This window comes from Arachis hypogaea, chromosome 4 (genome assembly GCF_003086295.3).
Source record: "Arachis hypogaea cultivar Tifrunner chromosome 4, arahy.Tifrunner.gnm2.J5K5, whole genome shotgun sequence".
In the NCBI taxonomy this organism is placed as follows: Eukaryota; Viridiplantae; Streptophyta; class Magnoliopsida; order Fabales; family Fabaceae; genus Arachis; species Arachis hypogaea.
This window is the reverse complement of record NC_092039.1, coordinates 6,841,461-6,902,408: the sequence shown is the minus strand read 5'-3', so window position 1 is coordinate 6,902,408 and position 60,948 is coordinate 6,841,461. Positions and strand designations below refer to the sequence as shown.

The window sequence follows — 60,948 nt, the reverse complement described above, 5'->3', positions numbered from 1 at the left end:
TGCCTTCCATTAATGAGAAGAGCAAAAATCAAAACAATCTCCTTACGTTATCAATAATATTTTTGATAATTTTTATTTATAACTGTATTTAATAAAAATATATTTTTTATAATTATATTTAATAAAAATATTTTTATAAATATATTTTTTGAATATATCTTTCTATATATATATTTAAAATATAATAATTAATTATTATTTATAATAAATTGACAGATAATATATTAATACCCTATATTTTTATAAATTAAAATCATTTTGTAGACTTAAGATGCTAGATGATACATGGATCCTTTAAAAGAAATTAAGAAAGGTCTAATAATTAAATCTTAAAAATGGAAAACAAAAATGTTGCGTACATACCTTTATACTTCACTTGAATTGGGTTAGATAAATAAGATTCCTCATAAGTCATAATAGAGTTAGAAATTAGTAGATAATCATTGGCCGGTAAATTAGGGCTAGTTTTCCTTAAAAAAAAAAACCAAAAAATATTATTGGTAATTAAATTGAGGGGTAAACCACGAAAATACATTTGAAGTATTTTTTTGTTAAACAAAATGCTTTTGCATTTTATTCTTAAAAAAAATATATTTAAATAATTTAAAAATATGATAAAAATATTCTATCATAATGAGAAGTTTATTCCGTTTTTTTGCACATTTGGCATCTTTTTAGGTTTTTAAATAATTTAAAAATATTTTATTGATAATAAAATTTAAAAGAAAATTTTTTATAGATTAGTAGTTTTTAGTAAATAACAAATAAATTTTATTAAATTATGTGTATAAATTTTAAAAAATTTAGATACAAAATATATTAATTTATGTGGATAAACTTTTAATAAATATATCTATAAATTATATATTTTTTATGTATAAAATGTTAATAAATATGTATGTAAATTATTGTTAATTAAATACTAATAAAAAATAATAATATTTACTGATGAGATAGTATCGTCTAATTTACCTAATTGGAGTGTAGTTTTGATCGAGTGTTGTACCCTAAATTGAGAGAAAAAGGAAAATAAAAAAAAGAGAGAGATGGCAAAAATGGTAAATTATATGGAAAGTGCGGAGGATTTCAAAAAAAGAAGGTAAGAACTAAGAAGATGATAAATGCGGTAACAAAGCGTGTGTTGAGGTCCCTTCATCACTCTCACGAAGCTCTCTGTACTTCCACCACGCTTTTCGTTCCTCTTCTTCTTCTCTTCCCTCCCCCTTCCCTCTCTCTCTCTCTCTTCCTATATTTATAAATCAATTCCAATCGCAAATTTCACTTCTTCTTATTTATAAACTCAAAAGCGCTACCTTTTTTATTTTTATCCATTCTTTTTTCTCCAATGGCGGATCTCAAGTCAACATTCCTCAATGTCTACTCCGTTCTCAAATCCGAGCTCCTCAACGACCCCGCTTTCGAGTTCTCCGATGATGCTCGCCAATGGATCGACCGGGTAATCATTCCCCTTCTTCTCAATAAACTTGTGCCTTTCATTCATCTCTTTATTGCATTTGTTTTGTTGACGCGGGATCCTGAATCTTAATAGCGTGATTCAAATTGGGGGCAAAAATTTGTTCTTTTTGTGGAAGTGAAATGAATGTGGAGTTTAATTGCATAATTAGAATGTACGGCGCGCATTAGATTAACTCAATGTTAACACGATTGTACTATACCGTACTATGGTTGAGATTATTGATGAGTTCCATTAATATGATTGCTGTCGTAGTTGTAGTGACCCCACTAGCAATATAGCTAAATGAGATTGTTGGTTGAATTTACCTAATAATTGATGGGTATCTTATATAGCTGCCGTATCCACCAAGATATGGGGCTCTCTTTTTCTGGTTGCCGGAACATTTATATTTTATTTGCTAAGATCGTGTTTAATTTGAAGAATTCTACTTAAAATTGATATTTAATTGTTCAAGGATTTATATATAGTCTTCAGAATTTAAGCATCCCTTGAGCATTCTGTTAAAGCCTTAGAGGAGGGAATCCTGTATGATGCAAATCTGCATGGCAAAAACTTATTCCAACAATGCTGTGCGGTCTTTTACAAATTGTGACATGGTCAGAGAATGGCTTTATTTCTTGTGGAAACTTTGAATGGGTTCTATTACTCTGATGGCACTGTTATGATTTTTCATGAGTTACTAATTGTAGTTCTCCCTTAGTCCAACCATATTTGCGTTGTGTATGCCACGGTTCTAAGCGTGCATGTTTGCATAGATGATCTTTTCTACTTTTCGTTATTGTTTCTTTGAAATATGGATGCATGTTCTGATCAGTTACTTAGTGTTTTGTGCTCTTAACTTATTGCAGATGCTAGACTACAATGTGCCTGGAGGTGGGACTTGAGAATTTCATTTAAGTTTGTTCTGAGCAAATTTTCAGTTTATTGTAACTGTTCCCCTCTAGGAAAGGAAAGGGGTGTACAGGAAACATTTCGAAAGAGATAAGCGTCATTGAATTAAAGATGGATGATAACTTTACATTGCAGGGAAGCTAAACCGTGGATTGTCCGTTATTGACAGCTACAAATTGTTAAAAGAAGGGGAGGCGCTAACTGATGATGAAATATTCCTTGCTAGTGCTCTTGGTTGGTGTATTGAATGGGTATGGCAATCTGGAACTTTTACTTTTGTAGTTTAACCATTACAGCCGAATTTTTCTGTGATGTATTTGAGGAAACTTACTATTTTCTGCCAATGAATGTTGCAGCTTCAGGCATATTTTCTAGTTCTTGACGACATTATGGACAACTCTCACACACGGCGTGGTCAGCCATGCTGGTTCAGAGTACCCAAGGTTTGAAACCAAGTAAACATGTGTTATCTTGATATCCTTTTTATCCTGTTGTGATAAAGCAAATGACATCTTGTTACTTTGTGGTGAAGGTTGGACTGATTGCAGCAAATGATGGAGTTCTACTACGAAATCATATTCCACGTATTCTTAAGAATCACTTCAAGGGAAAGCCATATTACGTGGATCTTCTTGATCTGTTTAATGAGGTTGTACAGATACCAAAGTTTGGATGATGTGAGTACCCTCTTGATATGTGCTAAAACTTGCTTATCTTGACTTTATGTTAGGTTGAGTTTCAAACTGCTTCAGGACAGATGATTGATCTGATCACTACACTTGAAGGAGAAAAAGACCTATCCAAATACACATTAACGCTGTGAGTCCCCAGAAACTAAGAAAATGGTGTGGTAAAAATTATTATTCATGAACCTCTTTTCCAACAAACATATGATACAGGGTTATATGTGACTATAATAACTGTGAAGCAGTAGAAATTCTTTCTTCTGTATTACAAACATCATATCCTCTTTTTATAGAATAAAATGATGGATACCTTGTGAATTGTGATTTTGCTTCACAGCAAATATTTGTGTGAGTGCTGCTTGAGATCTTCGAAAGACCTTAGCCAAATTCTTTTGCCGGGCATATCCCTTCCATATGTTATATTTATGCTTACATGTTTTGGCAGTTTCAAAATCAATACTAATAACTAATAGATTAACATCTTTTGCAGTCATCGTCGTATTGTTCAGTACAAGACTGCCTATTATTCGTTTTACCTTCCGGTAAGTATTATATCTTGATACATTTTTATCTTTCCTCCACAATTTAGATTTCTTACTTGCCCTTTTTCTGTAAGATACCAAGGACAATTGATTGTTCACACCATATATTTCACTGCTAGAACTTATATTTTCTGATTGTTCATGAAAAAGCAGACATAACATCCGTAATTTCTGTTCAGTTCGAACTTTGAAATCACTTCTTTTATCTTTTCTTTTCCTTTCATGCAATGTATGGCAATCTTTCACTTAAAGCATTTGTTATACTTAAATATAGGTCTGTTATTTAGCTTTTCATATTTGTCTGTCTTACACAGGTTGCATGCGCATTGCTCATGGCGGGTGAAAATTTGGATAACCATGTTGATGTAAAGAACATTCTTGTTGAGATGGGAACATACTTTCAAGTACAGGTAATATTTTTTAGCATGACTCTGCACTGTTGAGTCTTGAAGTTTCTTTTAAAAGCTGCATTGTACCTATCTTCTTTCTTTCCCTTCTTTTTTCAGGATGATTATTTGGATTGCTTTGGTGATCCCGAAACAATTGGGAAGGTAAGCATGCTTAATAATTGATGCTGGAAATATAATCTTCTGAACCTCATTCTAGTTATCTATGGAACCAGATTGGTACTGATATTGAAGACTTCAAGTGCTCTTGGTTGGTTGTGAAAGCGTTGGAACTTAGCAATGAACAACAAAAGAAAATTTTATATGTTAGTCTGCAACCTTTTTGTTTTCTCTCTCTGCCTTCCTTTCTCTTTCCCGTGATTAAACTGGGAAAATTACTCATTTGTTTTCATGGTTTATAGGAACATTATGGGAAGCCTGATCCAGCAAATGTGGCTAAAGTGAAGGCCCTGTATAACGAGCTAAATCTTCAGGTTTGAACCTCATTTACAGCTAGCTTTCATTATCAATTCATAGTCAACAAAAAATGGGTTCAATTTCAATGTAAGAGTATCATCCAATTAGGTGCTACCTCGTAGATAAAAGCAATTTCTTTGAATTCAATGAGTGTGGAAATTAACTGCTTTATTCGACGTGGTAGAAACTGATTGGATAACAGTGTAAAACTTTTTATCATTGACCATGCATCGAAATCAAACTCATTATTTATTTACATATAATTGGACATGAACAATGAACAATAGGGTGTATTTGAGGAGTATGAGAGCCAGAGCTATCAGAAGATTGTAAATTCCATTGAAGCTCATCCTAGCAAAGCAGTGCAAGCTGTGCTCAAGTCTTTTTTGGCTAAAATTTACAAGAGGCAGAAGTAGGGACCCCCCCCTAACATGCAAGGCCCAACATTGTTTTAAAATGCAATAGAATCAATAGTGTCTTCATTCTAGTCTTTGATTTCTTCTCTCTCATGGCGTAGAGCTTTTCAAATATCAAACTTGTATTTTTTCCTTCTCTTTTTTTTTTATTTTTTATTTTTTTTGTTTCTACCCCATTTGGTTGCTAAGTGTTGTATTTTATCTTGTAAGCCTTTTGATATTCTCGTTTGTTTAGAAATAAACAATCCCTTAATTTTATTTGGTAGTTATTAATTTATCACATCATCATTATTCATTTCTAATTTTCTACTATCTTCTTTGTTGTTCACTCAGAGTGGAATAACTTGGTTCAATCTAGATAAGATTAGTTCTAGAAATCAAGTGAATTCTAAAGGATCGGTAGCTCTAAGAAAAAATACAAAGTAAAAACAGAAAATAAAATTTTATCATATTTAGTAAATCAAATGCGTCCTAAATAAAATTATAAATAAACTTGAAGTCTGAAGAACGCGTCAAGCAAGATTGAAGCTTGCGGCCACTCGTTTTCAATCAACGCTGACTCCATAAAAGTGTCACATGCAACGCAATTCCATTCATGAAATGAAAAGTGTTATAAGAATAGTAAGAATTGTGCTGTTTGTATATTATAATTCACATTTAGATTAGATATATAGGACTTCTCTTACGTAATATGTCATATATAAACGTATTTGGGTGTAATAATAATATAATATATATTTAAAGTATTCCATTCTATACCATCCATGTGGATTAAAAAAAAACACAGAAATATCTTCCAAACAATTATTCAAACATCAATCACCTTGTTTTTTTTTTTTTTACGATATTTCCTAATTCGACAGGTTAATGATTAATTCGCTATGCTATTAATCTCCATTTAAGGGTTTGTTGTTTGCTGGCCAATGAGTTAATGTATGCACAAGACAGAATTTAAATTTCTACTTATTTAAGTGAACTAGTGAGCTAACCACTAAATTAACTCAACTTGGTTATATTTTTATTTGTCTTACGTGAAATATTTTTTAGTAAATAAAAATTAAAATCTAATTTATTTTATCATAAAAGTTTTAGTATTATGTTATAAATTATAAATAAAAATGAGTTAAAATATATTTTTAAAATACATATTAAAAAAACTAAAAATAATAACTTTAAAATATTTTTTATGTATTTATTTCTTTAAAAGTTTATTAAAACTATAAAAAAAATATTTTTTCAATAATTTGTTTTTCTTTTACTTCTTTTAATTAACAGAGCACATTTTAACCCAAACATTCAAGGGCATGGTCGCCCAGGTGGCGTAGGTGCCCCCCATTTTGGACCCATTAACTGCATTTGACATTGGATACGCATAACTCAAATGTCATCTCCATTTTTCAGCAGGTAACAGAAAAGGGAAAGCCTTCATTCATTGGCACTTAATTTTATATTTTTTTTTATAGGCTTTAGCAACTTAGTCTCTTAATTATTAAAGAGACCCCAGAAGGTGTTGGATATTGGTATGCATGTCTTTTTTAAAGAAATGGTCTTCTCCTTAATAAAATGACAACTATGTAATGTATTATTTTCATATTAAATGTTTGATTATTATATACAAGAACATATGCATTTTATATAAGGGAATGGTAATGGTTTCAACATAAATTAAGCATAGTCATCATTAAAAATGTAGTACATGGAAAAGAAAAAAAAAAGATTAATGGTGGTTGTGAATTGTGACGGTTGCCAAAAAAATTCCCAAGAAAATGGGCTCAAGAAACAAATATTGGTAATATATCATAAAGAAAATTCAGTCATATTACACTTGTATATAAAAAATATTATATTAAGATAAAAACTTAGGTCGACTTCATATGAAGTTGATATCTGAGAGTCGTTAGATAATTTGATTGATTTGACTAAATTTTTATCCAACAGATTTTAGATATCAACTTCACGTTCACCTAAATTTCTACCTTATATTAATTATTAATATAATATAAAATTTATATTAAAACATATGGTGATAGTTATTAAATCAGTTACTAATATAAAATTTATAACTGATTTAATAATTAATTGTTTGTATATGCATCATTTTTTTATATTTCTTAAAAGAATATATCTAAAAATATATCATAAGCTTAATGAATTTAAAGTGTGGATTCCCTTAAATTAATAAAAGAAATGGTGGTTGTGATTTCTTTCAGTTTGGAAGGTCAAGTAGTCCAACCCTTTACGCGCAGTGTCAATAACAATTAACAAGTTTAATTAATTAATTAATTAATTAATACGGGACAAATTTATAAAAATTCAAGAAACGAAAGCGAAAAAAAGGTACAAAATTTTATGACAAAGTGCATTTACTTTTCTAAGTTACAAGTTTTGATTTTGCAAATCCCTCTTCACTTTCCATTCAATTTCCTTCTTTTTAATTTTATCCTTGAAAAACCCATTTTTCTTTCTTCTGTTTTCTACTATCATTCAATCATTCAGTTAATTGCGGTCTGCTACAGGTTCAATCATTGTCTCTCTAATTATCCACTCCTAAAAAAAATCTTCTTTTTCATTTCTTTTTCCCTTCAATTTCTGCTTCCCAAACTTGTTGACAATCTTTTTCTTCTTCTTTCACGTTTTTTTCTTTCTTCAAGTTTCAACCATTCATCATGCTGAGTTTGCAATTCAGAATGAAATTGTAATAGTTTTTTTTTCTCTGATTCATAGGTTAGTTTTTCTTTTTCTGTTCATTGAGTTTGACTTGTGTTGATCAATTTCAATTTGGGATTTTTTATGTTCTAATAATTTTTTTCTTTTCACTTCCATTAGTTCATTCCACTCAAATCTTCAGTACATTTTTCTTCTCCTTGTGCTTACGCTGCATTACCCTTTTGGAAGATCTTTCTGGGGTGCTCTGTAATTGAAAAAAGTTCACATTTTAGTTCTCAAGATTCAAGTACCCTTTTGAGTTTTTTGGCTGCTCAATGAAGCTTGTGGTTCGTGTGATTGAGGCAAAGAACTTGCCACCGACGGATCCTAATGGGTTGAGTGACCCATACGTGAGGTTGCAGTTGGGGAAGCAGAGGCACAAGACCAAGGTGATCAAGAAATGCTTGAATCCAAGGTGGGATGAAGAATTTAGCTTTAGGGTTGATGACCTCAATGAAGAGCTTGTGATCTCTGTCATGGATGAAGACAAGTTCTTCAATGATGACTTTGTTGGTCAGCTCAAGGTTCCAATGTCACTTGTCTTTGAAGAGGAGATCAAGTCCCTTGGCACTGCTTGGTACTCTTTGCAACCAAAGACCAAGAAGATCAAGAACAAAGAAGCTGGTGTGTAATGCTTGCTAAACTCTTATTTTTATTGTAGTTTGTGTGATAGTTTAGTAACTTACTTTCCCTAGTGATTATGCGGCTATGTCCCCTTCCTCATTGTTGTGATATTGATTTTGAAGTTTTAATTTATAGTATGTTAGTTGGTGGAAATTGCATCATGACTGATTCGACATTTAGAAACTGTAAGAGAGTTGTGTTTCTGTGGTTGTCTCCATTGTCCTAGTTTTTAGGTGGACATAAAATTGCAAAAAATTTTGTCCCAGGATAAGATGCTTTTGTGTTGTTCTTATTTTCCTTAGAGGTTTGTGTTTTCTATTGTCTATATATTTCTGTCTCGAAACAGTTACCAAACTTGGCCATACGACGATCTTGCCTCTCAATGGGCCATTTGTTCAAGTTTTTTAGGAAAACAATGTGCTAACTACCTATGATTTTGTGCCATTTATATCATTTTTCTTGCCAGGTGAGATTCGTTTGAGTATATATTTTCAACAGAAGAATGCAGCTGTGGATTCATATGGTAATGGTGATCAATTATCACATCCAAGAAAGTCGGCTGATGGAGCCACTGATTCACCTTCAAGGTCTTCTGCTGCCTCAAGCTCGTCTTCTCCTTCAAGGGAAGAAACTACATCTTCTAAGGAAGAGAAGTCTAGTGCACAGAAAACACTCACAGGAAGAATTGCTCAAATTTTTAATAAAGGTTCTTCGGATATGCCTTCAACCCCATCCCGCAGAAGCATTGACTCAGAGCAATTTGAAATCATTAAAGAAGAAGTCAGTGAGATCAAGACTGAAGATGCGTTGTCTAACAAAACATTTGAAGAAGCTATGAGTAAAATTCAATCTGCAGATCAAGAAAGTGAAATTCCTAGCAATTTTTCAGGAGGGTTGCTTGTTGATCAACATTATATGACTGCACCCAAAGACTTGAACACATTGCTGTTTTCGACTGATTCAAATTTTCTCAAGTCATTGGCAGAGGTACAGGGTTCTACAGAACTTCAAGTAGGACCTTGGAAGTTTGAGAATGGTGGGGATTGCTTGAAAAGATTAGTTAGTTACACCAAGGCTCCCAGCAAATTAATTAAGGCTGTCAAAGCCTTTGAGGAACACACGTACTTAAAAGCCGATGGGAAGAACTTTGCTGTTTTGGCCAGTGTCAGTACTCCCGAAGTCATGTATGGGAGCACCTTTAAGGTAGAGCTACTCTATTTGATCACTCCTGGACCAGAGTTGCCGTCGGGAGAGCAGTGTTCCCATCTCGTCATATCGTGGCGAATGAATTTCTTGCAAAGTACCATGATGAAAGGAATGATAGAAAATGGGGCTAGGCAGGGTATGAAGGAAAGCTTTGATCAATATGCAACTTTGTTATCTCAGATGGTTAAACCTGTTGATATGAAGGACCTTAGTTCGAGTAAGGAACAAGCTCTAGCATCATTACAAGCGGAGCCGCAGTCAGATTGGAAGCTGGCAGTGCAGTATTTTGCTAACTTCATAGTGCTGTCGACAGTGCTCATGGGGTTATATGTCCTTGTCCACATTTGGCTGTCTGCACCGAGTACAATTCAAGGGCTTGAGTTTGTTGGTCTTGACTTGCCAGATTCGGTTGGTGAATTGGTTGTTTGTGCAGTCCTTGTTCTTCAATGTGAACGCATGCTGGGTTTAATCTCACGCTTTATTCAGGCCAGAGCACAAAAGGGTAATCTCATAAAGAAAAGATTGATATGCTTCTCAGTTCTCATGTAGTCAATTTCGCTGTCCACAGAGTTACTTAATGATGAGACCATTCGGTTGTTTTCCTAATGTTTTTGGATATTTTTTGCATATTTAGTGTTGATACGTCTGTGCTTATATAGACTTATTTTTTGGCTTTAAAATATTAGGTAGTGATCATGGGATAAAAGCACAAGGAGATGGATGGCTACTAACTGTTGCCTTGATTGAAGGAAGCAATTTAGCTTCTGTTGATTCCAGTGCCTTCTCTGATCCATATGTTGTGTTCACTTGCAATGGGAAAACAAGAACGAGCTCAATCAAGTTCCAGAAATCCAATCCTTTATGGAATGGTGAATATCATCATGGCATTGTTTATCATTTTCTGTGCTAATGAATGAAATTGAAATCTTGGCAGAAATTATTGTATGACTAGTCAGTTTTTTGATGTTTAGAACATTGTCTATCTAATCTATGCAGAAATATTTGAATTCGATGCTATGGATGATCCTCCTTCTGTGCTGGATGTGGAAGTTTATGATTTCGATGGACCCTTCGATGAAGCTGTATCGCTAGGACATGCTGAAATCAATTTTCTTAAAGCAAACATCTCAGATCTTGCTGACATATGGGTTCCACTTGAAGGAAAGTTGGCTCTGGCATGTCAATCGAAGTTGCACTTAAGAATTTACTTGGACAACACTAGAGGAGCCAATGTTGCGAAAGACTACTTAAGTAAAATGGAGAAAGAAGTGGGCAAGAAGGTAAGTTAAGACTGTTTTGTATTGTCGTTTTTGTATCGTACTCGTGTTTTGTCACACTTCTTTCTGGCTTATTTGTTCTAAATTGAAAATGTGCAGATTAATTTGCGGTCTCCTCAGACAAATTCAGCCTTTCAGAAACTCTTTGGGCTTCCGCCAGAGGAATTTCTCATCAATGACTTTACCTGTCATTTAAAAAGAAAAATGCCACTTCAGGTGCGATTTTTCTGTTCAATTTCATGTTAACTTTTTTATTGTGGTAGTAGATGGCACAGGATTGTTTAATATTACCTCATCACATTGTCGATGTTTATTTGTAGGGTCGCCTATTCCTTTCAGCAAGAATAATTGGATTCCACGCCAATTTGTTTGGAAACAAGACAAAGTTCTTTTTTCTTTGGGAGGATATTGAAGACATTCAGGTCATCCCCGCGACATTTTCATCAATGGGGAGTCCGGTAGTTGTCATAACTCTTCGACCGGGTAGAGGTATGGATGCAAGGCATGGTGCCAGGACACAAGATGAACAAGGCAGGCTGAAGTTCCATTTCCAGTCCTTTGTGTCTTTCAATGTTGCACACAGGTAGACAATGGAAATATCAGGCAATGTCCTTTCGTTTAATTTGATCCTCATTTAGAATCAAACGTAGTTTCTTCTCAACTGCCACTATTCTCAATACTGATTTTCTTGGTCACGTAACATCTCAAAAATGTGTATCCATATGGTATGGGATGATATGATAACTGCATTCAATAAATTATTAATTCAATAAATTATTGGTCATGTAACATCTCAAAAATGTGTATCCATATGATATCCTGTGTAACTAATAAATTATTTCGCCTCTGATGTAGGACTATCATGGCTCTGTGTAAAGCCAGATCCCTCAGTCCTGAACAGAAAGTTCAGCTAGTTGAAGAAGAATCCGAAACCAAAACCCTTGCTAGTGAAGAAAGCGGAACATTCCTTGGCATGCATGATGTTAGCATGTCTGAGATTCATTCTTGCACTTTTCCAATTCCTGTAACCCCTCTCTCTCTTTGTCTAAGATATGCATTTCTATTGATTTGTCATTGATTCTGAATTCAGATTTTTGTGTTTGATTATTTTGTTTCATTTCTTCCCCCCCTTCAATCGATTCAGGCCAGTTTTTTCATGGAGATATTTAGTGGCCGTGAGTTGGACCGTCGGGTCATGGAAAAATCTGGTTGCCTAAACTATTCCTATACCCCTTGGGTATCCGAGGACAAGGAAGTCTTTGAAAGGGCAATATATTACAAATTTGAGAAGCGTGTTTCGCGTTATAAAGGTGAAGTGACAAGCACTCAGCAGAGATCTCCTCTTCCAGATGGAAAGGGTTGGCTTGTGGAAGAGGTTATGAACTTCCATGGAATTCCACTTGGTGACTATTTTAGTGTGAGTATTTGTTTCTCGGCTTTCGGTGCCTAGTTGCTATATCTTTGTTTTCTGTGACTTACCTGTTTTCGCCTCCGGAAAACCCTGAATTGCAATGTATACTAATATTCTGCAGGTGCACCTTCGATACCAAGTCGAGGATTTACCGGCAAAAGCAAAGGGATGTAAAGTTGTTGTAGCCTATGGAGTTGAATGGCTGAAAAGCACTAAGCATCAGAAAAGAATCACAAAGAACATTGTACAAAATCTGCAGGAACGTTTAAATTTGATGTCCACCGTAGCCGAGAGGGAGCTTGTAGCGAAATAACAAACGAGTCTCTGAACAAGCAAGCATGGGAGGTAGCTGTTATTCCCGCGTCGAAAAATATTTTTTCACAATTCATCAATTCATGAACTTGGAGCAGAATTTATATGATGGATCATATCATAAAGGGTGCATATGATTTGTGCATTCTGGGTTCTTAACTGCATTGAATATCAGTGAAACTAACCTTGATAGTGGAGATTGATGTTACTTGTCTTTAGGAAGTTTTGAATCAGAGATATGATGATGCTGAGATTTGAGATGCTTTTCCAACCAGATTTTCTGATTGGTTCTCCCATTGTAAATGACTAGTTTTGACTATTTAGAATTTAGATGATTTAATTGATAGCAGAATACATAGGTTACAATTTACATATATAGCAATTGTTGTAACCATTGTTTTAGGCCTCTCAGAACACCATGATATGAAGGCACATATCCTATAGCAGCTATAGTCAGTTTCTCTCATATATTGATTTGTTAAACACATTCATAATGAGATTACTTTTTAGACATTGATTTTTTATAATCTGGTATAACATTCTTCTTTAATTTTGGGTTTGAATCTAAAAAACTAACTACTCAAAGTTTGGATTCAAAAGGGATAGAACTAATTTAATTTTCATAAAATCAATCTTGTATTATTACATCAACAAAATTAATTAATTTTTAAATTTGTTATTAAAAAATTATTTAAATATATAAATTTAGTTGGATGATCATATAATTTTTTTTATACTTTAATGTATAACAATCCAAAAAGTTTAAACATAAAAATAAAATTAAATGATATGTTTAAAATGTTATGTGTATACTGTACATTAAAATTTAATTACTAAATCAGTTTTTTAATTACTAAATCAGTTATTATATATATATATATATATATAATTTAATTTTTAAAGTATATTTATATTTTAATATATAATATATACGAATATCTAATTTAGTACTTAATTTTTGTTCATATAATTAGGATATTTTTTTTAAAGTCAGATAATTTCATTTATGAAATGAAAGAAATATATAGGTATTCATATATGGGACAAATAGAAGAAATAAGGCATTTCCAACGCTCTACTACAGATGTAACATCATATAATAATTTAATAAGAAAAATAAAAAGTAAAATGCTCATCAATTAGGAAGTGAGAATTTATTAAAGCTCTTTCTGCAGCTTCAAAGTTGTTTAGTTTACAGCGAAATTTTGACTTCTAATAGATACAAAATAATATAAAATTGAACACTACTCAAATGCACTCGCTATATATTTTGTAAAGAGAAAAAACAATATGAAAGATTTCTTCTAACTAACTCTATAAGATGATGTGAATAAGGATATTGTTATTGTTATTTTACTTCAATTACAATTCTAGAGACGCATATATAGTATCTCTATGCTATAACTTCAACGAATAAGAATAAAATTCTCTAACAAAAACTCCTTACTAAACATTTTGAGTTCTCTCCCATTAAAACTCATTTATTTTACTTCCTAAAATTACTATTATCCTTCTTTTATTCTCACAATTCTCCACCTCGGTCACAATTTGAAATCTACTTAAATTTTGGACGATCAAAGTATGGTATTCGTATCCCCATGCCTAACATGAAACAACATTGAAAAATTCTAAACCGTGTTGGAACTTGCTTTCTGACACTACTTTAGTCAGTATGTCTGCGAGATTTTCATCTGTGTGTACTTTTACAAGAGAAATGTTGCTTTCTGTATAACATCACGCACAAAGTGATATCTTACATCAATATGCTTGGTACGAGTATGATGAACCTGATTTTTAGCCAAATGAATTGCACTTTGACTATCACAACTCAAATTCATGCAATCTTGCTGAAACCTCAAATCATCTAGAAGATCCCATCCGTAGCCACAATGCTTCTTTCACCCTTTCTGCTACTGCCATGTACTCAGCCTCTGTAGTAGATAGTGTCACTATAGCTTGTAACATCGATCGTCAACTAACTTAAGCACCTTGTAATTTATATACATAACCAGTCGTAGAACGTCTTCTGTGTAGATCACCAGCATAATCAGAATCAACAAAGCCGCTGATTTGACATGATTTTTCACTAAAGTATAAACCTATATCAATGGTACCCTTCAAGTACTTTAATATCCACTTGACTGCTTCCCAGTGTGCCTTACCCGGATTTGTCATGAACCTGTTAACAATACTGACTGCTTGTGAAATATCTGGGTGTGTACCATGGTTCTAAAAATCGGACCGGATCGGCCGGTTCAACCGGAAAAACCGGGAACCGGTTACCTAGCCGGTCCGGATAACCTCAAAAAAACCGAATAGCAAAGAACCGGTCAAAAAACCGGTCGAACCGGCAGTTAACCGGCGAGCTGGAAGAACCGTCCGATTTTTTGGCGGTTCAGTGGTTTGATAATTCAAAAGCCAAACGACGTCGTTTTGGCTATTTAAAAAAAAACTGGCGGAACCTAACCGGCTAACCCTAATCATCACTCAGCATTCAGCAACACCAACACCCAAGCTCCCAAGTCCCAGCACCCAGCCTCCCCTTTCTTCCCCCCTCACCCACCATTCACCAAGGCCAGCAGCGCCACCGCCCACCAAGCTCCAGAGACCAGATTCCAGAGCGCTCCTCAGTCACCACTCGCCACCCAACAGCGCTCCTCAGTCACCACTCGCCACCCAGAAGCCGCGACCACCACCACGTTGAGGCCGCCTCCTCGTCGCCGAACCGAGCCCGCCTCTCATTCGCCGGTAAAACTGATTTTCTTGTCTTCTTGATTTTCTTGTCTTCTGAGCTCGCCTGTTCTGTTTGAACATGCTTCCTAGTTCCTCTGTTTTTGCTGCTTCATGAATGTTCAATCTGTTTTTGCTGCTTCTGTTTGCTGCTTCATGAATCTTCAATCTATTTTTGCTGCTTCTATTTGCTGCTTCATGAATCTATTTTTCAATCCAGTTTTGTTGCTTCTGTTTGCTTCAGTGACGAGTATAGGGGTAATTCATGATTCATCCATTGTTTGCTTCTATTTTTTTGCCATTTTGTTCTTATTGCTTCTTGCCTTTGGTGTTTGATTTGGATCTGATGCTTTACTGTAACAAATTATGCAGCATTGCAGCTCATTCAAAATTTTTCAGATTCTGCCGCAACAGATTTTTTTTGCATTAATTTTCAAAATAATTTGGTTTTGTTCAAGAGTTTACAATTTTTATGGTTGGGGGATATTTTTCTTTGATTCATCATTCATGTGCTTTTGCCTTTCAAGTTTCCCTAGCTGGCTGGCTTTGTGGTATCATAGAATTTGTGGCTATGTGCCTTTTATTTTCTTCATGGAGCTTTTTGCACTCTGGCTTTTGTTTTTAGTCTTTTTCATATTGTGGCCATTGTTTTTAATCCAGTTTTGTTGCTTCTGTTTGCTGCTTCATGAATCTGTTTTTCAATCCAGTTTTGTTGCTTCTATTTGCTGGTTCATGAATATTCTCAGTTGATTTCTGTGACTGTCAAGCTGCATGAAGTTGATTTCTTGTCTTTGATTTTCTTATTGTTATAGATGGAACAATCACAAAGTAACTCACAGCCACAAGATAATGCTGTTCAAAATTCTCAAACTGGTTCATCCAGAAGTAAATCTGATCCAGCTTGGCAGTATTTTACAGTGAAGTATGACAAAAATAACAAGGCTCAATATACATGTATTTTCTGCTTGAATACTTACAATGGAGGGGGGATATATTCAAAGAGGAGGAACCGATTAGAGCATCAAAGGCTAGTGACATTGTTTATGTCACTTATAATCTACGCCTTCAATCTAGAATGCATCGCAAGAAGAAGAATTATGATCCAATTGACATTCAAAGCATTGACACAGTAAATTTTTGGGTAATGCCGGATGAAGATGATTCTGAATTTACTAATGGAGACATCGAAGGCATTGAAAATTTAATTTATATGGATAATGCTATGCCTTCATATCCTAAAGGTGATTGAAATAGCAAAACTTGTTTCATTTCCTCTCAATATATGATGTAAAGTTGTAACTTTAATTTTTTCTTGGTTTTCTATTTTATTTTATTAGATGGAGGAGATGTGGAACTTGATGTGGATTTCCCTAATGTTGATGATTCTTCAAATACAGCTTCTTTTGGTGGTACTTCTGATGATAGTGGCTTTGGATTACCGGTTTATGATGGAGATGTTAGAACACTTAATGATAATTATGATTTTTGATGAGTTGCACCTTTGATTAGTTGAAAACTTGCTAGTAATTGTATCTTTTGAATGTAGAACACTATGGGTTTGTCATTATGTACGTTTTATTTTTTGTTCAGTTATAAACTTTAATGTTTGAAGTTGTTTGTGAACCTCTAATCTTAAGTAATGGATAATTTATTATGTGAAATATTAAATTTTATTAAGTTATAAATTATTGAATTTTATTAAGTTTAATAATTTTATTTAATATTTAATTAAACCGGTTGAATCCCGGTTGAACTCCGGTCGAACCAGTGAACCATTGAACCAGTGACCTTACCGGTTTATTGACCGGTCCGGTTCTCGCAACCTTGGTGTGTACACACCATAGCATACATTAGACTACCGACTGCACTAGCATAAGGTACATTTTCCATGTAAGCTTTATCTTCTATTGTTGTGGGAGATTGTTTACCAGAGAGCTTGAAATGTGGAGCCAACGATGTTACTACTGGCTTAGCATTTTTCATTTCGAACCTTTCAATAACGTGCTCAATGTACCCTCTCTGACTCAAGAACAATTTTCGGCTTGATCTCTTTCTTTTAATTTTCATGCCTAATATTTTTCTTACAACACCCAACTCTTTTGTTTCAAATTCTTTGCCAAGTTGAACCTTTAACCTATCTATCTCCACCTTGCTCTTAGAAGCAATAAGCATGTCATCCACATACAATAGAAGATAGATATAATCACTTCCAGAAAGCTTATGAATGTATACACAATAATCATAATTGCTTCTGAAAAAATCTTGTTTTAACATAAAGGAGTCAAATCGCTTATACCACTATCGAGGAGATTGTTTCAATCTATATAGCGATTTCTTTAAGCGACATACCTAATTTTCTTTACCTTCAACCTTGAAACCCTCAGATTGATATATGTAAATTTCTTTCTCTAAGTCACCATACAAGAAAGCTGTCTTTACATCTAGCTGTTCCAATTCAAGATCACCCTGAGCAACAAGACTCAAAAGCACCCTTATGGAAGTGTGCTTTACCACAGAAAAAATATCTCGTTGTAATTAACACCTTCTTTTTGTGCAAATCCCTTTACTACTAACCTAGCTTTGAATCATGTACCAGCTGACTTAGTAGGATCTTCTTTTCTTTTATACACCTATTTACAACCAATTGCAGTCTTTTCCACGGGCAACGGGACCACCTCCCATGTCTTGTTCTTATGGAGAGATTGCATCTCTTCTTCCATGACGACCAACCAACTTTCTCTATCTTTGTCTTTGATAGCAAGTTTGAAGGTAACCGACTCATCATCTTCCATCGAGAGTGTATAATCTACCAAATTTACTTGCCCATACTGTCTCAGAGACTTGACCCGAACTTTTGAACGAATTTCTAATTCCTCTTTGCCTAGTGGATGCCAAAGAATCATGTTGTTGCTGTTGTAATGCATGTGAATTTTCTTGCTGAATCTCCTCATGATCAAGTTCATCCTCTACATCATCTCGAGTAGCATTAAGATACTCCACCTGAACATTATTAAAATCTATTTGTTGATATTTAGACTCTATCTTCACCACTTGAGTATTTGAAGTTTTTCCAACATCACCATCATCTGGCATCGTATCTTTAGACAAAGCTACCATAGATCGTTCATCAAAGGTAACATCCTTCCTAATTACAAACTTAGAATCATTTATGCTCCAAAGACGATACCCTTGAACCCCTCTTGGATACCCCAAAAGATTGCCTTTTTAGCTCTATCATCAAGCTTATTATCTTTGACATGATAATAGGCTGTGCATCTAAAAACTCCAAGTTTATCGTAATCTGCATGTTTACCTGACCACACCTTATAATGTGTGTCTCCATCTAGAGAAGAATGTGAGGATTGGTTCACTATGTAGCAAGTTGTAGCAACCGACTCCGCCCACCACTCTCTGCCTAACCCAGAATTAGAACGCATACACTGTGCCTTCTCAAGTAGCATACAATTCAGTCGTTCAGCGACTCCATTCTGTTGTGATATTTTCCTAACTGTCCAGTATCTCACAATGCCTTCTCGGTCACAAAACTCCTTGAAAGCCCCATCCGTATACTCTGTGCCATTATCTGATTGTAGAGTTTTCAACTTCCTACTTGTTTGGTTTTCAACTATTGCTCTCCATCGCTTAAACGTGTCGAATACCTCATTCTTATGCTTGAGGAAGTAAACTTAAATATACTTGGAATAATCATCAATAAAGTAACAAAATACATGGAACCACCCTTGAAAGTAATTTTAGACGGGCCTCAAACATCAGTATGCATGTAGTCTAACAACCCTCTGCTTTTATGCTTGCTTGTAGAAAACTTCACCCTGTGTGCCTTTTTATACATGTAATGCTCACAAAATTTTATTTGTGGTTTCTTCATATTCTTCAGCAAACTTTGTCCACAAAGCAATGATAGACCTTTCTCTGACATATGTCCAAGCCGCATGTGCCATATTCTTGTGCAATTTGTTTGATCTCTATTTTCATCAATTCCAACTGCTAACTCACTTGTGACTGTTGTCCCCAAAAGAGAATAAAGATTACTGTAATGAACTCCCTTCATCACTACCAAAGAACCACGAACAACTTTTAGTACTCCATTTTTCGCAACTATTTTGCAACCATTTTTCTCCAACAAACCTATGGAGATAAGATTTTTTCGCAAGTCTGGAATATGTCTCACATCCTTTAAGGTTTTTACTATTCTATCATGCATCTTGATTCTTATAGTACCCAACCCCATAGTTTTACAAGCATGATCATTGCCCATTAAAATTGTGCCACCATTTATGCTTTGATAGGTAGTAAACCACTTCCTATTTGGGTATATATGGTGAGATGCTCCTGAATCAAGAATCCACTTATCGAAGATTTCATAAGAATGTTCTGTCACAGAGTAACAGCCCTCCTCATCATTTGAGACGTAGCTTGCTTCTTGCTTTTCTTTTGGGTTGTCATTGTTCTGTTTCTTGAAAGTTATCTTTTTATTTGGACAATTTGCTTTGAAATGTCCAGGCTCCCCACATGTAAAGCATGTTCTCTCCGCGTGCGGTCTAGATTTTGGCCTAGACTTTCCACGCTTATTATCTTTTCCTCTTTCATTAGTCCTTCCTCTAGCCGCAAACAATCCTTGTATTTAATCATTATACTCTCTTCCAATTGGAGATAATATTACACTTGTAGCAACCTTACGTAGATCACCTGCTAAAAGTGATGTTCTCGTCTCATCCAGGGTCAGAGTGTCACCCACTAGCATCAATATCTGCACTAGATTTTTATAGGGCTTTGGTAATGAAAGTAACAATATGAGTGCATGATCCTCATCAACTTTCACATCTACATCATTTAAGTTTGATATAATCCTATCAAACTTATTGATATATTCTCGAATTGAGGTACCTTCTTCCATCTTGTATGTATACAATTTGGATTTTAAGTAGATCTTGTTAGTTAGAGTCTTCGTCATGAAGTTACTCTCTAACTTTGCCCAAACGCCTACTGCAGTTTCTTCTTCATTTACCGAAAAAGCAATATCCTTCTCAAGGCATAAGATTATTACAGCCCAAGCTTCAAGATCTAATTCTTCCCAATCCTCATCTTTCATTTTCTCTGACTTTTTCTCTTTTCCTGTCAGTGCCTTGTGTAATTTTTGTGATATAAGTAGATTTTTCATCTGCATCCTCTAATAAGAAAAATTATTTTTCCATTAAACTTTTCGATTTCATATTTGCCTACTTTGATATTACCACTAGTAGAAGCCATTATATTTAAAATTGAATTTTATCACGCAAATAATGAATAATATAACCTGACCGGTCTAAAAGAATTTAACCGTAAATCCATTATCACTAGGAATGCTCTAGAGTGAACACTAAAAATTGTAAGTTTTATCTCATCAAAATTAATCGGTTTAATTAATTTTTTGTTCATGATTGTTGAAACTTTGGTTTTTAAATTTTTAAATACATATGTCAAATTAACTTGGTTAATCGATATGAAAATATCTTTAAAAGTTCAGCTACTTGTACAATTTTCTAGTTAAAATGAACAAGATTCTAGTGTTTAAGTAAAAATAAATAAATACAATAAACATTTTGCACCCCATCCTTTCATTCATTGACCAGTTGATTCTTTTGTGAGATGAGAAATCACTAAGCTTTGATTACTCTATTAGGATAAGATTGTCATAGGCAAGATGGTCAAGGCGCGTAGCTATATAGGGATAAATAAGTAATAATCCATTCATGAACAAAAACATGAAAAGTTGTAAATAAATAATTACATTAATATTTAATTGAGAGAAAATTAAAAATTTCCAGCGCATCGCACTCACACACACACATACACTCTCTTTTCACTTCTCAAAGACGCAGCGTTCTAAAACCCTAATCGGTTCGATTCTCTAACTTCCGATTTCCTCAATCAATCAATGTATGAAACAATCGTCTCTCTTTTTATTTTCCCTCCGGAATGTGATTATCACTTTGAAATTAGAATCCCTTTAGCTTCTCAATTGTTACGATTACATAATCATTATTCCCGCGCTAGATTTATCCCCAATTTAACTGCATGATTCTGCTGCTATATCCTTAGCTTAGGGTGAAATGATTATGTTTTTGTATGTCTGATTACCTAATTTCCTTCTGATTATCATATGCTATTTATTTTCAACAATTTCCTATGTTGTCATATTTATTCTGCCCTTTACTTAATCTCATGTTCTGTGATTTTTTTTTCCTTCTTTAAGTTTTTAGGGTTTGTGTCTGAAAATAGAGAGCTTTTGTGGCATGGTGGTTCAGTGGAGCTAAATGGTTTTGTTACATTGCTAGTTTTGATGAATGTTATGGCGGCATTGTGATGCAACTTATGTTGTGAGCTCATAGTGCGGGAGAGCTCATCAACAAAGTTTAGTTGAAGAGAGGATGTATGGAAGAGCATCATCAGGTCTTGATAGATTTAAGAAAGCTCAGACTTTGGAACCATTCTCTGTTTCTGCGACTTCAAGAAATGGTGGCGGTGGCGGTGGCGGTGGCAGCCAATCCTCAAGTAAAGTAGCTGGCAATCATGCCTCTGCTTGGACTCAACAGAATCAAAATTCTGTCCACCAATCCCAACAGCATCAGCAGCAACATGCCTCTCAGAAAGGTGTGGGAGTGGAGGCAGCCCCCTTGTTAGGGCAGACTCAGCAGTCAACTCAGGTTGGAGGAGGGCAGTCGACGTGGCAGCCGCCGGATTGGGCGATTGAGCCGCGGGCAGGGGTTTTCTACCTGGAAGTTTTGAAGGATGGCCAGGTGCTCGACCGGATTAATCTGGATCGACGGAGGCATATTTTCGGGAGGCAAATCCAGACTTGCGATTTTGTGCTCGATCATCAGTCCGTCTCTCGTCAGCATGCTGCGGTTATTCCTCACAAAAATGGGAGGTTAGCATATTACTCTCATCTTTAATATTCTATAATGGATTTACTGCTTCTCTGTGTAATTATCACTGCTGTTTTATTGTATGTTTTCTGGGTAATTCACGTCATGAACATGGAGTTTCTGTTAATCATCCGTTTCATGTATTAAATATATTTCAGGAGCCACTTAACTCGATGCTTTTTAGACATGAAACTAAATATTTCTCGTGTAATTTAGGATTTAATGATTCGGTGAAAGGGGTTTCTGAAGGGAAAATGACCCATCATTGTTTATGACTGAATGGGCAGAAAACTGTGTCCTGGAGAGGGCACAGACGGTGAAATGGATGTGTTTAGTTACCACCATTTAGGGTTTTAATCAACTCTGTTGAGCTTGAAGATCCTTTGTCAAATGAGATGTTATTGCCATTGACACAACCTCTTTTTCTGTTACAGTGTATATGTAATTGATTTAGGATCTGCACATGGTACATTTGTTGCAAATGAGCGATTGACTAAGGATTCACCGGTCGAGCTTGAAGTTGGGCAATCATTGCGGTTTGCTGCATCGACAAGAACGTACATATTGAGAAAGAATGAAGCAGCGCTTTTCCCCCGTCCTCCACCACCAACAGAGATCAATTTCCCCCCACCTCCTGACCCATCGGATGAAGAAGCTGTTGTTGCTTATAATACACTTCTAAATCGTTACGGTATCAACAAGTCTGATCTAGTGTCCAAATCAGGTGAGTCTGGTGGCTCAGCAAGTAGCCAAAGTAAGCATTACCCGTCAGAAAGAGCTGCAAAGAGAATTAGGAAGACAAGAGTTGCCTTCAGGGATCAAGTTGGGGGAGAGTTAGTTGAGGTTGTTGGAATTTCGGATGGCGCAGACGTAGAAACAGAACCTGGCCCTGTTGGTGTTAAAGAAGGAAGTCTTGTGGGTAAATATGAATCTCTTGTACAGATTACTGTAATACCAAAGGGAAAAGAGCAGTCCTCTGCCAAGGAGGCTGATTCATCCCAGAAAGGCGTGACCGATAGATTACAAGAAGTGTTAAAGAAGGTGAAAACCCCACAAAAAACTGGTATTTATGATGACCTTTATGGCGAATCCTTATCTGTGAAGGTTGGATCTTCATGGGCATATTCACCTGCAAGTTCCGGTGAACGAGCTAATCCTGCTAAAGAGGATGGGGAAGGCAATGCATTGAGTGGAAAATCAGAAAGTAATCCAAGCAGTGTTGATGGAGATGATGATGATGATGATGATTTGTTTGGGTGACTATTGAACCTCTGCAGTCAGAACATGGAACAGAATTGTCATAGGTTTGTTTGAGTTTGACTTTGACATAAGCATGCAAAATTGCAAATATTGTTCTTTTGTCATGTGTAGTTACTGTTCCAGTGTATCCATAATTAATGTTTTTCCACTGCAAGCTTCACTAACTAGTAACTACAAAGATTACAGGTTCATGGTTGAATGTTATATTATCCTTGTGTGCAGCCTCACATTTTGAACCATTGTGCGAATAATAAATTCTTTTACCAGTTTAATTATTATCAATTTGGTTCTTAAAATATTATTAACATTACTCAAACAACTTTATCTAATTAAAATCAAGAAGTATAATGCTAATGTTGATGTTGTGTAGTGCAATTTAGGTTTTCTTGACCATATAGTACCAAATACTCGTGAGAAAATTATCAAAATCAATACATGACAATTGACATGATTCTATACGTGCAGGCCTACTTCCTTTTTTTTTTGGTCAGGAAAGTCCTACTTCCTATATTTCTTTTATAAATTTTGTTGTAAAACTAACTTTTTTAAATACGATGACAATTATTACTTGTTAAGAAATTTTGTAAAACCTTTTTTTCACTTTTAAATCCTCATTTGAATTAAGAATATGATTGAAATGTGTTAAAAGTTGCAAAAAAAAACTAATTTACAAAACTACCCTTGTTACTATTAATATTTACTTTTTAAAATTAATTTATCAATGTATTCTCTTTAATTCACTTTTTAAGAGATATAATGAAAAAAAAAAAGAATTATTACATTAGTTTTTCTTTTTTGGTGTCCAATGATTATATTAGTTTACTAAGTAGATAATTATTTATGAAAAAGAATTAAATTGTAAAGGTTTACAATTAATTAAAAATGGAGAAAATATTCTAAAAGTAAAGTTTGAACTTCAACTATTGTCATAAAAGCTTGACTTGCTTACCACTCCTGAAAACAATTAATTAATATTTCTTTTTTGAAAGGTATTAATTACTTATTAATAATACATAATCCTAGATTTTCCTCGCATAATCTTTTTTAAGCGCATGAATTAAAGTTATGCATGCACTATAAAGAATTGTTGGTACTATTTGTTATAATAATGATTGGCATCTTCATCAAATGGAGGCACTTGGTCGGTTCAAAGATTAGTATGGCCACTGCCATGATTATTATCAACGAGATCTGATTAAGAAACTTTAATGAAATTGATGATCATGTTATTGAGATCATCATGCCCATCATCAACACTTGCTCATAACATCATTTGATTGGACTTGGACCTAAGCCAAAATAATAATAATAATAATAATAAAGGTAATGCTAGGTAATTAATAACTTTTTTTGTTCAGTTTTTGAATAACATAAATAATAAATATTTAATTCACTATATGTGTGGATAGTTATTCTAATATTAAAATTTAGGTAAATAATTTAAGAGCGTAATATATTTTTGTTTTATTGAGTCTATTATTCACATTATTCACAAAAATTATTGTCTACTTATATTTTTAATAATAATAATAATAATAATAATAAAAGAATCCTCCCTCTGGCTTTAAATATGGAGAGTTCAGTTGGTTGAGATTTGATTCATTATACTTAAAATTTAATTTAATATACATATAAAATATTTATACGTACATTTAATTAGATAATATTATGTTAACAAAACTTATAATTATTCTTTATGTTCATACCCTGCCCCAATAATAAAGGCCCAGGTCCAAATAAAAGGCCTAGTCCAAAAGATTAAGCCTAGCTAAGTACCGACCTTCCTATAAGAAGTCGGTATCAACCACGACTTACCCTAAAGAAGTCGGGCATGAGATTAGCTGGCAGATAAACACTCATTCAAATGAGTAACCGCCCCTAAAATCTCTCTAACCGCTTCATAAAGCCATATCTTAACCTCCCTAAGATAATGGGACGGTTAACACCCTAAAGATACGGCACTACTCCAACGGTGGTTATTGGCTCACCACTATAAATACACTGACACCCCTCAGGTATCTCTAAGTTCCAATACATTCTAAACCTGCTTAACCCCATGCTGATTTAGGCATCAGAGTGTCTTTGCAGGTACCACCCCCCATCTCTTGGAACACACAACTCGGAGGCGGCTCCCAGACGTAAACCAAGTCGGAGACCACACTCCTCCAGCGCTTGGGCCTCAAACAAGTCCAACCACCGTCTGGTTCTAGGTAAGCCCCGGAACATTGGCGCCGTTGCCGGGGACCTGGAACTCAACTCTTGATAATGGCGGATGATCAATAACATAGTCAGACAACCACTCGACATGAATAAGATGCAAGCATGTTAAAAAGAAGCTGGAATACAGTTTCTATGGATACCAGAAATCCCATAAAAACTTCTCCTAATGGGCAGAGGATATCAAATAGGGATGATGATTCTACTTCTACAGTTAAATTGGATTAAAAGAGAAGAAAGCACCGTCCCAAGGCCATTGTAGAAAGCAAACCAAGATGAACTCGAAAGCCAATTGAATAAAAGAATTTTCAATTCAGAAAATTCAATTGGCAAAAGAAGTTACGTAAAAAAAAAGACGAACTCGAAAGCCAATTGAATAAAAGAATTTTCAATTCAGAAAATTCAATTGGCAAAAGAAGTTACTTGAATAAAAAATGAACTCGAAAGCCAATTGAATAAAAGAATTTTCAATTCAGAAAATTCAATTGGCAAAAGAAGTTACGTGAAGAAAAAAAAAAGAGGAAAAGGGAACGTGACTAATCCCAACCTCTTCGTGAAATAGGATGGACAATGACATCTGTGCCAACTTACAATCTCGGAAAAATCCATGATACCTACTCATGAAATGGAACAGTTGCATGTTCCAAATACACAGCATCAGCCAATTTGAACGCAATCCAATCCGACAACGGAGTGATGAATCCAGTTTTTCTTCAGTGGAATCACCTGTCAATTACAACAGTGAATAACACAAAGAATTCTCATGGTACATCTTTCTTTGGTTGCTCACAAATTACATCACTGCCAATGAATATGGAAAAAAATATTCCTGTGGTAGAATTTGATGTTGTTTGCACACCAATAAAGATGGATGTCTTCCAGGAAGAAAACTGGAATCCGATCCAAAGAAAAAAGAAAGTCGGGGTGACAAAGGCCCAGTCTTCATTGGAGGGAATGATGGTCAGACTTTTCTTCAAAGGTCGGATGAGCCGGGAGCTCATAAAGAAAATCCAACCTCTTTTAGAGAGCTCACGAATAAAAGTCCGACCTCTTTTAAAGGTCAGACTTTACAACAAGGTCGGATGAGTTGGGAGCTCACAAAGAAAATCCGACCTCTTTTAGAGAGCTCACGAATAAAAGTCCGACCTCTTTTAAAGGTCAGACTTTACAATAAGGTCGGATGAGTTCGCTCCCAAAGAAAATCCGACCTCTTTTAGAGAGCTCATGAAGAAAAGACCGACCTCTTTTAAAGGTTAGACTTTACAACAAGGTCAGATGAGCTGGGAGCTCACAAAGAAAATCCGACCTCTTTTAGATCCCACGAAGAAAGTCCGACCTCTTTTAAAGGTTAGACTCTACAATGAGGTCTAAAACCTCATTGCTCAGAAGAATCCGACCTCTTTAGATCCGACAAGGAAAAAATCCGACCTCGTTTTGGAGTCTGTAAAAAATCCGACCTCTTTCACGATCAACTCTACAATGAGGTCAAAAACCTCGAAGAATATCAGAAAGAGTTAAGAGCCTATCCCGACACCCTATACGGATTAGGGGACACGCCAATAAAACCACTAGGATTTTTACCCCTTCACACCACTTTTGGAAAAGGGGAAAAATCAAAGACTCTGAGTATAGACTTCATAGTCATTGATGAGGGGTCAACTTATAATGCCTTAATCGGCAGAACTACCCTTAATCGACTCGGAGCAGTGGTATCCACTCCCCACCTCTGCATGAAATTTCCGACCTCAGCGGGGATAGCAACGGTAAGGGGAGATCAAAAATTGGCGAGAAAATGCTACAACGAAAGCCTAAATCTGAGAGGAAGAGGCAGAGAAGTTCACACAATAGAGCTCGGTGGCGCAAGGGCCAGAGAAGAGCTGCGACCACAACCGGGAGGAAAAATCGAGGAGATACAGGTCGGTAAAGAGGAAGGGAAAAACACTTACATAGGAGCCAACCTAGGGGAAACTCTAAAACAAGGGCTGGCTGAACTCCTAAGAGATAACTCCGACCTCTTCGCCTGGAAGGCCTCTGACATGCCTGGGATTGACCCCGAGCTCATGTCCCACAAACTCTCGGTTTACCCAGGGTCCCGACCTATACAACAAAGAAGACGCAAGCTCGGCACGGAACGAGCCCTAATAGTAGAAGAACAAATACAGGCGCTCTTGGAAGCCGGCTTTATCAGAGAGGTCAAGTACCCAACATGGCTAGCCAATGTAGTGCTAGTCAAAAAACAGAATGGTAAATGGAGAATGTGTGTCGACTATACCGACCTAAATAAGGCATGTCCCAATGACCCTTATCCCCTACCAAGTATTGATACCCTAGTGGACTCCAGCTCGGGGTACCAATACTTGTCATTCATGGACGCCTACTCGGGATATAATCAAATCCCGATGTATGAGCCAGACCAGGAGAAAACATCATTCATCACACCCAGAGCTAACTATTGCTATGTGGTCATGCCATTCGGATTGAAGAATGCAGGAGCCACATATCAAAGGTTGATGAATAAAGTGTTTTCCCCTCACCTAGGGACCCTAATGGAAGTATACGTCGACGACATGCTAGTGAAAACCAAGAAGGAAGTCGACCTCTTATCCGACCTTTCGCAAGTCTTTGACACCATAAGGCTACATGGGATGAGACTAAATCCCGCAAAGTGCGCCTTCGCGGTGAGGGCAGAAAAATTTCTAGGATTTATGTTAACACAAAGAGGGATCGAGGCCAATCCCAATAAATGTAGAGCCATCCTAGAAATGAAAAGTCCGACTTGTTTGAGAGAAGTCCAGCAGCTCAATGGCCGACTTGCAGCCCTCTCCAGATTTTTGGCAGGATCGGCACTAAAGTCCCTTCCACTATTTTCATTATTAAGAAAGGGATGCCAATTCGAATGGACTCCGGAATGCGAGGAGGCGTTCCAAGAGTTCAAAAGGTTTTTAAGCCAACCTCCTATCCTAACCCGACCAGTACCAGGGAAAGATCTCGTTCTGTACTTATCCGTAGCAGACAGGGCTGTCTCGTCAGCCCTGATAAGAGAAGACGAGGTCGGACAACACCCAGTCTACTTCATCAGTAAGGTCCTACAAGGCCCTGAACTAAAGTACCACAAACTAGAAAAGTTTGCCTACTCCTTGGTAATAGCCTCACGAAGGCTACGACCTTACTTTCAAGCTCACACAATAAGAGTCCGTACAAACCAACCCATGAAGCAAATCCTCCAAAAGGCGGATGTTGCAGGGAGAATGGTTCAATGGGCAATAGAGCTCTCCGAGTTCGATTTGAGATACGAAACTCGGACAGCAATTAAAGCCCAGTGCCTCGCCGACTTCGTGGCAGAATACGCAGGGGATCAAGAGAAAAAGCCGACTACATGGAAACTCTATGTAGATGGATCCTCCAACAAAACAGGGAGCGGCGCAGGCATAATATTAGTAGATGAAAGAGGAACTCAGATAGAGGTTTCCTTAAAATTTGAATTTCCGGCTTCAAACAATCAGGCAGAATATGAAGCCTTGATAGCCGGACTAAAATTGGCAGAAGAAGTCGGTGCTACAAAGGTGATGATATACAGCGACTCACAGGTGGTGACCTCCCAAATAAGCGGAGAATATCAGGCAAAGGACCCTAATATGAAGAGGTACTTGGAAAAAACTTTGGAGCACCTTGGGCGCTTTGCAGAAACCGAGGTCAAACATATAACTCGGGATCTAAATAGCAGAGCGGATGCCCTATCCAAGTTAGCAAGCACCAAATCAGGAGGGAACAACAAAAGCCTGATTCAAGAAACCCTCCAAGAGCCCTCGGTAGCAAAAACAGAAGATAAGCAAGAGGTACTCGAGGTAGTCGGTTTAAACCTCGGATGGATGAACCCCTTAGTCGAATATATAAAATTCGACATCCTCCCTAAAGAGGAGAAGGAAGCTAAAAAGATCCGAAGGGAAGCACAACACTACACCTTGGTAAGAAATATCCTCTACAGAAGAGGGATATCAACACCATTGTTAAAGTGTGTACCGACCTCGAGAACCGCCGAGGTATTAGAGGAAGTACATAGTGGGATCTGCGGAAACCATCTCGGAGCAAGGTCACTCGCCAGGAAAGTAATCCGAGCAGGATTCTATTGGCCGACCTTGCAGAAAGATGCCACAGAATTTGTGAAAAAATGTCAACCGTGTCAGATGCATGCAAATTTCCACGTGGCTCCACCTGAAGAGCTCATTAGTATCACTTCTCCATGGCCTTTTGCACAATGGGGAATGGATTTGTTAGGTCCTTTTCCCCAAGCGCCAGGACAAGTCAAATACCTGATCGTGGGAATAGATTACTTCACAAAGTGGATAGAAGCAGAACCATTAGCTACCATCACCGCTCAAAGAAGTCGCCGGTTCTTTTACAAAAATATCATCACAAGATATGGGATACCTTATTCCATTACTACAGACAACGGAACCCAATTCACCGACGCCACTTTCAGAAGCTTAGTAGCCAGTATGAAAATCAAACATCAGTTCACCTCGGTGGAGCACCCACAAGCCAATGGGCAAGCCGAGGCAGCCAACAAAGTCATACTGGCAGGGCTAAAGAGGAGATTGCAAGAAGCAAAAGGAGCTTGGGCTGAAGAGCTTTCTCAAGTGCTATGGGCCTACAGGACAACCCCCCAATCCGCCACGGGAGAAACACCTTTCCGACTAGTGTATGGCGTAGAAGCCATGATACCAATAGAAATCAATGAGCAAAGCCCAAGGGTAACTCTCCACGACGAGGTCGGAAACATACGGGGGGCACAAAGAGGAACTCGACTTGCTCCCCGAAGTCCGAGAGGATGCCCAGATAAGAGAAGCGGCATTAAAACAAAGGATGACTACAAGGTACAACAAAAAAGTCATTCGAAGAACATTTGCCCCGGATGACTTGGTCTTAATCAGAAACGACATTGGAGTCAACAAATCAGGAGAGGGAAAGCTCGCCGCAAACTGGAAGGGACCATACAAAATCAATGAAGTGCTAGGAAAAGGTTATTATAAAGTAACCGACCTGAACGGCACTGAGTTACCAAGATCGTGGCATGCTTGTAATATGAAAAGGTACTACAGTTAAAAGCGAACTCTACTCCCTGATGTACTCTTTTTCCAACTTCATGATTTTTTCCCCAAAAGGGTTTTTTCTGGAGAAGGGTTTTTAACGAGGCATCATAGTAGAGGCTAAGGGAAAATAGGCTATTAAGACCCTTAGTAGCAAGAAGGTACCTCCTCAATTAATAAAGATCTTTTTCATCTACAATATCTCTTATAAAGTCCTTTTTTTTATTTTTTTTCTAAGTCTTTCTACGAAACACGCCGACTTAAGCTCGACAAAACGTGAAAATCCCATGAACTGACCTAGATGGTCATCAGGATAAAACGACGAGGTACAAGTCGGCGTAAAGAGGTTATATAAGCCGATCGTAGACAAACTCGGAAACAACCCGACTCATAAGTCGGGACGAAACTCCGAGTAGGAAAGCTCGAAAACACTTCGACTCGAAAGTCGGAATGACGAACCGAGCAAGAGGAAATGCATCGCAAAAATAACCTAAGTCGTAAAAACCCAATAAAACGTGGTTGGGCGTAAGGAATAACAAAAAGAGATCGAAAAACCTAGGAAAAAGTTTAAAGGCTGCCTAAAAGTCCTTAAACAAAAAGGTTCGGAAAAACAGACGAACCAATAGGAAAGGTTTTCTGAAAAGATCAAGAGGATTTTGAAAAATCAAAATTAGAAAAGCATACACACATAAGGTAACTTAAACCCTTATCCAAAAAAGGGTATTTATTTTGTTAAAAAACCCTTATTAAAAAAAGGGGCACTTGCTGAAATATTTTGTTTACGGCCTTAAAAGGCCAAAATTGTTCAAACCTCACCAAACAACATATAAAGAGTTTAAAAAAGGGGGGACTCACAGGCCGAGCCCCCATATAGCCATAAAAAATTATTTTTGCAGAAGAGTAGATGGGTCACCACTACCAGAGTCAGGAGGAGCGCCACCAGGACCGGGAAGAGAGGCATCCACAGGAGAGGATGAGGAAGTCGGAGGAATAACTGAAGAACTCGGAGCGCCTTCAGGACGAGGAGGGGACTCAATGATCCTCTGCCCCCGAGTCTTCAATTCTGACTCGGAAACAACCACGGGGACAGGAGGATCCACGATAGCACCATCAATGACTACTTTATCAGGATGTAAAGGAGAAAGATCAAAGTCGGGAGCGATAACTCTGACTTGCTCCAAGAAAATCCTCCAAGACTCCTCGGCACCATCAGCGATAGAGTCCTCCAAATCGGCGTACGCATTCCGAGAATTCAGCAAATCCTTCTTCACAGACACAAGATCTTGAAACAAACTCTGATAGCTCTCCTGTGCTGTCTTCCTCAAACTCGCCTCCATATTGTATTGGGCTCGCAGCTTGCTCTCCTTCTCCCGAAGGCTATCTCTTTCCGCCCTCAGTTTAGCTACCTCCTCCTTCAACTCCCTCTCATGATCCTGGTAAGCAAGAAGCCTCCCCTCCAGCTCCTCAACCTTCGAGGTTACCCCCAAAGAGCTGAGGGGAGTCTTCTCAAAGATATCCAAAAGCTTGCCACAAACACCCGCCGCCCGAAAACTCTCCTCAGCCAGAATGGTGAGGTGGTTTCGAACAGAAACATCATCCATGCTTATATGAGGATAGATGTTCTTTCGGACGAATGCAAGAGCACCCGCCTTAACCCCACCATCAAAAGAAGAGCCAGACTCTAAAGTCTTACGCTTCTTCTTCTCTGGCTCAGGAAGAAGTCGGACAGAAGAAAGTGGTCGGGACAAGCTCGAAGAAGAAATCACAATGGGCTGAGAGGGAGTCCCCACGTTCTGAGGAGGAGGAGGAGGAGGAGGAGGAGGAGAGACAATTGCCCTGGCACCACCGGCCCTGGCCCGAGACTTTGCCTTAGCCTCCTGAACTCTCTGGTAAGATTCCTGAGCATTCTTCCTTGCGATATCTGCAAAAGAAATAATTAGCAAAATTTACAAGTCGGCAAACCTCAAGTCGACAAGTCGGAAACAAGAAATGCATTTACTACCTAGTTGCGACCGAACAAAGGTCGGCGTCCCCTGGAGGAATTTCCTAGTGTCCAAGTATGGGGCCCTCCCCCACGCTTCTCGGAAAAACCCCACAATGGCCGCCTCCACCTCGTCCAGGTCATCTAGACCATACTTTTCACAAGGGGAGGCCTCCAGCCAATAAAGGGGAAAGCGAGGGGAAGAATGCTCATCCAGGAAAAAGGGGTGGTGACCCTCTACAGCTTGCACTTTGAAAAAGTAATTTTTGAAGTCATGGAAGGATTCGTCAAAAAGGGTGAAAATCCTCCGACCTTGTATGGCTCGGAAGGATACCCATTGCTGTTTGTTGTTTAACCCACTAAAGGGCTTAGTCATATGAAAAAGAAAGAAGAAAATCCTCAAAGAGGTCGGAAAGTCCAAAGCGTGACTAACAAACTGATAAATCTTCAGAAAACCCCAAGAATTGGGGTGAAGTTGAGTAGGGGCAACTCGACAGTGGTGCAAAACAGATATTTCAAAATCCGAAAAAGGAAGAAAAACACCCAAGCGGGTGATCATACATTCATACATAAAGAAAAAATGAGGGGCCGCCTCATTGGCCCTCCCAAAACAAACCCGGTCTTCCGGACCCGGGGTTATCAACTCATATTTTGGCTCGTCCTCCTCCGAAGTACAAAGCCTGTGGTGAGTACGAAGATGAGTAATAAACTCAGCGTCGACCAAGGGTTCCTCCCCAAGGACCGTGACATCAACCCACTGAGAAAGAACATCTACAGAAGCCATTTTCTTTTTTTATGAAAGGTGACAGAAACCTACAAAAAGAAAAAAGAAAGGAAAAATCAAAAAACACGGTCCCTAAAGAGAGGGGATACGAAGCCAAAATCTACAGACCAGCCTATCTACCCACAAAACAAAAGCATGCAAACACAAGGCATGACGTAAAAGAAGCAAAGCTAACCTTTATCCGAAAAGTGAAGGTTGGAAGAAGCAGAAGTCTCCAAGCGCAAGAATGCAGCACGAACAAGGAAAGAAGAAGTTTGAAAGATTGCGGAAACGGAAAAACGAAAGAGAGGGAAAGTATTTATAAACACACTAAGGGGCATAATGGTAAAAGCGGAGCAGTCATTAATGAGAGTGCACCGTTACCAAAGCCATCAATCCCTAAGTGCATCCCTAACGGACACGACACTTGAATAGACGTAACTGTCAGAAACAAAAGGTCGCGGAAATCACGTCGGTTTAAAAACCCGTGTTTCCTCCAAGAAAGTCGGCTACAAACCCGAGTTAAATACTTGAACCCAAGCCCTAAAGAGATCTTGGGCTCAAGTAGGGGCACTGTTCATACCCTGGCCCAATAACAAAGGCCCAGGTCCAAATAAAAGGCCTAGTCCAAAGGATTAAGCCTAGTTAAGTACCGACCTTCCTATAAGAAGTCAGTATCAACCACGACTTACCCTAAAGAAGTCGGGCATGAGATTAGCTGGCAGATAAACACTCATTCAAATGAGTAACCGCCCCTAAAATCTCTCTAACCGCTTCATAAAGCCATATCTTAACCTCCCTAAGATAATGGGACGGTTAACACCCTAAAGATACGGCACTACTCCAACGGTGGTTATTGGCTCACCACTATAAATACACTGACACCCCTCAGGTATCTTTAAGTTCCAATACATTCTAAACCTGCTTAACCCCATGCTGACTTAGGCATCGGAGTGTCTTTGCAGGTACCACCCCCCATCTCTTGGAACACACAACTCGGAGGCGGCTCCCAGACGTAAACCAAGTCGGAGACCACACTCCTCCAGCGCTTGGGCCTCAAACAAGTCCAACCACCGTCTGGTTCTAGGTAAGCCCCGGAACACTCTATATACAAATTATTTTTTTCATACAAGTCTATACAAGTCATTTTACCTTAATTCACCCCATATATTTCTTAATCTAACTAACTTTTCAATCAACGCACGAATATATAACTATCTTTTTTGAAAGGATTTTATTTCCGTTTTCAAATTTTTTCAACGTTTTCGATCTACATTATCTTCCATCTCTGCGTTCTCTGCGTTTCTCTTCGTTCGTTCTCTACGTTTTTGAAATCAAGCTCTACAATTAGTTTTAAATCTCGTTTTTGAAGATAATGAATAATTCAAGTTCAGATTGTCAATTGAACCAGAACGAAGTTGATTATTATTTTGAATCCAATCAAGTGGCTGAGGTGTGGTTCGATTCTAGTTAATATTTTCGTTAGTAGTCTATGATTCTGTAGGTGAATAATATTGTTTTTGTTTGTGAAAATTGTTGTTTATCGTTGATGGTTTGAATTGAATGTAATGTAAAAATTCTGCATTAAAGAAAATATTTTTCAATATTTACAGCAATTTTCGATGTAACAAGAAGATATTTGATTGTATTGTTTAAAAATTTTCGGTGTATGTGTGCTGTTAAGTTCTGCATATCAAAACTCTTCTTCTCCCTCTACTCATCTTCTGTTGCTTCTTCTTTTTCTTTTTCACTATCATCATCATCATCTTTTTTTTTCTTGTTTTATCTTCTCAAGTTTCTTCTTGTTTTACTCTCTTAACAAAAATAAAAACAAAAAAATCAAACAAAGAAGAAGAAGAAACACAAAATGGTACAAAATTACTTAGAAGAGAGTGAACTTACATTCATTCAACTAAAAGAAAAAGAAAGAAATAAGAAAAAAAGAAGAAAAAATACAAAATTAGAGGAAATATTTTTCTGTATTTGCAGCAAATTTGGGTGTAATACGAAAATATTTGAGTGTATTATTTAAGAATTTTTGGTGTATGTATGCTGATAAGTTCTACAAAATTCAAAACTATTCCTCTTCCTCCTCCTCATCTTCTCTTGCTTTTTCTTCTTTTTTATCATCATCATCATCATCACCATCTTCTTCTTCTTTTTTTTATTCATTTTTTTTGTTTTACCTTCTCAAGTTTTTTCTTGTTTTACTCTTTTAAAAAGAATAAAAATAAAAAATCAAACAAAGAAGAAGAAGAAAACACATAATACTGCAAAATTACTTAGAAGAGGATGAACTTACATTCATTCAACTAAAAGAAAGAAATAAGGAAAAAAAGAAGAAGAAAAAATACAGCATTAGAGAAAATATTTTTCTGTATTTGTAGCAAATTTGGGTATAACACGAAGATATTTGAGTATATTGTTTAAGAATTTTCGGTGTATATGTGCTGATAAATTCTGCATAATTCAAAATTTTTCCTCTTCCTCCTCATCTTCTCCTGCTTCTTCTTCTTCATCTTCTTATTTCATTTTCTCATAATTCTTTTCGAATTTAGCTTCGCAACTTCTTTCATTTTTCGCAACGATTTTCAGAGATTTTTGAGAGATTTTAATCCTTATTTGAATTTTGAGTGTTGCGATTCTTATTGAGGGAAAAGAACCGTTTGCGTTATTCAAGAGTTAGGAAAGCGTGTGTTTACACGCAATCTAAACTGAAGGTCATTTTTGTTGGATTTGGGCCAGCTTATATAAACTTGTATACCAAAAAGACTTGTATGTGTAACAGATCTCTAAAACTTAAATTTTACTTTATACTATTGTTGGATCAAAATTAATTTTTTATTCTTAATAAAAAATAAAACGAAAAAGGACAATTTAGCTAATTTTAAGAGATAATATTAAATTCGATTTCACTAAGAAAGGAAATTATTAATGGTGCAATATAGAAAAATTATATTTGCACTATTACACTATCTTTTAGCATGGTTTTAAGAGCATATTTGTTTGTATGGAGTAAAAGAAAAGGGTTATCCTAGGTAATCAATAATTTTTTTGAATAATATGAACAATCATCAATTAAATTAAAATACATTACACCTCTAAATTACTTATTTAAATCTTAATATTAGAATAGCAATCCACATATTTAGTAAAATAAACATCTGATATATCCATTATTCACATTATTTAGTATTTTCATTATCTATCTATATTTTTTCAAAAGAAAATCTTTAAAATATCAATTATTTTAATTGTTCTAGTGTTTCCATGTTTGATAAGATACTATTTACATAATGTAATGTCACATTTTTTAAATAAAAATATTAAAATAATATTTGAGATAAAATAATTATGTAAAAAATAGAATAAATAGACAAAAATACACACAAAAAATTGCTGAGTAGACAAATGTACATCTCAATTAAAGGTGTTCAGGTGAAATCGGGTTTGATGTGACCCATATCCAACTCGAAATATATACCGGGCCTATTTGTTAGATCCGAACCCGGTTCTAAACCCGATGAAACCTACACACTTTCGGGCCATGATTATACTTGATAAAAATCGGGCCGTTAACATTATCTTCTTGTAAGTTAGCATGTGAAAATATCCAAATTTCTAAGACTCCAACCATTATTTGACATGGTAAAATTCACTTAGAAAAATATAACAAGAATCAACCCTTCCCTACAATTAAAACATAACCACAATCAATACTAATATTGTCTAATAACACCAAATATTTAAATCAATATAAATAACACAATATTATGCATTAGTCTAAAGTCTTACGCATTTTAAATATAAAACATTAACTTATAGTCTTATAATGACTAATAACACAAAATATTAAGGTTTACAATACTTAAATTTCACTTAACAATAGCCATCATCCATCACTAATAATACAAAATATTAATTGTGTATGATGATTGGGTCACCAGCCGAATTCGGGTGACCCGAGATATGGTCCGGACCAGACTCGAAATAATGATCGGGTCTATTTTTGAGACCCTTATCCAACCGTAAATTCGATAAAATCACACCAAATTAGCCCCTAAAAGGTTCGGCACCGGGCCAAAACTTAGAATCAAGCCGAATCTTCAGACCGGATCGAACCATAAACACCCCTAATCTCAATTATTCCAAATACTTAATGTACACACAAAAGATTGGTAAGATGAACAAAAATGACACGTTATTAGTGGAGTTCTATTTTTGTTAAATTTACTGCCTATGTAGCTATGTAGCCTGAAAAGGTTAACTCTTGAGATTTAGGTGGAAATTAGTTAATTTAAGAAATTAAAAAAAAATTTCAAAGAATATTGGGTGCCCTAACTGTGAGGGAACACTGTTTTTTACCCCAATTGCAGGGACTTGTAAAATCGACGGATGAGAGGTGAAGTTCAGTCTAAATTTGAGAGTAAATCAAAACAAAAAATGTTAAGTGTCTAAGTCTTTTAAATAACTAAGTTTAACTAAATTGTTAAAAAAAAATTATTCGTGTGCTACTTTTTCTTTTGTTGCTTTTTTATTCTTTTTTTTTCCTTCTTTAACGTCGTTGTCGTTGTCACTGTCATCGTCATTATCACTGTCACTATTACAGTCGTTTTGTTGTTGTTTAATTTTTTCTTTTCTTTTTTTCTCATCTTCTCTTATTATTATTATCATCAGCTTCATTGTCTTCATCTTTTTCTACTCTTATAAATGTTCAAAAAATTAGACCACAGAAATTTTGATGCACAACGCAAATTTTGATGCAAAACATACAAATTTTAATATACAGTACGAAAATTTTTTAAAGACCACATGTCCAAAATATTGACACCCAACTAATGAAATATGCACAATTCAGAACTTTTGTGAACAACACAAAAATCTTGTTACATAGCACAGAATTTCTTATGCGCAACATATAATTTTTAGAAGATTACATATCCAGAACATTGATTTACCCAACTAACAAAATACATTAGCAGCAAAAATTTGTGCTATGTGCCAAAATATATGTTATGAGTAAAAATTTCTATGTTATATCGATAAATTTATGTTATGTGAAAAATTGTGTGTTATATTTCAAAAATTTGTGTGCTAAATTAATAAATTTTGTGCTCTCTAATAAAAAATTGTGTTGTATAAAGTGCGAAAAAAGGAGTAGTGACATGCACATTTTTTTTTGCTGGGTTTTGCACTAACTTGATTGAATTTGGTTACAAAAAATTTTATACACAGTATCATTCAATCGAAAGTACCATGCCAGGAGAACAACTTTAGTGATACCAGTGGATCTTCCGTTGGAGGTGTGACGAAAAAAATAAGAAGAAACATCCTTTTAATGGTGGCAAATGCTACCAAGACATGTAGGGCAGTACATAGTTTGATTAATCCAAAAACCAAACCTATGTTTTGGTTAATCAAAAATTTAATTTTGGTTAATTAACTAATTTAATTTTATGTGATAAAATTAGTTATAAAATTTAAAAATTAATTTTTAACCGGTTATAAAAATAAAAATCAATTTTAAAAAAATAACTGATTTTTTAATAGGAAAATTGGTTTTTAGAAAAATAAAACAGATATTTGGACAAAAATCTGGTTTTTGAACCAAAAAACTGATGTTTTTTTAATTATTTTTTAAAAATTAAATTTTTAATTTAAAAATTAAAATTAAAGTTTTTTAAATTTGGTTTTAGTTAACCGATTAAAAATTGATTTTTTTAATTTAATTTTCGTTAACCAATTTTAAAAAGATATGAATATAATTTTAAAATTATTTTATTAAATTAGTTAATTAAAATATGATTATGATTTTTCAGTTGGTTAACCACATTTTAGTTTTTATTATACACCTCTAATGACATAGATGTTGTGCGGTTAAAATTATAAACAGTGAAGAATTTAGATAGATAATTTTTACGGTATCAACATTATAAGATATGTGTATACTAATATTTGTGTCTTTACTGTTAATAAAAATCTTGGTTGATGCTGATTTGTTTTTTTCTCTTCTAATCGTGTGTGGAATAAAAGTAGAAATGAGATGTGACTATTTTATTTAGGTTGAAGAACTTAGAGATGAATGTTAAAAAAAAGAGAAAAGTTTAGTATACAAGTGATTAGGGCTTGTAACTATTACAAGTTCATTAACGCCTAATCCACTAAAACGCGCTGCAACTCCTACGTCACTTACACGCGCTATACAAAGATCCCGCGTTTGTATAACTGTTTCCTTCTTTGTTTTCTTTCTTTTCAAATTTCATCGTTCTTCTTCTCGCGCGTCTTCCCCTGATTTTTCGATCGTTCTTTTCCTCTCCTTTCTCATTGGTTTGTTCTTCGTCATTGACGTTAGTTTTTCTCTCTGTAACTCCAGCTTCGTTTTGACATGGTGTATTTATAGTTTTTGACATGGTGTATTCTGCAACCTCTCTGTTGTTGATGACCAGTTTGTTCCGAAGGTTGGAATGACCTTTACCACCCTTGAAGATGCTAGAAAATTTTACAGGAACTATACCAAGGTTGCAGGTTTTTCTACAAGAGTTCGGAGCACAAATAGAAAGGAAAACGAGATTAAGAATCAATTGATTACATGTAGCAGAGAGGGAAAATGAAACTCTCATAGCAAAGACTCATTTGATAGGAATTGGAATGATTTTCTGCTAAACTTTGGTCTTGTGGACAACAAGTGGCTTTCAGGTAGTGTTGGGTTAAAATCTGCAGCAGGGGTGTAAATTTAATTTTTTATCGGGTGTATTTATAGTCTGTGTTTGGGTGTATTATGCAGATCTCTATGCAGACCGTCATATATGGGTTCCAATCTATCTGGATCACCACTTCATATTATAGTACCTGTAAATCAGACATTTTGGATACACCAGAGAGAGTTTAATTAATTTTGGTCTTGTGGACAACAAGTGGCTTTCAGGTAGTGTTGGGTTAAAATCTGCAGCAGGGGTGTAAATTTAATTTTTTATCGGGTGTATTTATAGTCTGTGTTTGGATGTATTATGCAGATCTCTATGCAGACCGTCATATATGGGTTCCAATCTATCTGGATCACCACTTCATATTATAGTACCTGTAAATCAGACATTTTGAATACACCAGAGAGAGTTTAATTAATTTTGGTCTTGTGGACAACAAGTGGCTTTCAGGTAGTGTTGGGTTAAAATCTGCAGCAAGGGTGTAAATTTAATTTTTTATCGGGTGTATTTATAGTCTGTGTTTGGGTGTATTATGCAGATCTCTATGCAGACCGTCATATAAGGGTTCCAATCTATCTAGATTACCACTTCATATTATAGTACCTGTAAATCAGACATTTTGAATACACCAGAGAGAGTTTAATTAATTTTGGTCTTGTGGACAACAAGTGGCTTTCAGGTAGTGTTGGGTTAAAATCTGCAGCAGGGGTGTAAATTTAATTTTTTATCGGGTGTATTTATAGTCTGTGTTTGGGTGTATTATGCAGATCTCTATGCAGACCGTCATATATGAGTTCCAATCTATCTGGATCACCACTTCATATTATAGTACCTGTAAATCAAAAATTTTGAATACACCAGAGAGAGTTTAATTAATTTTGGTCTTGTGGACAACAAGTGGCTTTCAGGTAGTGTTGGGTTAAAATCTGCAGCAGGGGTGTAAATTTAATTTTTTATCGGGTGTATTTATAGTCTGTGTTTGGGTGTATTATGCAGATCTCTATGCAGACCGTCATATATGGGTTCCAATCTTTCTGGATCACCACTTCATATTATAGTACCTGTAAATCAGACATTTTGAATACACCAGAGAGAGTTTAATTAATTTTGGTCTTGTGGACAACAAGTGGCTTTCAGGTAGTGTTGGAAGGGTGTAAATTTAATTTTTTATCGGGTGTATTTATAGTCTGTGTTTGGGTGTATTATGCAGATCTCTATGCAGACCGTCATATATGGGTTCCAATCTTTCTGGATCACCACTTCATATTATAGTACCTGTAAATCAGACATTTTGAATACACCAGAGAGAGTTTAATTAATTTTGGTCTTGTGGACAACAAGTGGCTTTCAGGTAGTGTTGGGTTAAAATCTGCAGCAGAGGTGTAAATTTAATTTTTTATCGGGTGTATTTATAGTCTGTGTTTGGGTGTATTATGCAGATCTCTATGCAAACCGTCATATATGAGTTCCAATCTATCTGGATCACCACTTCATATTATAGTACCTGTAAATCAGAAATTTTGAATACACCAGAGAGAGTTTAATTATGGAAAAATTTTTTACTTATAATTGGATCAAATATATTTACACCATGTGTTCAATTTCTTAGAACAAGAAGATCAATAAAACCTAGCAGAACATAGAAGAACAGTAAAACATAGTTCTTCGATTTCGAAATCAGAAACAGAAATGTGGAAAATGTACAAGATGAGTAAAACAATAACGTACCTTGAATAATATTTTGTTGATGGTTTCTGCTATTATTCGCGATGAGTTCAAATGTCTCTTCAGTTTGGAATGTTGCTCGAAACTTGAGGATTTGTGTTATCTTTGAAGGAGAAGAGGAAGAGTGAGCCATAACGAGCGGTTTTTTCGAAGCGTAATCGTTCGAGTGACGCGCGTGAAATTGACGCTCCATTTAAAGAGAGGGAGTGCGCGTGGATTAAACCTGAGTTGGGCCAACTTGTAAGGATTGTATGCATTATTTGCTTGTATGTGTAGCGGGCCCTAAAAAAAAGCCATTTTTTATGGGGGCTTATTACACAGGTCATAATTATGGGAAGATAATATAAATATCAATAAAAAGAGAGATAGAAATGACTAATACAAAAATAATGTCGAAATTGATTATTAGAATGAATTAAAAAATTAGTAACCTAAGACATTGATAATTGATTTGTACATTGGTGTAAAAATGTTGGTATTATAAGACACTCAATATTTTTTGAAATTTTTTTTAATTTCTTAAATTAACTAATTTTTGTCTAAGTTTTACTAAAGAGTCTCCCTTATCACGTTACATAACAAGTAAGCAATAAATTTAATGAAAATAGAACTTTACTAATAGCATGCTATTTTTATTTATCGTTACTAATCTTTTGTGTGTATATTGAATATTTTAAATAATTCAAGTATATATTTATTCACCTAAAAATATTTCGTATATACTTTTGTTCATTTATTGGACCAATATTTTTTTCTGAAATTAATAGTAAGTAAGTTTTGATTTGTTTATCCAGTAAGCAGCATGTAGGTGCTTCCATTCCATGAAAAAGAAAGAGGGCGTTAGTTGAAAGAGCACAATCAAGTTTGATGGTGGAAAATGAAATGCAAATGGATGGTGGACTAAACGATCAGCACACGAGTGAGCAGTGAATTCAGATTCATATCAACGACAAACACAACAAGCTCTTAGCTTCCTTCCACCCATGCATGAAATCCTTCACATTCATCATCACCATAACCTGCTTACTTCATGTGATCACAACACACATGCCCCACATTCTGATAAGGCTGAGTATGACTGACACATCAGCATATGACATAATAATATATTATGGAAAAAATTTTGTACCAGAAACATCGGTATTTCAGTTGTTTTATCTGTAGATTTTAATTAATATATATTATATAAAAAAGTATATAGAACCAACTCTTAATCAGCCATTAATTTTAAATTTTTTAAATTTAAATTTTAAAAAATTTAAAACTGATTCAGTAAACCTAATTAAAGCTTATAAAAATCTTTCTTTTCTCTCCCACATTAATCTACTCACTCCCAACAACCACACACACAGACCCCTCTCTCTCACCATCAGCGCCGGAACCACGTGAACGCGCGGCCTTCTATGGCGAACATTGCCACCGCGACCCACTTCTCTTTTGACACCGCTCTGAGTAAGAACTGCTGTAATCCAAGTCATCCCATCCTCACCGCGAAAAATCAAAGTTTTAGTTTTCTCCACTGCTCCGGCGCAGTTCTACTCTCCTGCGAGCCACTGGCGGCCTGGTGCGACGCCAGAGAACTCTGTTTGTGACGGATCGGAGTGCCCTGCTCCATGGAATCCACTCATGCATTGATCCTCTGCAAGCGGCACAAGTTTTCGAATCGGTCAAATCGCGATTCCATCACATCCAATCTGTCTCTGCCTTGCACTTGTTTCTGCTTCCGGAATTATTTAAGAAAAAAATGGTGGAGCACGAGTTGTTTTTGAACAATTACATAAATATAAAAAAAAATCTAATACTTAATAAAAGAAATATCCAGTTATATTTCATATCTATAGGATTTAAAAAAAAACTATGAAATTCTTAAAGAAATAGAAATATTCATATTTGCAATACAAAAAATTTCGAAAAATATATAAAAATATTCATTTAGTATGAAAAAAAACATTTTGTTACACGATATTTCTGATACACTTAAAATTCTTCCTATATTAAGAACTAAATTGTCACACTTGGACGACACATCAATATATAATTGTCACGTAAGCATATAACTAAAATATATTTAATTTAAAAGGTAACAAAATTGATATAAATTAAATGTTAAGTTTAAATATCAATTTTTGTTATATATACATAGTGGGGAAAGCATGATGATGAAATGCACAGTGGATCTTTCACCTATGCATAGAGTTGGCCCTACACAACCTTCTTTTCAATTAGTAGACGAAGCACTCCAAAATCCCTTAATCCACTTATTGCATTCCATGCTTTTTCTCATTTAATCATACACCCTCAATTTTCAAGTTGAATACTACTTTTTCATATATTGTTTATCCCTTTCAATTCATATGACAAGATTGATTTTTTTTATATTAAAAAATATTATTTATATATCAAATACTCTTGATATTTATATGAAAATATACTTATTATTAATTAATTGTATATTTAAATATTATTTATTAAAATACAAATTTTAATAGCGAGTTACAAAAGATATGGCTAAAGAAAGAAGATACATATAACATACTATTTGAAGGGAGTGTATCATGAATCATGATAGCATGCTTTTGATGCATACATTACTATGTTGACTAATTCCAATGAACATTTTGATTTATGAGACATTATGGTACTCATTATAGTTGTGCCTTCCTTGGCCAAAGCCTATTAATTCCTCTCTCTTTCTCTTTATCTCTATCTTTCTATCTATAATAATTCTTTGTCTCTTAGGATTACTTGCATGAAACTTCTAAAGCATTATTCACTGTCAAGCCTCACATGTTAATTCATATATGCATGCTTGTTCCAGGTGTTTCTGCTGCTTCCACTTTCATCAATTGGTAGAAAGTTACTGCTTCTGCTTCCTATGTCATTAATAGTATATATGCTTTGAACTGGTATGTTTTCTTTCTTTCTTTCTTAACAATTTCCAATGCATGCTTGTTTGGTGTTTGATGAAAGTCCTTGTAATTCTGTTAGCATAGGTATTTGATTTGAGCATATTGTAGTTGACTTATTACTTCAGAGCCAGTTAAAGGCTTTATACTATATAAAGATGAAACCACTTTTGTCAGGTACATATGTATAAAAAATATTATGGAAAAAAGTAGCATCAGTGAAGTAGATTCTGTGTTTGTAAAAAGTTCCAAGAGAAAAAGGACAAAAGGAAAATGATAAACCTTCTTGTGGAGGGTGAGAGGGAGGTGAAACTGGGAGAGAACTTTATATATTGGAGAAGGGAATTTACCACTCAATTGGCTAAATGCCTTGGTGAATGCATGCTATTAAAAAATAGGGAAGTAATTGATTCTAGATAGAGCAAAAGCTAGTTGACATTTAGCCATACACTGTTTCTTCTGAATTTTCGGCTATGATAATGGAATTGAGGTATGTGAGGATTCCTTATAAGAAAAGGGTGCCTTGTAAGCACTCTGAATCTGATCATGTACCATCTTATTTGGAAGAAAATTATGTGTGTGAGGGGTTTCTTTCTTCTGTTTGAAAGCAATAGGTGCTTTGCCTTAAAACAAAGTGGCTTTTTTGCTTTACCAATAACATCTGTTTGTGAAAGCATAGACCAAAACTAGAAGTCAGTTATCAACAATTAAAAGGAGGGAAGAAGCCTAGCACTAGGATCATATCTTCTTTAGTTCTGTTGCTTCTCTTTATAATGTTTCTCCTAATTTCAAAATTTGAAGCAAATCTAACACAAACCATGTCTTTCTGTCCCAATCGAACTGTCACCATTGAGAGTCCTAGTACTAGAAATCCGACTAACTCGACTCAACTCGACCCATCTGAACCTTAGTACTATCTTGACCAATCTCATGGTGGAGCACAAGTCATGTCTAAGGAGTTGCTTTTATGTCACAAATTATTCTGAGCTCTTTTAAGTAATTGTATAAATTATAAGAATTGGAAGAAAAAGAGAGAGACAAAGAAAGAAAGTGGGAAAAAGTTTGGCTTCAACCTTTTCTCGGTTACTGTATACTATAATGGAAGGGTAAGATATCTAATTAAGAAGACCATCCTTTGGTAGAGGACCACTACCTGGCCAATTATAGGTTTCAATTTGAGGAAAAGAAAGTCTACATTCAGTTTATAATTATATATCAAAGTTCATTGATAAAGAGAAAGTGACTAAACCAAGTAACCTCACAACAAAATAGGTTGAATGATCTTTGCCTGAGGAAGTTTTTTTGGTCACACACTAGCTGTTTGCTTGGTGCATCACTTCCTCTCTGATTTTCCACATCATTTTGTCAAATAATCATGTACCTTAAAAGACTGCCATGCGTATTGGTACATATTTTACTTTGGATTTATGTACATTCTGATCCAACTATGTAAGCTACTGTAATAGCCTCAATATTATTTAACTCTAAGTTGTAACCTAATGTTTAATTTTCAAGTTTTATTTGTAGCAACTTTATCTTTTATGTTTCAAATAGTGTTGTTCAATTTGGCCCACGGTTAACTGACGGAAACTGCTGACGTGACACTGTCCATGTTAGATACATGGATACCATTTTTACCGTTATATAAAACATTTTAGTGGTAAAGTTTTGCAATTGATATTTTTTAGTTTTTAGTGAATAATATTTGAGTACAAAATTTGCCTCAACTAAATCATGTAGCCATGTTTAATTCAGTTACAAATAATTGGACCACCTGGTATGCACCATTCACCTAATCTCTCAATTTGTCCACCAAACCAGGTCTCAATGTTGGTTTTGGATGCATGGACAATTGTCTATATGTATGCAATAATGCAAGTCCTGTTTATGATGGTTTATTTTATTTTCCAAGAAAACAAAAACATACAGAGAGCATAGCTATATGGTCATTTGAAATTTCCCTAAATGGAAATACAAACTTTAATAATTACATTCAAACAATTATAAAATTGATGAAGAGAAGAACAAGCAATGCTTCACTTTTTACCATGTCCAGTGAAATTAGCACTGTCGGCACTACTACAAATTTAGTGGTGTATCTAACAAACATGGTAAAAAGATATTCTATAGCATTTTGCATCACCAGTGTCCATTTTCTTTTGTTGTTGACTTTTGTTTTCCTATTTAATATTATTATAACTTGGGTTTACCTATCTTGTACCCTAAGGACACATATTAAGATTACAAATTGAGAAAGGTTTTATTGGAAATATAAAAAAAATTCAAGTTTCCAATGCATTTGATTTGCATTTATTAAATGAAAAATTTTAAAACCTTCTACTAATAGTAAGCTTATCATGTGCCCTAAGGGCACATGTTAGCTAAACCCTTATAACTTATATATCATCACTCATTTCCATTTCCTTCTATATTTCTTGTTACATGTCAGTGACTCAATGTTATTCTACATTTACCTAATCTTAATTAGTTTCATGTAATTAAGGTTGCATTATATATGCGTATAATGTGTAAAATATTGTGTCGACTCACATATCATCTACGATATTTCATGAGTAGTTTAAAGTTACTTCCAAATATGCACAATATTCTGCATAATAGCCTTTATGAGTGCATGACAGCAAAAGCCTGATTTTATTGCTTTAATTTCTCCTGTATTATTAATATGTAGTTTGAGGACCCATCTTTTTATACATATAAGGTCATTGTGTGAAGTTATATTCAGATGAATGAAGGAGTCAGAATCACAGCACTTGTCAAATGAAAGTTGAGGTAAGGCTTTCTTGCATATCACTGTTTTGCTTCTACATTTGCTACATCTTCTTTTTCTCTTTCATGATAGTGAGGACATGACATGATATGTGGATTCATGTCCTTGATCTCTGAACAATCATACTGTCACTGAAGTTTCTGTTTTTCAGAATTGAATCAGTGCAGGCTTTGTGCTACAAGTTTTTCTTGACCATTGCCATGTGTGTGTAGATAAAAAACAAATAGAAAAAATGAAGTTCATGAAACTTGGGACAAGGCCAGATACTTTCTACACTGAACAAGCTACCAGGTTTTCATAACAATCTTTCCTCAAAAGGCCCATATATTAATTATGTTTATGTATGTATATATGTATCTACTTGCTATATATAACATTCATAAATTGACTTGTGTTCATCATAAATGCAGGACTTTGGTTTCAAATATAGCTGTAGACCTTGTGATAAAAATCAATGATATTACTTATTTGCTACACAAGGTATTGTAATTAAGGTTGAGTTTGATGTGTGTTAATAAAATAAATAACATCAAAATTTTTATCTTTGTTCAATTATAATTCTGCTTTTCGTTAGCTGCAGGCTCCGCTTCTTCCGAAATGTGGTCTTCTGCAACAACTTTGCAGTGACTTCAGTGATCCTGAGCCTGTTTCTCTAGAGCTTCATGATATACCCGGAGGCGAAAATGCTTTTGAACTCTGTGCCAAGTTCTGTTATGGCATGTCAATCAATATTAGTGCTCATAACATTGTGCCAGCATTCTGTGCAGCTAAGTTCCTCCAAATGAACGAATCGATCGAGAAGGGTAACTTTGTAGGGAAGCTTGAGGCTTTCTTCAATTCTTGTATTCTTGAAGGTTGGAAGGATTCCATTGTAGCAATTCAGGCCACTGATAAGTTACCACTTTGGTCAGAGAATCTTGGAATAATAAGAAAGTGCATTGATTCAATTATTGAGAAAATTCTCACACCCTCACCACAGGTTAAGAACCTAAATAACATCTTTTCTTCACTTTTTCTAATATTTCTTCTTAGGAAAGATTCATGCATAAATCCAAATTCAGCACCTCATATTTAGATTCAATTTTACATATGCAAGAAACTTTTATTAGGACATTATGTGCTTAATAATGATTGGTCTTTGCAGGTTAAATGGTCCTACACCTACACGAGGCCCGGTTATGCTAGAAAACAGCATCATTCTGTCCCAAAGGATTGGTGGACAGAGGACGTGTCAGATCTTGGTATAGATCTTTTCCGGTGCATAATAATGGCAATCAGATCAACATATGTGTTGCCACACCAGCTTATTGGTGAAGCATTGCACGTCTATGCTTGCAAGTGGCTACCTGGCCTCACAAATATTAGAAGTTCAGGAAGTTCACTAGCACAGACCGAAGAATCAAAAGCGAAAAACCAAAAAATTCTTGAGACAATTGTAAGCATGATTCCTGCAGATAAAGGATCGGTTTCAGTTGGCTTCTTGTTGAAACTTCTCAGCATTTCGAGTCATCTTGGCATCTCGCCAACGACGAAAACAGAACTGATAAAAAGAGCCAGCATACAGTTTGAGGAAGCAACGGTGAGCGACTTGCTCTATCATTCGACCTCTTCTTCGGACCAGAATTTCTATGACACAGAATTAGTCCTAGCAGTTCTTGAGAGTTTCTTCAAGTTTTGGAAGAGCAAGCCCCCTAGTGTAGTTGATAACAGACAATTCTTGAAATCGGTCAGAAATGTTGGGAAGCTCATTGATTCCTATCTTCAAGTGGTTGCAAGGGATAATAACATGCCAGTATCAAAGTTTGTAGCTCTTGCTGAAGCCGTGCCGGCTATTGGCCGATCAGAGCATGATGATCTTTACCAGGCAATCAACATCTATCTTAAGGTGAATTATATATACATTCTTGTGAATTTGTGTGAGCTTGTTGAATTTTCATGATTTCTTTCTTGCGATTGTTGGACAAATGCATATGAAAAGGCATAATTCTTGTTTTGGTTGGCATTGCATATTGTAGTTGTAGACACTCCATTCAATATAAACACAATTCAAGGAATCAAGGCTAATGAATTTGTGATAGAACACTACAGATTTTAATGATTGAAACATAAATAGAACTGTGATAGAATACTATAACATCGGTAGATGCGGCATATCTAAGAATTCCTCATGGAAGAGAAGAGAACACTATTCACAATTTGACATTCACACCAAAACTACATTCCTTAGGCATTAAGCTACTTCATTATATGCAATTTAATTTTATGGTACATTCATGATAATGGTTTTAAATTAAATACATAAACAGGTGCATCCTGATCTTGGCAAGGCAGAGAAGAGGCGCTTGTGCCGGATTCTACAATGCCAAAGACTGTCTCCAGAGGCGCGAGCGCACGCAGTTAAGAACGAGCTTCTGCCACTAAGAACAGTGGTTCAGCTTGTCTACTTTGAACAAGAGAAAGGCTCTAACAATAATAAGGCAACAACAACCACAACCATCAATCATCACAAGCTACAAAAATCACATCATGATTTACTTCAAGGAGCAGCAGCGAAGCGGCCGGCTGCTAAAGTCGCGTACGACACACAATCTTTAGGCATAAACAAAGAGGAACTCATGAGAAGAATGTCTCATGCCGAGAGCAGAGAAAAGGTTCAAAACAGAAGTAAAATATCAGATGGTAAATTGGCATTGGAGATTGAAAAGAAGATGGTTATAGGAGGAGGAACAAAAGAAGAATGTACATCAGGGTGCAAGTTGGAATTGGTTTCAAAGAAAAGCATGAGAAAGGTAAGGAGTAATAAATCAGAACATGGCCATGGAAATGGAAAATAGAAAAGTGGTAATCATAATAATAAATCCTTTGAAGAACTCAGATAAAAACTCATCTCAACCTTCCAATATGTTCAATTTGTAAAACTTACCTCAATTCTTATTATTTCATTTTGTGTCATAAAAGAAATGTAAGAAGTGTATGATCCTTTGCACTTTCTATCTCTTATATTAATGTTTATTATTCCAAGTGGTCAATGCTACAAATATGATGCAGTTGAATTCTTCTTATTGTGTGAGAGAGATGATATTATTATGGACTTTTGTTAGGTAAATAATGATTTTTGTGAATAATATGAATAATGAACTCTAAAATTGGTTCAATAAAGTAAAAATACACTACACCTCCAAATTACTCACCTAAATCTTAATATTAGTATAATTATTCGCACACCTAAGTTGCGTTTGTTTATGAGAACAGGACAAGATAAGACACTGAGAACAAGACATAAAAAACAGAGATATAAAATTTTGTGTTCTTATATCCTGTTTGGTAATAAATTGTTGGTGGGTCCCCAACCAAGTGGGGCCCACAACTTTAAAACAAAAAAAAATAAAGAGAAAAAGTGGCTAAGCCACGGTGAGAAAGTGAGAGAGAGTTGGATCTTTTCATTTTTGAAAAGAAAGAAAGAAACAGAGAGCATCGGCGTCGAAGGAAGAAGAAAATTGGGGAAAAGGGCATGTCAACCTTGATCACATTGACTTGGTAAACTTGCTCCATTTCTTATGAAATTTTAGAGATGAACATTAGGATATAACTTGTTAGTTGTATTGCCTTCTCTTTTGCCTGATTTGAGATACCCACTTCTCAAAATTATTCAATTTGGCCTCATGGAAGATATGCTGTATAGCAAGGACTTGTATGATCCTGTAGAAGGGGATAAATCCAAAGGTACTAAATCTGATGCTGAATGGAAGAAACTGAATCGGAAGGCAGTTGCTTTGATTAGGCAATGGCTTGATCTTAGTGTGTATCCACATGTTGACACCGAAACGAATGCTGAGAAGATGTGAAAGAAATTGACGGAGTTATATGAGAGGAAGAATGTGCAAAACAAAGCATTCTTGATTAGGAAGCTTGTCAATATGAAGTATGTTGAAGGTAAATCAATGCCGGAGCACTTGAGTATTTTTCAGGAGACGGTGAACCAACTGACAAATAATGAAATCACTTTGAATGATGAGTTGTAAGCCTTGTTGTTGTTGAGCTCTTTGCCTGATAGTTGAGAAGTTCTGGTTGTGACACTGACTAACTCAGCTCCAAAAGGAAAGTTGACATTAGCAATGGTTAAAGAGAGCATGTTGAATGAAGAAGCTAGAAGAAGAGAGAGAGGTTTGACTAATGCCTCCTCACAATCAGAAGCACTTGTTTCAGAGTCACGGGGGAGAAGTCAAAGTAGAAAACCTCACAGTTCTGACAGGTCAGAGAGTCGAAGCAAGTCAAGAGGAAAGTACAAGCCAAGAAAGGAGTTCATTTGTCACCATTGTGGCAAGCCGGGGCATATCAAGAGGTATTGTAGGTTCTTGAAAAGAGAACAATCAAGGGGAAGAAACGAAGACAAAGGTAAAGATAGTGATAAAGAAACTGCTGCTATTGTTTATGAAGATGTTCTTATCACATATGATGAAAATTATGTGAATCTTGTCTGTGATGATTCCACTTGGATTATGGACTCTGGTGCCTCATGTCATGTCACTCCAAAACGTGAAATTTTCGCTTCCTATACTGCTGGAAATTTTGGCAAGATCAAATTGGGAGATAAAGGAGTGTGTGATATCATTGGTATGGGTGATATGTGGCTTGAAACCAACATGGGATGCAAGTTGCAGTTGAAGAATGTTAGGCATGCGCCAGATATGCGGTTCAATCTCATTTCAGTGAAGACATTGGATCAAGAGGGGTATTGCATTTCCTTTGGTAGTGGAAAATGCAAGATTACCAAAGGGGCTCTCATTGTTGCTAGAGAAGACAATAGTCTTACTACTCTTTACCGGTTGCAAGCAAAGTTGTGCAAAGAAGAGATGAATGTAGCTGATGATTCCTCTTCTGATTTGTGGCATATACGTCTTGGTCACTTGAGCGAGAAAGGACTAAGTATCTTGGCCAAGAAGCACTCACTTCCAGTGAAAGGTACAACTTTAAATACTTGCACTCATTGTTTTGTTGGAAAGCATGCTAGAGTATCATTTCATAATTCTGGACCTCATAGGAGATCACATGTTCTAGATTTAGTTCACACTGATGTTTGCACTATGGATGCTAAGACATTAGGTGGTGCATCATATTTTGTTACTTTTATTGATGATTATTCTCGAAAAGTGTGGGCTTTTGTTTTGAAATCTAAAGACCAGGTGATAAACCCCATTTTTAGGGTTTATCTTGTATTGAATTTAGAGTATTTTGATAACCTTTTATCACATTTAGCCTATGAATTAGCATGGTTTTGTTATCTCTCCCATATTTATGCTTAAGTGTAAAAACATGCTTTTTAAGCCTTATTTTGATAAATTCTAATTTCTCCTTGATTCCATAAGATGCCTTGATGTGTTTGCTAGTAATTCCAGGATTGAAATAGGCTAGGCATGGATCAAAGGAGCAAGGAAGGAAGCATGCAATTGGAGAGAAGCACAAAAGACAAGAGAATTGATCTCGGCCAAGCACGCGCACGCGCACAAGGCGCTCGCGCGCACATTGCAGAATCGGCCAGGGACGCGCACGCGTACCGTGCGTGCACGCGCCGATGGTGGCACATGACTTCATTAATGCAACACGTGCCTGGCAATTTGAGAGGGTTTCTGAACCCATTTTTGGCGCCAATTGCTAGGAGAAAGGAATAAAAAGGATGAAGGTTTAAGGGGAAGACATTATGAGAAGTTAGTGACCAATTAGTCATAGTTTAGTTTTAGAGTTAGTTTTAGAGAGAGAATCTCTCACTTCTCCCTAGAATTAGGATTAGGTTTAGGTTAATCTCCCTCTTAGATCTAGGTTTAATTCATGCTTTGATTCACTTTTCATTTACCAATTCTTAATCTTCTCCTCTCCCTCTTTCTAGTTATGTGCTTTAATAATTGTAATTCTTCATTTTGTTTTGGATAGATTGTTGTTCCTTTGTTTTCTTTCAATAATGCAATTTGAGGTGATTCATGATAATTGTGATTTCCTTGATTGTTGTTGTTAATTCTTTGCAATAATTGTTGTTAGATTCTATTCTTGTTGTTGATTTACTATGTTTTCCCTTTTGTACCTTCCAAGTGTTTGATGAAATGCTTGGTTGGATTTTAATGTAGGTTTTGTTCCTCTTGGCCTAGGTAGAGTAATTAGTGACTCTTGAGTTATCTAATTCCCTTGTTGATTGATAATTAGAAGTTGCTAATTGATTTGAATACCTCTAAAGCTAGTCTTTCCTTTAGGAGTTGATTAGGACTTGAGGAATCAAATTGATTCATCCACTTGACTTTCCTCCATGGTTAGGGGTTAATTAAGTGGGAGCAATGAACAATTCTCATCACAATTGAGAAGGATAACTAGGATAGAACTTCTAATTTTCATACCTTGCCAAGAGTCTTTTATAGTTGTTATTTTACTTTCTTGCCATTTATCTTTCATGCCTCTTATCAAAACCCCAAAACAACTCAAACCAATAACAAGACACTTTATTGTAATTCCTAGGGAGAACGACCCGAGGTTTAAATACTTCGGTTTATAGATTTTAGGGGTTTGTACTTGTGACAAACAAATATTTGTATGAAAGGATTATTGTTTGGTTTAGAAACTATACTTTACAACGAGATTTCATTAGTGAAATTCTAACCCGTCAAAAATCCAATCACCACCAGGTGCTCGATATCTTCAAACACTTTCATGCAAGTGTTGAAAGAGAAACATGAAGGAAATTGAAATGTGTTCGAGCAGATAATGGTGGTGAATACAGGGGTCTGTTTGAAGAGTATTGTAAAGGACATGGGATCAAGCTTGAGAAGACGGTTCCTAAGACTCCTCAACACAATGGAGTTGCTGAGAGAATGAATCGTACTATCAATGATAGAGTTAGGTATATGCTCTCTCATGCAAAGTTGCCTAAATCCTTTTGGGGTGAAGCAATGAGGACTGCAGTAGATTTGATCAACCTTTCTCCTTCAGTTCCACTAAATGGTGATGTTCCAGAGAAAGTTTGGAGAGGAAAAGATGTCTCCTATAGTCACTTGCGAGTGTTCGGCTGCAGAGCTTTTGTTGACATTCCAAGAGATGAAAGGTCTAAACTTGATGGGAAGTCAAAGCAGTGTATCTTCATGGGTTATGGTCACGAAGACTTTGGTTACAGATTATGGGATCCGGTGAGTAAGAAGATAATTAGAAGTCGAGATGTGATTTTTCTTGAAGACCAAACTATTGAAGATCTTGAGAAGACAGATAAGCCAACAGTAACTGTTAGACGTTCTGTTGATGATGAACCTGGTCCTTCCACTAGACCTCCTGTTGATGGAGGAGATGTACAAGTTGACAATGATGGTGATGATTTGCATGATGAACCTACACCTCAATCTGAGGTGCCAGATGTTGAAGTTCCACCTGAACCACCAGTTGAGCCTGAACTGAGAAGATCTACTAGAGAGCGTCATCCTTCTCAGAAATACTCTCCTCATGAGTATGTGATGAACACTGAAACTGGGGAGCCAGAGAGCTACCAGGAAGCTATGTCTGATGAGCATAAGAAAGATTGGTTGAAGGCCATGCAAGAAGAAATGAAATCCTTGCATGAGAATCATACTTTTGAATTGGTGAAGTTGTCGAAGGGTAAGAGAGCATTTAAGAATAAATGGATGTTCAAATTAAAAGTAGATGAAAATGTCTCACGGCCAAGGTACAAAGCTCGATTAGTTGTGAAAGGCTTTGAGCAAAAGAAAGGTATTGATTTTGAGGAGATTTTCTCTCCAGTTGTGAAGATGTCCTCTATTCGAGTTGTGCTTGGATTGGCGGCTAGCTTGAATTTAGAGGTTGAGCAGCTTGATGTGAAGACTGCATTCATTCACGGTGACATAGATAAAGAAATCTATATGGAGCAACTAGAGGGTTTCGAGGTTAAAGGAATGAGCACCTTGTATGCAAGTTGAAGAAGAGCTTATATGGGCTGAAGCAAGCGCCAAGGCAGTGGTACACGAAGTTTGATTCCTTCATGAAAGGTCATGGGTACAGTAAGACTTCTTCTGATCATTGTGTCTATGTTAAGAAATTCTCTGATGGTGATTTTATAATTCTCTTGCTTTATGTTGATGACATGTTGATTGTTGGTCATGACACTAAGAAGATTGAAAGTCTTAAGAAAGACTTGAACAGATCCTTTGCTATGAAGGATTTGGGTCCTGCAAAGAAAATCTTTGGCATGAGTATCACTCGTGACAGGAAGAATGGGAAACTGTGGTTGTCACAACAGAAGTATATTGAGAAGGTTTTAGAGAGGTTTAGCATGAGTAATTTCAAACCTGTTAGTACTCCACTTGCTAGTCATTTCAAGCTGAGTTCGCAGCAATGTCCTACAAGTGAGAAAGAGAAAGCGGAAATGAAGAAGATTCCATATGCATCTGTAGTTGGCAGTTTGATGTATGCTATGGTTTGCACCAGGCCAGATATTGCTCATGCCGTTGGAGTTGTTAGTCGGTTTCTCTCTAATCCTGGTAAGGAACACTGGCAAGCAGTGAAGTGGATTCTCAGATACCTTAATGGTACTTCCAGAGTTTGTTTATGCTTTGGAAGTGGCAAACCTGTGTTGGATGGTTACACAGATGTAGATATGGCTGGGGATCTTGATTCAAGGAAGTCTACTTCTGGTTATATGATGACTTTTGCAGGGGGAGCTGTGTCGTGGCAATCTCGACTTCAGAAATGTGTTGCTTTGTCTACTACAGAGGCAGAATACATTATTGTTGTTGAAACTTCTAAGGAACTCTTGTAGATGAAGAAATTCCTACAAGAGTTAGGCATCAATCAAGAGAAGTTTGTGTTATTTTGTGACAGTCAGAGTGCTATCCATCTCAGCAAGAATCCGACATTTCATTCTAGATCGAAGCACATAGAGGTGAGGTATCATTGGATACGTCAAGCACTTGAGATGAAGTCATATGCACTTGAGAAGATCCATACTGATGATAATGGTTCAGATATGATGACTAAGAGTTTACCTGTAGTGAAGTTTGATTCTTGCAAAGAGAAGGCGGGCTTGGTGGAGCAGCCTATCCCCATTTGAGTTGGTGAGGGGGAGATTTGTTGGTGGGTCCCCAACCAAGTGGGGCCCACAACTTTAAAACAAAAAAAAAATAAAGAGAAAAAGTGGCTAAGCCACGGTGAGAGAGTGAGAGAGAGTTGCATCTTTTCATTTTTGAAAAGAAAGAAAGAAATAGAGAGCATCGGCGTCGAGGGAAGAAGAAAATTGGGGAAAAGGGCATGTCAACCTTGATCACATTGACTTGGTAAACTTGCTCCATTTCTTATGAAATTTTAGTATGTTATTCCTGGTGTAGAGATGAACATTAGGATATAACTTGTTAGTTGTATTGCCTTCTCTTTTGCCTGATTTGAGATACCCACTTTTGTGGAGGGTTTATGTTAATTCCACTAGTTTTGGTGATGTATTTTGTTGATTGTTGAGATGCCCTAGTGTCACTAGGAAGACTATTTGTGTACCCATTATTCTGATAGTGGAAGATTTTTTTGGACTAGGTCCCGTGGATTTTTTGTCCCTCTTTTGGGGGTTTTCCCACGTTAAAATTCTGGTGTTTGCTTATTTAATTTCTGCCATTATATTTGCTGTTTTGAGTATCTTTGGTGTTGCCCATTTAATTGCACAGGTTGTGGGAAAATTATTTTTGGTGCTTCCGCTGTTAGACAGGTTCTTGATTTAAACCTGTGTTGAGTTTTCCCAACATAAATTAGAACAAATTATAAAAATATAATTTATTTTCATTTTTTTCATTCAAAAAATTTGATACGAAAAATATAATTACAAAAAATTAACAAGAATAATAAAAAAATAAAAAATAAGTTGTATTCTTTGTTAAGATCGATACAAAATATACTAATTTAGTGTCTCTGGACACACATTGTCTCTGTCCATGTCTCCTTTGTCAAATATGATTTTGTGTCTCTATATCCCTGTCTCAGTGTCCTGTCTCTCTAAACAAACGCAACTAGTGAATTAAACATCTGATATATCCAATGTTCACATTGTTTAGTATTTTCATTGTCTACCTATACTTTTCCTATTATTATTTGGGCAATCTCAATTCGCATTATTTGCAAATTCATAAACAAAATATGGGTTTTGCCAACTTGTGTCCTAAAGGCATAGGTTAAACATATTATATAAAAGAAAATGTTTTATAAAAGTTATTGCAAGGATGAATTTTTTAACGTTTCCAATGATTAAATATATCAAAAACATTAAAAAAAATTTATTATTATATTTTTAAAATATGATCTTAAGTAATGTTTGTTTTGAGGTACTAAGATAGAGAGACTAAGAGATTGAGACTCAGTATCATGTTTGTTAGTTCAGAGATTGAAATTAAAATTTCTGTCTCTATCTCTAAAATTTCAGTATTTCAATACTTTCAAAAAGTGGAGACACAGGAGACTAAAATTTTTAGAAATAAAGACTGAAACTTTAATAACATTTTATACCTAAAGTATCCTCATTTCATTTAATTAATTCCAATTTTATCATTTGTGTAAATTAAATTATGAGTTTCATTCTTGTTTTAATTTTTGTCTCCCATTTTATACCAAATAAAATACTGAAATTTATTTCAATCTCTGTCTTTTAATCTCTATTTCCTAGTCTTAATTTTTTCATCTTTATCTCTCTACCAAATGTTACCTTAGTGAATAAGTCAGTTAAATCCATAAAATATCATTTTTTTCGAAAAAGGAATTAAAGCATTAAATGATTTGGTGTATTATTTATTTAATATTTAATGAATTCTTATTACAATTAATGATGAAAAGTGAAATATTCTCAAATGTGTGTAAAGAGTAATGTTATACTTTTCAATTATTTTTCAGATACAAGTCATTTTTTGATACAAGTCTATACAAGTCATTTATATTTACGTGTGTAAGTTCTTTTTCGTGTTGTTACTGCACATTCTTCTTTTTCTTCTTCGTTATTTTTCTCTTTCACTATCGTCGTCACCAATACCACCTCCTCCTCTTTCTCCTTCTTTTTTCATTGGAATTTCTTCTCTTCCTTCCTTTTCCTAGCTCCTTCTCTACCATCATCAGTTATCTCGTTGTTGAAGATAATGAATAATTCAAGTTTAGATTGTCAATTGAACCAGGACGAAATTGATTATTGTTTTGAATCCAATCAAGTGGTTGAGGTTGGGTTCGATTCTAGTTAATTTTTTTCGTTAGTAGTTTATGATTCTGCAGGTGAATAATGTTTCATCTTTTTTTTTTGTTTTATCTTCTCAAATTTCTTCTTGTTTTACTCTTTTAACAAGAATAAAAACAAAAAAATCAAACAAAGAAGAAAAAGAAACATATAATGCTGCAAAATTACTTGAAAGATGATAAACTTACATTCATTCAGCTAAAAGAAAGAAAAAAATATGAAAAAAAAGAAGAAAAAAAATGCAGCATTAGAAAAAATATTTTTTTGGATTTAAAGGAAATTTGGGTGTAACACGAAGATGTTTAGGTGTAACATGAAGATATTTGAGTGTATTGTTTAAGAATTTTCGGTGTATGGGTTCTGCATAATTCAAAACTCTTCCTCTTTCTCCTCATCTTCTACTGCTTCTTTTTCTTTTTTCATCATCATCACCATTTTTTTATTTCATCTTTTTCTTTTTTATTTTACCTTATTAAGTTTCTTCTTGTTTTACTCCCTTAACAAGAATAAAAACAAAAAAAAATCAAACAAACAAAGAAGAAGAAGAAACACATAATGTTACAAATTACTTGGAAGAGAATGAACTTACATTCATTCAACTTAAAGAAAGAAAAAAATAAGGAAAAAAAAGAAGAAAAAAATGCAGCATTAGAGAACACATTTTTCTGTATTTGCAGTAAATTTTGGTGTAACACGAAGATATTTTAGGTGTAACACGAAGATATTCGAGTGTATTGTTTAAGAATTTTCGGTGTATGTGTGCTGATAAGTTCCGCATAATTCAAAACTCTTCTTCTTCCTCATCCTCATCCTCATCTTCTACTGCTTCTTCTTTTTCATCTTCTTATTTCATATTCTCATAATCTTTTTTAGGAAGAAAAAATGCATAATGTTAGAAAATTAATAGAAAGAGGAGGAGGAGGAGGAAAAAAAATACAGCAACATCAACAGTAATAAAAAAATAACGATGAAGATGAAATACGTGAAAGAAAAAGGATGAGAAACGCAAAGAAAAAGGAGAAGAAGAAGGAAGAGCGAGAGAAAGAAAAACGCGGGATAGAAATAGGGGTGTTCAAAACCGATCCGGATCGAACTAAACCGATGAACCGAGAAAGAAAAACGCGGGATAGAAATAGTAGTGTTCAATACTACTACCTGTCTCAAAATTATTGTTATTTCGACCAAATTGGTACATCCTGAAATCCAATGCTAAACCGTCCAAACTATATAGCTTGATTATGCATGATTAGGTAGAAGCTAAGTTGGGGACATGTATTATGAAGTTTGTTATGTATCTATTTGAGCATAATTTTAATATACAGAACATGGATGCTTTATGTTGTTTTCCTAACTCGCATTCTTTCACTGCAGATCTTCAATATGCTTATTTGGGTTAAAGATCTCTGTTATTCTCAATCATGGCAACTAGTAAGCAATCATGTATGCCTTCCCTATTTTAGTATATTTGCAGGAGTGTATTTGCCAAAGTTATGTGAGAAGTACAAGACAAACCCTCACCGTGCCATGGATGAGCTAATGAGCTTAGGAGAAGCAGTCCCAATACCTATTTTTAATCTCTTTTAAGAAATTTTATCAGAATCTGCCCCTTCTCCATAGTGATCATCATCGTCCTTTTTCAATCTTCTCTTCAAGAGATGGTGCAAATTTTAATAAGTTGGGTTCGGATTTAAACATTGGTGTTGGTATAGAGTTTAGCATTAAGTATGTAACTAGTTATATATGTGTTATCCAAATTTGTGAAATTTTGGAAATATTGTTGGTCCTCTTTTTGAGAGAGATGATATAAACTTTGATACAATAAGAAAAGTGTTATTTCGGTTTGTCAATTTCAATGTTATGACTTTGCATAATAGTATAGTAGAATTTTTTTTGAATTGATAAAAAAATCGAACAAATCGAACCAAACCAAATTGATTTTAATTAGTTTGGTTTGGTTCGAATGGCCTTGACAGAAAAAATCGAACCAAATCGAATCGCAGCTTAATTAGACGATCGGATTGGATGATTTTTTTCTCAAAAACCGAACCAAACCGCACCGCAAACACCCCTAGATAAAATAGCATAATTTTAGGTGCGCGTTATATAAGTGATTTGTATGTAAAAAAGATTTGTACGTGTACTCTATACTTTTTTATATTTGACACTAAATAAGTGTAAATTTAATGCGTTATAAATAAAGTAAGAATTGCAATGCTTCTTAGAAAATGATAT

At 35.5% G+C, this 60,948-nt stretch overlaps 5 protein-coding genes across 30 annotated transcripts; all 5 read left to right on the top strand.

The window, feature by feature from the left end:
- Nucleotides 1-1,009: 1,009 nt before the first annotated feature.
- On the top strand, nucleotides 1,010-5,133 carry LOC112796068 (farnesyl pyrophosphate synthase 1). Of its 2 annotated transcripts, XM_025838338.3 has the most exons (12): nucleotides 1,010-1,456; nucleotides 2,326-2,350; nucleotides 2,504-2,619; nucleotides 2,725-2,811; nucleotides 2,901-3,017; nucleotides 3,099-3,187; nucleotides 3,545-3,596; nucleotides 3,911-4,006; nucleotides 4,103-4,147; nucleotides 4,219-4,308; nucleotides 4,405-4,476; nucleotides 4,747-5,133. In XM_025838338.3, the coding sequence occupies exons 1-12, from the start codon at nucleotides 1,346-1,348 to the stop codon at nucleotides 4,873-4,875; spliced, it is 1,029 nt and encodes a 342-aa protein (XP_025694123.1). In that variant the 5' UTR covers nucleotides 1,010-1,345; the 3' UTR covers nucleotides 4,876-5,133. The 2 variants fall into 2 exon arrangements, with proteins under 2 accessions (XP_025694123.1, XP_029153582.1); XM_029297749.2 differs by lacking the exon at nucleotides 2,326-2,350 and having other exon boundaries at nucleotides 1,117-1,456.
- Nucleotides 5,134-7,088: 1,955 nt separating this feature from the next.
- On the top strand, nucleotides 7,089-12,938 carry LOC112796066 (C2 and GRAM domain-containing protein At1g03370). 5 transcript variants are annotated; one of them, XM_072234929.1, is made up of 11 exons: nucleotides 7,212-7,391; nucleotides 7,527-7,599; nucleotides 7,702-8,205; nucleotides 8,672-9,913; nucleotides 10,098-10,280; nucleotides 10,408-10,691; nucleotides 10,788-10,904; nucleotides 11,009-11,271; nucleotides 11,544-11,712; nucleotides 11,833-12,105; nucleotides 12,221-12,938. In XM_072234929.1, the coding sequence occupies exons 3-11, from the start codon at nucleotides 7,857-7,859 to the stop codon at nucleotides 12,410-12,412; spliced, it is 3,072 nt and encodes a 1,023-aa protein (XP_072091030.1). In that variant the 5' UTR covers nucleotides 7,212-7,391; nucleotides 7,527-7,599; nucleotides 7,702-7,856; the 3' UTR covers nucleotides 12,413-12,938. The 5 variants fall into 5 exon arrangements, with proteins under 5 accessions (XP_072091032.1, XP_025694119.1, XP_072091031.1 ...); XM_072234932.1 differs by having other exon boundaries at nucleotides 7,249-7,391; nucleotides 7,527-7,570; XM_072234931.1 differs by lacking the exon at nucleotides 7,527-7,599 and having other exon boundaries at nucleotides 7,089-7,212.
- Nucleotides 12,939-14,879: 1,941 nt separating this feature from the next.
- Nucleotides 14,880-16,802, top strand: LOC112796065 (uncharacterized). Its single transcript, XM_025838333.3, has 3 exons — nucleotides 14,880-15,159; nucleotides 15,954-16,382; nucleotides 16,479-16,802. The coding sequence occupies exons 2-3, from the start codon at nucleotides 16,094-16,096 to the stop codon at nucleotides 16,628-16,630; spliced, it is 441 nt and encodes a 146-aa protein (XP_025694118.1). The 5' UTR covers nucleotides 14,880-15,159; nucleotides 15,954-16,093; the 3' UTR covers nucleotides 16,631-16,802.
- Nucleotides 16,803-20,789: 3,987 nt separating this feature from the next.
- Nucleotides 20,790-23,609, top strand: LOC112796064 (protein phosphatase 1 regulatory inhibitor subunit PPP1R8 homolog). 4 transcript variants are annotated; one of them, XM_025838329.3, is made up of 3 exons: nucleotides 20,790-21,078; nucleotides 21,395-22,069; nucleotides 22,502-23,609. In XM_025838329.3, the coding sequence occupies exons 2-3, from the start codon at nucleotides 21,570-21,572 to the stop codon at nucleotides 23,325-23,327; spliced, it is 1,326 nt and encodes a 441-aa protein (XP_025694114.1). In that variant the 5' UTR covers nucleotides 20,790-21,078; nucleotides 21,395-21,569; the 3' UTR covers nucleotides 23,328-23,609. The 4 variants fall into 4 exon arrangements, with proteins under 4 accessions (XP_025694114.1, XP_025694117.1, XP_025694115.1 ...); XM_025838332.2 differs by having other exon boundaries at nucleotides 20,892-21,039; nucleotides 21,402-22,069; XM_025838330.3 differs by having other exon boundaries at nucleotides 20,892-21,078; nucleotides 21,402-22,069.
- A 20,693-nt stretch (nucleotides 23,610-44,302) lies between these two features.
- LOC112796062 (BTB/POZ domain-containing protein At5g47800) lies at nucleotides 44,303-50,536 on the top strand. 18 transcript variants are annotated; one of them, XM_072234925.1, is made up of 8 exons: nucleotides 44,303-44,442; nucleotides 44,623-44,710; nucleotides 47,454-47,500; nucleotides 47,711-47,789; nucleotides 47,909-47,978; nucleotides 48,079-48,477; nucleotides 48,643-49,383; nucleotides 49,805-50,536. In XM_072234925.1, the coding sequence occupies exons 4-8, from the start codon at nucleotides 47,731-47,733 to the stop codon at nucleotides 50,330-50,332; spliced, it is 1,797 nt and encodes a 598-aa protein (XP_072091026.1). In that variant the 5' UTR covers nucleotides 44,303-44,442; nucleotides 44,623-44,710; nucleotides 47,454-47,500; nucleotides 47,711-47,730; the 3' UTR covers nucleotides 50,333-50,536. The 18 variants fall into 18 exon arrangements, with proteins under 18 accessions (XP_072091026.1, XP_072091021.1, XP_072091025.1 ...); XM_072234920.1 differs by having other exon boundaries at nucleotides 44,306-44,442; nucleotides 47,400-47,500; XM_072234924.1 differs by having other exon boundaries at nucleotides 44,309-44,442; nucleotides 47,430-47,500.
- The last annotated feature ends 10,412 nt before the right edge of the window (nucleotides 50,537-60,948 follow it).

Excerpts from the sequence above, each read along its gene's own strand:
- LOC112796068 (XM_025838338.3), top strand. The coding sequence starts at position 1,346 with ATGGCGGATCTCAAGTCAACATTCCTCAATGTCTACTCCGTTCTCAAA. Across the intron at positions 4,148-4,218 it reads ATCCCGAAACAATTGGGAAG|ATTGGTACTGATATTGAAGA; the intron begins GTAAGCATGCTT and ends CTATGGAACCAG. Across the intron at positions 4,309-4,404 it reads AACAAAAGAAAATTTTATAT|GAACATTATGGGAAGCCTGA; the intron begins GTTAGTCTGCAA and ends CATGGTTTATAG.
- LOC112796066 (XM_072234931.1), top strand. The coding sequence starts at position 7,857 with ATGAAGCTTGTGGTTCGTGTGATTGAGGCAAAGAACTTGCCACCGACG. Across the intron at positions 10,281-10,407 it reads ATCCAATCCTTTATGGAATG|AAATATTTGAATTCGATGCT; the intron begins GTGAATATCATC and ends TAATCTATGCAG. Across the intron at positions 12,106-12,220 it reads CACTTGGTGACTATTTTAGT|GTGCACCTTCGATACCAAGT; the intron begins GTGAGTATTTGT and ends AATATTCTGCAG.
- LOC112796065 (XM_025838333.3), top strand. The coding sequence starts at position 16,094 with ATGTATTTTCTGCTTGAATACTTACAATGGAGGGGGGATATATTCAAA. Across the intron at positions 16,383-16,478 it reads TATGCCTTCATATCCTAAAG|ATGGAGGAGATGTGGAACTT; the intron begins GTGATTGAAATA and ends TTATTTTATTAG.
- LOC112796064 (XM_025838329.3), top strand. The coding sequence starts at position 21,570 with ATGTATGGAAGAGCATCATCAGGTCTTGATAGATTTAAGAAAGCTCAG. Across the intron at positions 22,070-22,501 it reads ATTCCTCACAAAAATGGGAG|TGTATATGTAATTGATTTAG; the intron begins GTTAGCATATTA and ends TTTCTGTTACAG.
- LOC112796062 (XM_025838324.3), top strand. The coding sequence starts at position 47,731 with ATGAAGTTCATGAAACTTGGGACAAGGCCAGATACTTTCTACACTGAA. Across the intron at positions 47,790-47,908 it reads TACACTGAACAAGCTACCAG|GACTTTGGTTTCAAATATAG; the intron begins GTTTTCATAACA and ends TCATAAATGCAG. Across the intron at positions 47,979-48,072 it reads TTACTTATTTGCTACACAAG|CTGCAGGCTCCGCTTCTTCC; the intron begins GTATTGTAATTA and ends GCTTTTCGTTAG.